At 41.5% G+C, this 72,089-nt stretch overlaps 1 protein-coding gene across 1 annotated transcript; it reads right to left on the bottom strand.

The window, feature by feature from the left end:
• Positions 1-19,831: 19,831 nt before the first annotated feature.
• On the bottom strand, positions 19,832-67,866 carry LOC144488429 (disks large homolog 1-like). Its single transcript, XM_078206502.1, has 8 exons — positions 67,748-67,866; positions 63,305-63,358; positions 52,216-52,266; positions 46,162-46,286; positions 40,913-41,082; positions 38,130-38,266; positions 36,653-36,797; positions 19,832-19,971 (listed from the first exon to the last, which is right to left on the bottom strand). The coding sequence occupies exons 1-8, from the start codon at positions 67,793-67,795 to the stop codon at positions 19,832-19,834; spliced, it is 870 nt and encodes a 289-aa protein (XP_078062628.1). The 5' UTR covers positions 67,796-67,866.
• Positions 67,867-72,089: the final 4,223 nt, after the last annotated feature.

Genomic DNA, 72,089 nt, shown 5'->3' with positions numbered 1-72,089 from the left:
TCCAGCATTTTGTTTTTTTTTCTCTTCTAAATGAGAGAAAAGGTCCCAATATACCAACCCTACCATTGCCTAGCCAGGAATAATCAACACAGTAGACTGGGGCTCTGTTGACCAGTTACTGTCTGAAGCCAGCGAAACCATTAGGGGAGCTACAACACTTGATTTCAGAAAAGCTCAAGTATTACTTAGACTGAGGGAAATCAATTTCATCCTATTTCTCTTCCCTAGAAGGGAACTTGGATTTATTGTATTTAATATTCTAGATTGATTCTAAGCATATTTATGATGGCTCCACCTTTCAGTTACACTCAGTCTAATAATCTTTTACATTTCCATCCAATAGATTATAGAATTTGTATTATAGGGATTGCATTTTTCTTATTGCAAAAAGCCTTTTAGTATTACTATCCATATTAAGTAAAATGTAGAAGATTGCAAATAAACAATTTATAATCCTGGTCACTAGGATCAGAGTAAATTACACTGCACAATAAATTAGATCATTCAGCATTTTCATTGCAGTAATGGCCCACTGATTCTGTTGATCTGATTTATACACAGACTAGTGGAATACTGTACTTTATTGAAGTAACATTTATGGAGATATACACAACCTGCTGATAAGCCACAGGTAACACACGAAATGGCTGTTTCTGGCACCCAGTTTCACTCATTTGCAGCACAAGCTGTGTGTTTTCTGGTGAACATGCTCATGTTTTCCTGCTATGTACTCCTGGTAGGCGAGGCACTGTGCTGGCACAACATGAATATCCAACACTATACAGGAGAATTCTTCAATGAGTTTAATGCTGCCTTTCTTGTCTGCTAGTCAAAAGCTACAAATGTCATCTGTGGTCAAACCAAGTAGGTTACATCCAATGAAGTCAAGAGCTGCATTGCAACCAAGCAAATCGGAAAGGTTGGCCTGGAGTTTTATAAAGTTACAAAATGGAACAGTTTTTAGCACGTCTCTAAGCATCATAGACAGAAGTTAAGAACAGCTGAGATTCACAAGGAAAGTGCCACTTGACTCCCCCTACATTTAGTTATAGAATGGCTTCACTCATTGAAGGTACAGGTCATTTCCTGCAACAACTCAGAAACCTGTTGTAGAAAAACTCCCATATTTATTATGATTAGTGACGATACCTCATACTAATCACTGCAGACTTGGCTTATTTGTACTGAAGAGAACTTGCACTGAAAATGCCACCATAGGTAGGGTTAGGATCGGTGCTGGTAAGCCATTAGGTTAACTGTTTTGACTGACAATTCAGCCTATGATGATAAGTTTGGATGCCAGCAAAACACAAAGCGACTCTTTATGGCTGGGTTTTCAAAGCAGCTTCCGTTCTTCAAAACGCACAGCCAGATATCACTATCTTTTAAAAAGCAGCAATCATTGAAAATCTGAAATCAGAGCTGAAAATGCTGGAAACATTCGCACAGTCAGCACATAAGTATGGAAATGTCTGCAGCAGGACCCATCTTTAGAATGGGTCCTGCCTGCAATGTCAACGATTCAGCCTTTCCATTTATGCTGACTGACTGTTCTGTAATTTGAGTGTTTGCCATAGGAGGCCTTGTGGCGCAGTGGCAGCACCCCTACGTCTGGACCAGGAGCTCCGAGTTCAAGTCCAACGCCAGGACTTGTTGGTCACTGATGGAGCATTCATAATGTGGTTCAATAAGCTGATTAATCAGCTCAGGAATCCTTCCACCACTGCCCCATTAGTCCCCAAAGGGGGAAAAGTGTGTGTGAAAATATGCTAAAATACTTGCCATTGTAACTTTTGCCTGACGGAAGGTGAACTAGTTTGCACGGCAGTGAATACAAAATAAAGTAATTGGAGGAAATTGGATAACTCCATACCAAACCAAATACAGCCATTTGTGGCTTGATCAGCATTTCCATCATACTGCGGAACTGATCAAGTCCTTGGGATGGACTCAATGTCAGCCTGAAGGATGCTGGGTTAAGTTCATTAGTGGTGTCTTACAGTACTGATGAGTTTTTAAGTTACATGTTCAAATCTGGCGAAAACTGTTCTGAAGTTTTGCCAATGCTTAATAAGCCTGATTCATGTGTCACATGATCAGAGAGAGAGACTCGGGGGGAGGTTCAGATCATTTCAGGAGAGCAGATTAAAACAATGAGGGTCTTTGGCCTGTCCCTGGGCAATGTATTCCAGGTGATGTAAACAAAGTCACACTTCTACTGACTGGGAATGAGGGGGGATGGAAGCAATAGGTTAAATAGAAGAGAAATATCTAGAGCTCTGAAAAACTGCAACACCCTCCATTTATTAATACATTTACATGAATATTTACATGTTACACTCAAGCTTATTTTTACCCTTGGTTTTAAATATTCATTAGATAGTCACAAGCAGGGCTTACTGTCTGAGCATGCCACAGACAATGCACAACTAACTTTTACAGAGTCTTGTTTATCATATATCAATATAAACATGGATGCATTTCTCCTGGTGCAATATACCCAGAGAAAAGCAAACTATTTGGTGAAGGAATTTGGCTTTCCATTGTATTTGCATTAATTTCCCCTGGGAACGCTTATTGGTCACATTCATTTTACACATCATCACCCTAAGCATCCTCCTTGTCACTTGCTTTAAATCAAAACTGTTTCACAAGCAGCACAATAAAATTGATGCACACAAAGTGAGCTGATGAGTTTTAATTTCACATAAATGAAAAATAAAGACTTGTTCAAATAGCCCATGACATTCCAATTCACAATTCTCCACATGGTCAGCTTAAGGGTGGGGTCCAGTAGAAACTACGCACTTCCTCAGAGAAAACAGAGAAGGAAAATGTGAAGGGCAATTTACCTGAATCATTTCAGGAGAGCAAATTAATTTACCCTGGGGCACTGTCTTTGCATATACTTGTTAGCAGTTAACATACTCATCCAAAAATGTCTCTAAATAGATTACCTGCCTGTCCCTCAGATGCAGTAATTGCACTAGAGGCTGGAAGGAAACTGTGGGCCAGAATTCTGGTTGTCAGAAACTGTATGAAGTTTAACAACACCAGGTTAAAGTCCAACAGGTTTATTTGGTAGCAAAAGCCACCTGGACATGGACTGGACATGGTACCTGCCAAAGTCTCATTCACTGACACCATGGAATTTGCCAAGGAGTTTGAACTTCAGAGGGGCAATTCCCCTGCTCCCTGAAACCCTCTTAAGAAAATCTCCGAAACCCTCTTAAGAAAATGTCCAACACCGAGTTAAGAGTGGGAGACTTTGGACAGTTGCGCAGTATTTCCCCCGAATGCATCCCAGGAAATGTTAGCGAGAAGTGTCCTACCCTAATTCTTGGATAAGTGATACAACTGATACCGCTGACTACCCCTTGACCTGACTATTCCCCACCACCTGATACCCCTTGACCTGACTATTCCCCACCACCTGACACGCCCCTCCCCCGACCCAATGTCACTAGACCCCACCACCCAGCTTCCCGACCCGACAACCCTCCCTGACCCACCTACACTTGGCCTGACTAGTCCCCACCATCTGACACCTTGTTGACCTAACTAACTCCCACTGCCTGACTCTGGCCTGACAACCCCTTCTGACCTGACTGTGCCCTCACTCACTAACTCACACGACTAGCCTCCGCCATCCATCTGACTCCCCAACCTAACAGCACCCCTAACCAAACTACCCTCGACCCACCCACTCACTCACTAACACTTAGCTAGAAAATATATGGCAGCTGATGCCTTAAAAGGTCGTGGCAAATGAGCAGATTCTCACCGCAGCTTTCCGAGAGGGTTCCTGTGGAATTTATGGATCACCCATCAGAAGGCAGAATGTTTTCAACGTACACAGGGTACGTTGTGTGATCAGAGTTCGACTGAATTCCCCACTATCAACATCCTGGAGTTTCACGTAAATTGTGTAGCTACAAGAGGTCAGAGACTAGGAATTCTGCAGCAAGTAACACCTCCTGTCCACCACCTACAAGGCAGAAGTTAGCAGTGTGATGCAATACTCTCCACCTGCCTGGATGGGTGCAGCTCCAACAACACTCAAGCAGCTCAACACTATCCAGGCCGAAGCAGTGCACTTGACTGGCACCCTACCCACAAGCATTCACTTCCTCCACCACCCGTGCAGCAGTATGTACCATTTACAAAGTGCACTGCAGGAACTTACCAAAGCACCTTCCAAACCTGTAACTTCTACCACCTAGAAAGACAAAGGGGGCAGATACATGGGAACACCATCACCTGGAAATTCTCCTCCAAATTGTTCCTTCACTGTCGCTGGGTCAAAATCCTGGAATGCCCTCACTAACAGCACTGTGGGTGGTGTACCAACACAAAGATGGCAGCGGTTAAAGGCAGCAGCTCACCACCACCTTCGAGGGCAATGAGGGATGGGCAATGAATGCTGGCCTAGCCAGCAACACCCACTTCTCTTGAATGAATAAAAAAGATACGGGGGTCCAGACTCTGATTGGAAATTTTGAGTCCATGTTTTGCACATTTACCCCAAAGAATGTTGGGTTTGATTGCAGCTTTTGTCTGTTCATTATCATGGAATGAAATAGAAATGATAATGAGTGTAAGTTGAATCACAACATCACCACCTTCAACTATCCGGTACAGTGTTCTGCTACAGGAACAGCACGAAAAGTGAGGCATCCCTTCCAGCTGCAATATGATTTGCAAGCCTTTTGAACAGAAGCATTCAAAAAACTAAGAAACTTTCTGCTCCCCTCCCCCAACCATGTACCCGGCAAAATGCAGGCTGCATCTGTAGTCATACCAAAGAGGTTACTTTCAAAGATTTTAAAAGCCACAACTCTACCAAGTAATAAGAAATGGATCAGGCAGCATCTTGGAGAGAGGAATGGAGTTAATGTTTCAGGTCGAGGATTTTTCATCAAATCTGTTCCACTGAAAGCTCACCGACCTGAAACATTAACTCTTCATCACCACAGATATTGCCTGACTTAAGAGTATTTCTGACTTTTTCTCTTATTTCAGATTTCCAGCAACCTTAGCAACAACAAATGGATGCTGGCTCACAGTCCCAGTTATAAGCAGAAAAGACAAATTGAAAAGACCAAAAAAAAAAGGGCTCTCTCCACAGGAAGTTTAAATAAGTAAAAACACAGCAGTTTGCCAAAGCAACCACTATAAAAGCAGTTCATATTCACATGATTTGCAGATCCAAAGACTAACAACAGCTGGTCAAATCTATGCTTAACAGTGTCCTTGACTCCATCATCCCTAACCCCCTTGAGAATAATCGAATCACATGTTGCATCTATGGGAAAAAGGAGTGTGTTGTTAAGCATCATGATTATTTGAGCCATGGGGGAGGATCCAAGGTCAGCATACTGTACATGACAATTGCATTTTTCCATTATGCCATCCAGTATATAAAAAAAGGGGTGCATTACTCCAGCTAAGACAAGGTGGCTCTGCCTGAGGTTAAACAGTAGTCGAGAGATTTTCAATGAAAAGAAAGGGTGACAGTGAAAGGGAAGCTCGTATACATTCATTCATGATGAGATGCGAATACCAAGTCCAGAAATGACAGAGATTCAAACATGTCTATAATTCACCTCCCATTTTGTATAATTATTTATGACACAGAGCTGCTACTGTTGCTTTTCAGAACAAGTGCTGTTTTGCAGAGTTGGCGACACACGCGAGTAGACGATTGACAAACAATGATGGTGTGATATCAGCTCAATGGATCTTTTATGCTGCACTGCCCTCTCAATGGAACATGGCTCAAGGCCAGGATACTGGAGTGTTTTTGGTGTGGGAGGGAAAGGAGAACAGAAAAAGTAAAAACAAATCAACTAGAAAGTTCATATAAAAAGCAAAAATACTGCGGATGCTGGAATCTGAAACAAAAACAGAAAATGCCAGAAAATCTCAGCAGGTCTGACAGCATCTGTAAGAAGAGAATAGAGCCAATGTTGAGTCTAGATGACTCTTTGTCAGAGCTGGAACCCGGGCACCTCACCCACCGTATTCCAATTAAGTAACACCTTGATTTAAAAATTCTCATCCTGGTTTTCAAATCCCTACATAGCCTTGCACATCCTTATCCCTGTAATCTCCTCCAACCCCACAAACCTCTGCAATACCATTGCTTCTCTAATTCTGGCATCTTGTGCATTACCAATCATAATGACAACCATTGATGGTCATGCCTAGGCCTCAAGATCTGGAATTCCCCCTCGACACCTTTCTACTTCATTTTCCTATTTTAAGAAAAGTCTAAAAATCTACCTCTTATAAGGCTTTAGGCCATCTGATCCAGTATCTCCTTTGTAGCTTGGTGTGATACTTTGTCTGATAATGTGACTGTGAACCACCTTGGGGTATTTCATTAAATAAGGGTGTTATGTGCTGTTAGGGGTCCCGGACCAGAAGCCCAAGATATATTAAGTCAGACTGGACCCCAACAATTTTTCTACTTTGGCATAAATGTGAGGAAAGGATACTTCCTTCCAGGAATGATTCCACTGACAAAGTAGGAATTTTTAAATAGCGAAACAAACTTTATTTAATAAGAGTTTCAATACAATTCTTAATAAATGAAGTGGCGTGGCAGCAGAGTGTTTAGGACTGCTGCCTCTCAGCACCAGGGACCTAGGTTCCAATTCCGGCCTCGGGTGACTGTGCAGTTTGCCTGTGTCTGCGTGGGTTTTCTCCAGGTGCTCCGGTTTCCTCCCACAGTCTGAAGATGTGCGGGCTAGGTTGATTGACCATGGTAAATTGCCCCTTAATGTCAGGGGGACGAGCAGGGTAAATACGCGGGGTTGAGGCCTGGGTGGGATTGTCAGTGCAGGCTCAATGGGCCGAATGGCCTCCTTCTGCACTGTAGGGATTCTATGATTCTTAACCATTAACAGTTGAACAATATTTAAAAATGGAAGAAAGCCATTTTATTTTCGAGCTTATAGCTTCAGTTCCAAATAAGCCCCATTCATGTACAAATCAAACCCACTTTTAAAATCAATGAAGATTATTTATTATTAGTGTCACTAGTGTCATTAGAAAAGAAAAAATATCCTCCTGAGAGGGGAAAGAGGCATCTAAGAGGAATCTAAATTATGGGGAAAAGAAAAGGAAGTTGGGCTCATGTTCTTTTGAAGACTAAAGGCTAGGAAGATCCAACTGAAGCTTTCAGGATTCTAAAGATTACATTTTATATAGCATCTTTCATGACTTCAGGGCATCCCAAAGCACTTTATAGCTAATGAAGCTTTTGAAGTGTAGTCCCTGTTGTAATGTAGGAAATTCAACTGCCAATTTACACATGTGAAGATGCCGGCGTTGGACTGGGGTAAGCACAGTAAGAAGTCTCAAAACACCAGGTTAAAGTCCAACAGGATTATTTGGTAGCACAAGCCACAAACTTTCGGAGCACTGCCCCTTCATCAGGTGAGTGGGAGTTGTGTTCACAAACAGGGCAGCTCTTTAACATGTGCTTAACCCTCTCTCCACTCACATGTCTGTATCTTTAAGACTTGATTAACTGTAAAGACTTGCATTCCAACCGTCATCTTGTAAATTGAGTTTGTGTCTATATATGCCCTGTTTGTGAACACAACTCCCACTCACCTGATGAAGGGGCAGTGCTCCGAAAGCTTGTGGCTTGTGCTACCAAATAAACCTGTTGGACTTTAACCTGTTGTGAGACTTCTTACTGAATTTACACACAGACAGGTCCCACAAACAGCAATGTGATAAGGATCAGATAGTTTGCTTTGTTTTACAAAGTTGATTGATTAGGCAGGACACCAGGGATAACTCCCCTGTTCTTTGAAAGAGAGCCATGGGATTTTTTTTTACATCCACCTGAGGAGACCGATGTGATCTCGATTTAATGTCTCATCCAAACATTGCAGCACTCCCTCAGTACTGCACTGGAGTGCCAGCCCTGACTTTTGTGCTCAAGTCCTGAAGTGGGACCTGGGCGGCTGTAGCACATTATCCTCCTGAGTCAGATGTTTGTGGATCCAAGTATAAAAACTGATCGAGGCAAAGTGCTTACAATAGCAAAGTTCTAAACAGCAGAGAACCCAATACTTTAGAACAATTTACAAAGAAAGGCTCAATGGGGTAACTGGATGTGTTCCTGGATGGAGGGACTATGGTGAGAAAATGAATAGATAGGGTTGAGATCTCAAAAATGAACCAGTATCATTAACTGTCTGGTTTTCTATCCATTTGTGAACATTCCCCCATTATCACATTGTGTATAGTGATTATTTGCCTTTCTAATGTCCTACATTAAAAAACATTGAAAATAACTGTCACCTGCATATATTACATGGTAATCAGGGCACTTCAGGCATCTCCGTGAGTAGATTAGAATGATAGGCAAAAAAATTAAATATTGACCATTTAAATGTGGTTACCGTCTCTGGTTAATGAGAAAAGTCAAGCAGTGCAGATGCAGTGATGCATCCCCTTCAGTCAAATCTGTCATTAAAGATAGCTAAATTGATCACATGTTTTCAATGGTCAGCACTAAAATAAAAATTCCAACAGAAGCTGGACTGTATTGGTCACGCTCCCAATTACTACAGGAGCCACAAAATCATATTTCTGAAGCCTCTCCACAAAGCAATTACAAGCTTAGATCAATTACCTCATTTAAAAAAAATCTAACAGCATTAACAAAATAAAATCTGCATCCTAGAATATTAATGAACCATAGCAATGACCTTCCAGCTGGGATCTGGATGCAGAGAGAACCTGAGAAAGAGCAACAAATCAAATCTGGCATATACGTGAGATTTTCCAATACTTAATTTATCTGGGTCAATAGTGCTTTAGTACGGTTTCAATCAGACAGTTCACTGTACGACTGCTTAATATGTTCAGCGACTTGAAAAGGAGTGCGTTTCATTCAGTTGTACTCCAAGTAAGGACTCTATCCAAAAATCTACCCTTTAAAAGTGTTTCCTCCACATTAAAGGCAGATGTTAGTCTTCCTGTTTATTGACAAATTCCAAGACTTCAGTCAAGAGTTGCTACATGCCCTTATTTGCAGTCACAAACTGAGAATGTGCACTCAGTGGGCTAGAGTCAGAGAAACCAGCAGCTGAGGCTCTACATGACCAACTGGTGGCACTATTCCTTGCCGTATGGTTTCTGCCTATGCTATGAGTAGTGGAAATCTTGAACTCACTCCTCCAGAAGACTGTGAACGCTGGATCAAATGAAATGTTTAAGACAGAGATTGATACGTGTTGTTAGATAAAGGTACCAAGGGATATGGGGAAAAGATGGCTAAGTGGAATTGAGGCATAAATTAATGATCTAACTGAACAATGGAAGAGGCTTGGGGAGCTGAATAGCCCACTCCTGTCCCTTTGCCCTTGCAAAACGTGAGTGTCTAATTAGTGCTGCTTATATTTATGAAACACACCCAAGACATTGCAACATTATCTGCACAATGCCTTGCCCCATAACCATCATCTTGGACTATCGCAACCATGGCACTGATCCAAGCATGGAATCAATATCGTTAGCAAGACATGTTATTTAAAGACCAAGTCCAAATCATAGATCGAAAGGGATCACCAAGTGTTTTACCAGGAACAGCACAGGACAGATTAAAGCAAGTATAAAAGTGTGTTTTTTTTAATGTTTCAGGACTCGCCCAAACATATCTGAATTTTCAGATTTCGAGAAAGCATAGAACATAGAACAGTACAGCACAGAACAGGCCCTTCGGCCCACGATGTTGTGCCATGCTTTAAAAGCATGCAATTTTTTCAGTATGATTCCTTAAAGGAAAAACTGTCACAGTATTACAATCATTTTAGAATGAACATTAACAGAGGGTGATGAAAAGGATGAATCCATTTTAAAATTGGGCTTTTCAAACCACAAGTTGAAAAAATCTACTCCATACCCTTTCAAAACAGATAATTCTTAGAATTTAAATGGTTTATATAATGTATGATCTTTTGTTTCGCCCCTGTGGATCTAGACAACTTTGTTCTAGAATATTCATCGTAAACTCCAAGCAAAATTCATACAAAAATAAATATCCTGCTGCCAATTAAATAAACATACACCCACACAAGCAATCTCCTTTGCAACTGGAGTTGGAGTGAAATATTAATGTTACAAATTTTAGGATGATGGATAGATTTAATAGATATTGTAGTTAATTCTAAAACCAGGTTATTTTGCAACCCCTACAGAATAACAAATGGTTCATGCACAGAGGAATATCATTTGATCGATTATGGCTACTCGCGGCTAGAGCAGTCTCAAACCAAGGCCATTGCCCTGCTCTGTCCCCATATAGTTGCATCTTCCTCTGCTTTACATATTTATTTAACTTGTACTTGAGAGGCAAAGGGGTGGCACAGTGGTTAGCACTGCTACCTCGCAGTGCCAGGGACCCGGGTTCAATTCCGGCCTCGGGTCACCGTCGGCATGGGTTTCCTCCGGGTGCTCCGGTTTCCTCCCACAGTCCAAAGATGTGCGGGTTCGGTTGATTGGTCATGCTAAATTGACCATAGTGTCAGAGGATTAGCAGGGTAAATCTGTGGGGTTATAGGAACAGGGCCTGGGTGGTATTGTGGTTGATGCAGACTCAATGGGCCGAATGGCCTCCTTCTGCACTGTAAGGATTCTATGATGATTCTACGAGGACTGCCTTAACCTCACCCGGTGGTAAAGCATTTCAAACTCTAACAGCTTTCCATGTAGAGAAATGCCTTGTGCCTGTTTGCCTTGTCCTTTTATGCAGGTTTGGAAAGCGCTGTTATAAAAGGCTTTGCAAGTTGCTGCAGTGAATAGTATAGTTGGTTCTAAGTATGTTGATGGAACTGAGAGTGAATGTTTAAGTGAATGTGCAGAGTGTGCCAACTTAAGCAGGTTGCATCGTCCTGGATGATGTTGAGCTTCTGGAATATTGAGAGCGCTGCAATGAATCAAGCAAGGATATAGTATTCCATCACACTCCTCACTTTTGCCTTGTAGATGGTGGAAAGGTTTGGGGGAGTAAGGTAGTGAGTTACTCACCAGAGTACCCAGCCTTCGACCAACTCTTGTGGTCACAGGATTTACTTCGCTGGTCCAGTTAAGTTTCTGATCAGTGATGATCTCTAGATGTTGATGGGGAGTTCAACAAATGTCATAGGGAGATGGCTAACATTCCCTCCTGTTCAGAGGGCCACTGCCAGACAGTGGAGCTGCTAATTTTACTTGTCACCCCAAGACTGAATGCTGTCCAGGTCTTGAAGTGCTCTATGCCTGCATGGAGCATGATCCGAAGAGTTGCAATTGGAACCTTTGCAATCAGAAAACATCCTTACTGGCGACTTTATGACAGCAGGAAGGTCATTGACGAAGTAGCTGAAGATGGTTAAGTTTACTGCACTACCCCGAGTCCCAGAGCAGTCATGTCCTGGGATTGAGATGATTGGCCTCCAGCAACCACAACCATCTTCCTTTGTGATGACTTATGCCAGTAGAGAAGTTACCTCGATTCTGATTGACTTTGGTTTTGCTAAGGTGCCTTGATGCCATGCTGGATCAAATGCGACCTGACATCAAGGGCAATCATCCCCACCTATGGAATTCAGCTTTTTTTTTCATGCTTGGACCAAGGTTGTAAAGAGGCCTGGGAGCAGCGTGGTTCTGGTGGAACCCAAACTGAACATCAGTGAGCAGGTCATTGCTGTGCAAGTGCTGCTTGATAGCACTGATGAAAACACCTTCCATCACTTTACTGATAGCGAGTATAGGCTGATGGGATGGTAATTGGTCAGCTTGGGTTTGTCTTGTTTTGTCAATAGGATATTTCTGGGAAATTTTCCACTTTTGTCAGGTAAATGCCAGTGTTGTTGCTATACTGGAACAGCTAGGCTAAGGACGTAGTGATATCCATGCTACAGCTGGAATTTTGTCAGGGGCAACATCTTTGCTGCATTTAGTGCCTTCAGCCTTTTCTTGATATCATGAAGAGTGAATGGAATTGGCTAAAAATGGGCATCTGTGATGCAGGGGCCATCGAGAGAAGGCAGAGATTGAAAATTAACTTGGCACTTCTGACAAAGATGGTTGCAAAGGCTTCAGTCTTATCAACTACTCTGGGCTCTGCCAACATTGAGAATGGGGGTGTTCATAGAGCACCTTTGGTGTCCACTGCCATTCATGATTGTGGATGCCAATTTTAAGTTTTAAAGGATTATTGATATGGCTGGGAAAGCAGTTATAGTTCAACATTGAGGTTAAGAATCCACTGTGACGTTACCAGGAATGCAATTCTCAGGGTAGTAGTCCCAGGGTGGAACCGTCAATTACAAGGGGGCATAGGTTTAAGGCGTGAGGGACAAGTTTTAAAGAAGATGCACGAGAAAAGTTTTTTTTAAAAACAGAGGGTGGTGGGTGCCTGGAACTCGCTGCTGGGGAGGTAGTGGAAGCAGATACGATAGTGACTTTTAAGAGGCGTCTGGACAAATACACAAATAGGATGGGAACAGAGGGATATGGTCCCTAGAAGGGTAGGGGGTTTTAGTTCACACTGGCAGCATGGTCGGTGCAGGGTTGGCAGGCTGAGGGCCTGTTCCTGTGCTGTAATTTTCTTTATTCTTTGTAATGGACACAGTCACAATTTGAGCTGTTTTTCATGTTCCACTTATGCAGCAAATGGCCTGGCCCATCCTCAGGCTGTAGAGGGTTGCCTAGATTTTCTGTGTAAGTTTGAAACCTGGGACTTTAAGCTGATCTGAATCTATCCCATTTAGTATGGTGGTAACACCATGAAACATGATGTATGGTGTTGTCAGTCAAAGACAGAGCTACGAAGCAGTCACTCCCGTGCACCTGCAACAGGTAGATTGGTGAAGATGAAGTCAAAAGGTTTTCCTTCCGTTGGTTCTCCTGGCACCTGCTGCAAGCCCAGTCTTGTAGCAATGTCCTTCAAGGTTTAGCCAGCTCAGTCATAGTGGGGCTACAAGGGCCACCCTTGGCAAAAGGCATCGCAGCCCACAATGCTAAGCATATTATGTGCCCTTGGTACTCTTAAGTGCTTTCTTCCAAGTGCTGTTTAAAATGGGGGAGTATTGATTCACCAGCTGAAGGAGGGCACCAGGTGGTAGAGGTGGTAATGTCCTTGACCATGTTTGATTTGAAAACTTCAATAGGATCCACAGTAACTGTTGAGGACCCCTCTTAAGGTCACACTCTCCTAAATATTATATTGAGGGGTTTTGTTCGGCTACAGAAAGATGTTGAGGAGAGTGGATCAATGCAATCATGCATTTGTCTATTTTGGGATTAACTTTGCAAATCTGGGAACAGTTATTAATTCAAAGGAATATTTTAAAATCTGACTAATATATATCATAGTCCATCCACCTGCCAGTGGAACTGAAAGTCAGTTACCAACTTTGTGGTAAGTATTACTTGACCCAGTCAGTTCAGTTTTTGGGTGCTGGAACATGTTTCTGGTTAATAAGAGGAAACTATCCTTCTATCTTTCTCTCTACCTCACATGAACAAGATGGCAGTAGCACTGAAGAGTCACATGGAGTCAAAACATTTACTCTCTTTCCACAGATGCTGCCAGGCCTGATGAACTTTTCCTGCATTTTCTGTTTTTATTTCAGATTTCCAGCATCCACAGTATTTTGCATTTATATTACAGCGGTAGCACTACCGAGCAAATGGAAAACTGGCAACATCCACTACAGTGAGAGTTTTAACAACACCAGGTTAAAGTCCAACTTGGACTTTAACCTGGTGTTGTTAAAACTCTTACTGTGTTCACCCCAGTCCAACGTCGGCATCTCCACATCAGAACATCCACTACCACAGGGGCCACAGTCCTAAAGTTGCCCGACTGATGACCAGTTAACAATGTCGCAGCAGTTAAGAATGGGACATGGACCTAAAAGTTAAAGTTTTAAAGTTTATTTGTTAGTCACAAGTAGGCTTACATTATCACTGCAATGAAGTTACTGTGAAAATCCCATAGTCGCCACACTCTGGCACCTGTTCGAGTACACTGAGGGAGCATTTAGCATGGCCAATGCATCTCACCAGCACATCTTTGGACTGTGGGAGGAAACGCATGCCGGCACGGGGAGAACATGCAGACTCCACACAGACAATGGCCCAAGCCGGGAATCGAACCCAGGTCCCTGGCGCTGTGAGGCAACAGTGCTAACCACTGTGCCACCATGCTGACCTGGTCCTGTGATTCTCCCTCAACAGGGTTAACGTTTGGTGCCAACAATGAAAATTGCTGAATGCAAGGTTGGCGCTCCCCTGTAAGAGGGAAGGAAGGAAAATAGAGGGGTACGTATGTCTCAGACAGTGAATGTCAGGACTGAGAGAAAAGTAAATTAAAGGGCAATTGGAAGAGCAGAAAAGGTTTACGACCTTTTCCCTCCTCCCTCATAAAATGCACTTGAGGCACAGAAAAAATAAACCCAAACAAAGTACAATTTCAACCTGATATTAGCTTAATATAAAATGGACACAGAAGATAACTGATGTTTGAAATGGTGCTTTCTGTTATTCCCCACTAGATCATTTTAAATGGAAATGCAGCAAGGCGGCTGGGGTACAGATTACCTCACCGGGATGGCACAAGAACAATGAGAAATCAGGGAGCTTTTAAACAAGGAATAAATTTGCATTTTATTCCTACAGTTAAATATTAAATCATATTTTTTAAAGGTCTCCTTTTGATAGAAAATCTGTACATGTTTTATTAAAATCGATTAATTTTAGTCATTACAGCAAGAGATGAAAGGCAAATTCAATATTTTAGTAAGCAAATAGTTCCAGAACTAATTCTCAGTTCCATTTTACAGTGATATGGAGGCTTCTGACACTTGCTTGAGAACAGCCATAAATAACTTGCACGTTAACACAGCAAGGTGTCCCAAGGTGCTTTACAAAGGGCCAATTTAAACACTAAGCAGGAGCTGTGGAAGATCAAAGGAGATGACATGCGATGCATTCAAAGAGAAGGTTTTCAGGGTTATTTGAAGGTAGGCATGGGCTGCATCAAGAATTGCAGAATGTTGTGGGGGTGGGGTAAGTTAAAAGTATGAACTGCATTTTGACACAAAATCACCATCAGCTGTTGGTTGAAGATTTCTGGCTTAAAGATTTTTCTTTCAGCATATACAGGACAGATATCACTCAATAGATGTCTTTGACTCAAATGATCAAAAAAATGCCTTTACTGAGGGTTGTCAAACATTTTATATTGCCAATTTTTAAATGATGGCATTAAGCTTATGAACATACAAATTAAGAGTAGGCTACCCAGCCCCTCAATAAGATCATGGCTGATCTGATTGTAACCGTAACTCCATGTTCCCACTTGGCCCAATAACCTTTCACTTCCTTACTTATCAGGAATCTACCTACCCTGCGTTGAAAATATTCAAAGACTCTGCTTCCTTTGCCTTTTGAGGAAGGTTCCAAAGAGTCACAACCCTCAGACAAAGATTCTTATTTCTGTCTTAAATGGGTGGATCCTTATTGTTAGACAGTGACCCCTAGTTCTAGATTCCTACAGGAGGAAACATCTGTACCCTGTCAAGACCCCTCGAGATCTTACACATTTCAATCAAGTCACCTCTTATTCTTCTAAATTCCAGCAGATACAAGCCAAGCTTGTCCAACCTTCCCTCATAAGACAACCCACACATTCCAAGTCTTTGTCAAGTAAACCTTGTCTGACCTGCTTCCAAAGTATTTGCATTCTTCTGTAAATAAGGAAACCAATATTGTACAAAGTACTCCAGATGTGATCTCATTAATGCTCGATATAGTTGAAGCATAACCTCCCGTAATCCTTGACATTATACTAGCCTTCCTAATTGCATGCTGTCCCTGCAAACTTACCTTTTGTGATTCATGCACAAGGATGCCAAGATCTCTCTGTAATCCATTTAGACATTATGCTTCTTTTTATTCTTCCTATCAAGATGGACGATCTCACATTTTCCCACATTATATTCCATTTGCCAGATCTTTGCCCACTCACTTAACCTATCTATATCCTACTGTAGCCTCCTTATGACCTTTTCATAACTTACTGTTAGGGGATCTGTACAACATTCCCACAAGTGACTTTTTACCTTTACCATTTCTCATCTCCATCCAAACCACGTCGCGATCTTGGTTTTATGAACTTCGGTTATTCCTCTCTATTGTGCTAATATCATCAATAATTAACAGACCTCCATCTCTTCCTAGCTCCCTGTCCTTCCTAAACATCATGGACCCTTCAATATTCAGGCCCAAGTCTGTGTCATTCTGCAGCCATGTCTCTAATGGTTATCTAATCGTACTTAGTTAAGCTATGAGTTAATGCTACATGCATTCGGATACAGAGTTTAGTTTTGTTATTTTATTATTTTTGTAACTTCCAGCCTTATCTGCTGATTTACTTTCTATCCCTTCCTGTCAAGGTCTGTTCCTCCTTTCCCAGATTAATACCTTTCTCTCTTGCCTTGTTTCTACTCATCTTCCCAAAATTGATCCCTTGCCCGTGCGTTTGAACTTAAAAAATTTTCCAGCTCCCTAGTTATGTGACTCTGGTTCCAACATGGCTCAGGTGTAGACTGTTCCAACAGTACAGCCCTCCCTTTCCACATGAACCAGAACCCACTTCTCCCATTCACATTCATTTTTCTAACCTTATTTGCCCTATGCCAAATTGCATATGGCTCAGGTAATAATCCAGAGGTTATTAGCTTCGAGGTTCCGCTTCTTAATTTGGTGCCTCACTCCTCATACTGACTTGTACAAAACCTCTATTCTTGTACTGCCTATGTTGTTGGTACCTACATAGACTGCGACAACTGGATCCTTTCTAGCCCTGAGCAAATGTTGTGATCCCTGCCACTGGGCAGGCAACACATCTGATTGGATTCCCACTCTTTGCTGCAGTGAAGAGTGTCAATCACCCTCATTTTACTGTTCCCATTACCACTGTGTTCTTTCTTGCTCCCCCCACTTGAATGGCTTCCTGTACCATGATGCCATGGTCAGTCGCCTCATGCACCCTGTAGCCTTACTCACATTGAAACAAGCTGAAGGAACCTCAAACCTGTCGGACAATTGCAAAGGCTGCACTCCTGCCCTCTGGGTTCCCTTACTTGCCTCATTGCAATCATACCCTTCTGCCTCTGACCAAATCAGAAGACCCTAACCTAAGGGTGTTGACTGCCTCCTGGTACAAAATGCTCGTGTAACTTTTCCCCTCCCTGATGCATAGTTCAACCTCCAGCTCAATGACTCAGCTGAAATTCCCCGAGCCCCAAACGCTTACTGCAGACACGCCTGCCCTGGATCACAATGGCATCCAGGAGCTCCCACAGTGCTGCAGCTGCATGGATGCTGGAAATCTGAAATAAAAGCAGGAAACACTGGAAGCAATTCAGCAAATCTGGCAGCATCCGAGGAGAGAACCAGTAAAAGTTCCAAGTCTGTATGACTCTTCAGAGCTCCACTTCAGTTTCTCTCTCCACAAATGCTGCCAGACCCACTAACTCTTTCCAGCATTTTCCATGATATGAGTGACTGGGAGGGATTTGGTATTTTTATTTTTAAGCTGGATGATTATTTACATAGCAAGTGATTTTGTTCACTATTTCAGGTACAAGTTGGGATCAGAAGTGTAAAATGAAGGGGAAGAAAATGGTCCCTCTTATTCACCAGATGGCTTTGAGAGATTTTATGATTAAACTGGAGACAGAGAGCAGCCACGTGTCATCATTGAGAATGCAAAAAGAATCAGTCTATTTCCCAGCAGCCAAATAAACCAAGTTTGGAACATCTGCTCTACACCAACACGACTTAGTTAAAGTTTATTTATTAGTCACAAGTAAGGCTTACATTAACACTGCAATGAAGTTACTGTGAAATTCCCCGAGTCGTCACATTCCAGCCCCTGTCCGGGTGAATGCACCTAACCAGCATGTCTTTCAGACTGTGGGAGGAAACCGGAGCACTCGGAGGAAGCCCACGCAGACACAGGGAAAACATGCAGACTCCACACAGACAGTAACCCAAGCCGGAATCGAACCCGATCCCTGGCGCCACTGTGAGGCAGCAGTGCTAACCACAGTGCCACCGTGCCACCCACAGTTATCAGCTGATCAATGTGTAAAAATTACATTGGTGTCACAGGCCAGGACACATCAAGCTGCAGTGGGGACAGTCATGGAAACTTCAGATTGGAGAGTTAGTAGCTCACCCGCTGCTGCAACAAGTAGCATGTTGACAAAACTGTGTCATGCCCAGTCCAGACACAGCGTATTATACATTTTCAATCAATACTTTTAAAAATTGGACACCAAGTTATAAGATGGCTGCCACAAACTCAGACTTTTGGACTATAGACCATATCAAGTCTCCAGCAAATAGCTAATTAAATATGGACATAGAGGAGGATACCACACAGTCATCTGTGTTCACACATCTCATTATTTGAGGATGGGCCAATACCTAAAGGCTATGGAGTTTCCAGGCTGCCTGTCTCCATGTTTCATACTGGATACAAGCGAAGATTAAAACTCAATGGCCACAATCAACTTCCCATTGTAGCATAATGGCCTCCTCCTTCCAAACTAGACTCAGGTGGGCTTAAGTAGTGTTAACCCAGAAGTCATGTGATTGAAACTGTTTTCCGTTACCCTTATTACACCAGGATTCATCAGAGTAAAAACCGAGATGCAAACTAGTAGCAAGTCATCATGCAGCCAAAGTACTTAACCTGTTTCAGTTTCAAAATTCATCTGAGAACAAACCTCCTGGATATTTGGCTACAAGAAACTTCACAACCTGTTGTGAACTCTCTGCTTTACAAGATCTTCACTTTAAAGTTAGATCTAATCTATTCAACAAACCACAAGCCTGCCACGTGGGAGATCGGAAATCAGTGACTAACTGTAATCTGTAAAAGTGCACTATCTTTAGCTGTACCCAGAGTGAGTGAAAGCAACCATTTTCACACGAGACTGAGTATTTGATGTTGCACTAATTCAGGGCGACTGCACAAGAATAAACAATCTTCATTTTAAACTCATGAAAGCTTACTACTGAATTAATTGGAATATACTCTCCAAGAGCAAGGACGGACATGTCTTTTCATACAAAGCATACTGATTATGCGCAGTATGAGAGCACACATTCTGCCCTATTTTCTGCTCGTCAATGGACATTCACTGTGAAACTGGTGTTTCATATGTACAAAAAAGTGAATACGTGCTTAGAAACAGCTACTGGTAGTATTTTGTGCAGTAAAGCTTCTTCAAAGCCTATATTTCCCTTATAATGCTTGATAATGAAGATGAAGTGCTCCCTTTTGGGAAAGGGGGAAAAAGTGTTTGTTTGATAAAATTAGGCTTTTACTGGAATAAAGGGCGGCACAGTGATTAGCACAGCACTGCTGCCTCACAGCGCCAGGGACCCGGGTTCGATTCCCGGTTTGAGTCACTGTCTGTGTGGAGTTTGCACGTTCTCCTCGTGTCTGCGTGTGGGTTTCCTCCGGGTGCTCCGGTTTCCTCCTACACTCCAAAGGTGTGCTGGTTAGGTGGATTGGCCATGCTAAGTTACCCCTTAGTGTCAGGGGGACTAGCTAGGGTAAATGCATGGGGTTTTGGGGATAGGGCTTGGGTGACATTGTGTCGGTGCAGACTCGATGGGCCGAATGGCCTCCTTCTGCATTGCAGGATTCTATGATTCTAAAGAATAACAGGGGAGGAAGGTTTTCTGTGTAATGTCAGTCATTGAGCAAATAGCAAACGCGTTATAAATGAATGAAACATTACCTGGTCATTTCATCATCCCCCATGACTTTGGTAATTGGTGAGTATCTGCCTGGTGATGATGGAGGAAGAGTCTGTTTGTATTCTGTACTCCCTAAATAGTTTGATGGTGTGATATGATTTTCCAACTGGGAATAGGCTGGAAGAACACAAAACAAAATAGTGTGCATTGGTAAAAGAATTATATTTTTCTCAACATTTTCACATTTCTGTTACAATACACTTGAAAATCAATGCCGTCTATGTGCTTTAAAATTAAAACAATCAATTCAAATTGGTTTTCTTTATCCCACACAAAATACTTTGTGACCCATTTCACAAGTTTGAATTGTAAAGTGGCTTGTGTCTAGCATTCCAGAGCATTGCCATCATTCCACTAAATGTGTAAATGGACTGGTGACTCCACACTTTGATGCACTAGACTACAGACCATTAATAATGTATTGGATCCTCAACCTTATTCATGCTTTCACAAGGAGATGGCAAACAGAGGTTAGCTACGTTGTCACCAGAAACAGAAAACAGACAGCAAGTCACCCCGACTGGTATCAGTCAAGAAAGTCATCCACCTTATTTCAGGGTGATGCATGGCACAGGACCGAGGGAGGAGAAAGGAAGAGAGAACTCAATAAAGAGTAGAAAACATACAAGACTTTAGAAGTGGCTACTTAACAGCACAGGGAGAGAATGTCTGCACTTCTTGCCATGTTCCCAAGTTCCTCACAATAGCACTTTCAAATTGTTGCTTTTTACCTTCTATTCAGCTATAATTGTCAATTGGCTCAAACACTCCTTCACCTCCACCTTTGATGCCTTTGTTCTCCATTAAAACATTTACTCTTGCCATCCTCTCCAATATGATCCTCATCTTCATTCTTTCTCAAATCCAGTTGTGCAATGGTTTTAAGCCATTTATTATCAGATCTGGCTGGATATCAAGAGTAAGAGTTTTAACAACACCAGGTTAAAGTCCAACAGGTTTATTTGGTAGCAAATGCCATTAGACTGTTTACCCCAGTCCAACGCCGGCATCTCCACATCATGGATATCAAGAGTCAACCTGCAAATCAAGGATATCATCCCCTCTGCACCAGAGGAGGATACAAAGAATCCACAAAAGGATTACAGATAGGTTAAGTGAATGGGCAAAAATTTGGCAGATGAAGCTACAGGGAGCATAGGCAGAGAAATTAAGGCCACAACTCGATGAGCCATGATCTAACTCGATGACAGAATAAGCTGAATAGCCCATTCCTGTTCCTTTCTCTTATGATGTTTTTGTCCATCATCATAGAATCCTACAATGCAGAAGGAGCCCATTTGGCCCCTTGAGTTTGCACCGACCACAATCCCACCCAGGCCCTATCCCCATAACCCCAAACATTTACCCCAGCTAGCCCCCTGACACTAAGGGGCAATTTAGCATGGCCAATCCACCTAACCCGCACATCTTTGGACTGTGGGAGGAACCCGGAGGAAACCCACGGAGACATGGGAGAATGCGCAAACTCCACACAGACAGTGACCCAAGCCGGGAATTGAACCCAGGTCCATGGCGCTGTGAGGCAGTGCTAACCACTGTGTCACTCCGATCGATTCTTGGATAAATTGCAACTTTCTTTGCTTAAACACTGGGAAAAGCAATGCCAATTTCTGTATCCCACCACGGACTGAAAAACCTCTTCCCCAGCTAATGTGAGCTGAGCTTCTGAGCCTCGTACCCACTGTCGCAAAAATTGTCTCGAACCTACCTCTATCACCTGCCTCAGGCCATCTGCTACTAAAGCTGTCATCCACCTCCACAGTCTCCGAAACCAACTGTTTTGATGTTGTTCAGGTCAGATTTACATCCTGCACACTATAATCTTCAGCTCATCCAGAAAGTTTATCTCTATATCCTATCCTGCACCAAATGTCACTCATCTCCTTGTTGATCTATGTTGGCTTGCAATACAACCACATTCAAAATCATCCTCTAGTTTGAATTCCTTTATGGTCTTATTCATTAACAAGCTGCTCCAGGCCTGCCTCCTTCCGAACTCCTCACAACTGTGCATTCAGTTATCTAGGCCCCACACATTGGAATTCCCTCCCTACACACTTCTGCCTCTTTTAGCTAGCCCTCAAGACCTTTCGCATACCTCATTTCTTTCACAATTTTTGGTCTCCCCCCATCTCATATTTGGTTTACTACCCATTACTGTCCGAATATGCTTGTGGAATTATATAAATTTAACCTGCTGAAATTCAGGAACATTTAACCTGGCATCTGCTATAAATCCAGTTCTCATTTTCTAATGGTTTTTAATCACCTACAGGAGCAGATTTAGCTCGTTACAAGCAGTACAAAGAATTCTAACACTAAGTACTCAAGTGTTGGCTGTAGTCACAAAAGGGAAAGTTAAACATATAATTACAAAGGACAAATTGTATTTGGTGATGGTTGCAAGACTAAAATATCACCAAGAGGTTTGGAAAACTCTTCTATGCAGTTAATCACAACTTTATACAAGGTTTACTAATCATCTATAGCCAGGTACATATACAATCTAAAATACAATCTGTGTTAAAACTGTAGATGTTTTGGCAATGAGACTGAAATTCAAAGATATTTGCATAACTAAACAGAATTTGGAATTATTGCTGTATCCCATTTTAATTATTCCCAAATAAAGTAGTTCTGTCATCACATAGTTGAACAATTATTATCCTAATATACTCTCTCACCCAGGAGATTAAGTAGTATCAAGAATACCAGAGGAAACATTGTTTGATTGACAGCTGAAACGCTGATCTCTGTTGTCAATTTCACAATGTTTGTTGACATAAGTTTAAAAATTTCAAGAGTTTCTGCAAAGGGACAGGGTGATTAACACTAAATTATGTGGGCATCACCTCCCTTTCACAGGATAACTTTATCAATGGGTTACATTTTTTCAAAACTATTTTAGCAGATCCCACCATACAGTGTTAATTGGTTCTAGAGCATGTACTGTGGGATAATGGACATGGGGGGAGTGTGGCAAGGGTGTGGGTAGAAGGGCAGAGCTTGGTGCAGGGGGTCTGAAAGGGGTGGGTGAAAAGATGGAGCTTGGCATGGGGGCGGATGGAAGGGCAGAGCTTGGCATAGGAAGCATGAGGGGGAAAAAGGGGATGGGTAGAAAAGCAGAACTTGGCATTGGCAGCATGAGGGGACAGTGGGCAGGTGGGGGTCATGAGATGGTATGGATGGGGCATGGGGGAAGTATTGATGGTGAAATGGGTCTGAGGGGTGTCCGGAGGGCCTGGGTGTTTTTTCACTGGGCAAAGTCCATTGGTACCAAGGTGAGCCATTCAGCTCCTGTGGCTGCCCCTGCATTCCTACCTGGGTTGGCTCCATCTTGCACCCAGCCCCCAGAAATGAAGATCCCTCTTTTATGGACACATTTTGAGCCAGGAATTTTCCTTCTTTAACAAAGTAATTTACGGGATGTGGGCATCACTAGCTGGGCCAGCATTTATTGCCCATCCCTAATTGCTCTCTATTTCAGAGGGCATTTGAGAAACAACCACCTGACTCCACTTACCCCGTCGAGGGCAATAGATACTGTTCTTTTTCTTATCCACCTTTGTTTATTCTGGAGTCTGGTTAAAACACTGACATTGGACCAAGTGTGCAACTAAACATTGTGACAATCACCATGAATTATGACAGCTTCAGTATTAGACCAAATTTCCCAATCAGCTCATATATTATTTGAAATGGTTATAAAGCAATTGCAGACAGAGGCATGCCCATGTCATTAAGAATCTAAATGTTACCACATAAAATTCAAAATCATAGTGAAATTTGACAGAATGCCACTGTTAGTCCCAGTGCTAAATTTAATGAATTGGGATTTGTGAAGCTGTCTATATATAAAGATCACCTGAGGTTTGTCACAACAGCTGTTAAGTCTCACTAGGTTACTAAAAAGGTCCCTGATTAAGGATGTGAATTTTTAATGAAATTTTATGTTTCATGAGAGCATATATCTAAATGCATTTAAAAAGGCCTTGCACGAAAGAAAATTGAAAGGTTTGGTTTCTTTGATTTGTAATTACTTGTAGAAATAGTAATTGTGGATTCCATCGCTGCTGACATTTTTTATGAAGGCAAAATATAGCGCTGTCATTCAGTAGCCTGAAACAATTTCCAAAGTCAGGAGCTATACTGGGAGCTGTCAGCCTGGTTGGTCTGAAAGGCCCTGTTCAATATTTAGATGGAAAATGTACATTAATTTAATGTATCCTCATTCTTTAGTGTTGAAATGTCATCCTTGACCCTTTTCGGTTTGCAGACATTGTAATTTGGCAATCTATCAATCTGAAACAGCAACCTTCTACCAATTGGAATTATAATTTGAGACCGAGGTAGGGAATCTTTTGTGCAACACAAGTAAAAGCAAAATAGTTGATTTTTTTCCCCAGAAATATTTCTGCAAGCTTCGAATAATTCAGCCATTTGTCTCCCCAGCAAGAAATGCTTTGCCTGATTGAAGCAAACACATTTTCTGCAACTTGTCTGCAGACATGGGTTAATGAATTGATTTGCAATATACTGAATCTTCATTAGGCTGGGCTTCATTTTATTTAATTTTGAATCTAAAACATCTTTCTGCCTGTTCCAGTTAATTGATAAACTTTTGCAGCAAAAATCATACATTTATATTATTGAGAATGAATTTCAAATTTATTAACCCTCGTTGAATAAAACACATGCAATTCAAATATCAAAAGTGTCTCTGACTACTAAATTGAAGGTAGTGGTGCACTTGTACAAATCTCGAGTTATACTTTTGAAAGGCTTTGTTATGGCTATGTTTTGAGAAAGTACAAGGTAACTTATCATTTGAACCGAAATCCTTGTATGACAAGCCTACCTATTTGTTTCACGTTATTCATTAATGGAAACATTTAGCACCGTATTGAATTTCGACATATCCTGAGTACTTGCATTACTGCTGTCTAGTGGTAAGGAAATGGAAAAGAGAAATATTTTCTACTTCCAGAAACAAATGTGTGAAATTACATTTTAAATATTAATATGATTAAAATAAAAACAAATGGGCTTGCTGTCGGAACGAAGAACTTAATGTTTTTGTCGGTAAAGGTCACCTATTCTAGCAGAGCACACTCAATTATTTATAATTACCATCAGTAGATTGAAAGGCTACTCAGCTGTATAGTTGTTCGTAGTGTGTAAAGGCTTCTTCACAAAAAAAACTAGCAGCATTCAGTATTGCAATCCATTGAATTGGTTGCCGGCTAACAAAGGCAACCACCTTCAAGATTCAATTGATCATAGATCAATGGTATTGCAAATATGAATCTTATCTTTCAACGGCTCTGGGTGTCATTTGCTGGGCCATCATTTATTGACTAGCCCCAATTGCCCTGGAGGTAGTGGTGAGCCACCACCTTGAACCGCTCCATGTGCTGTCGGTGTATACACAGCGCTGTTAGGGAGTTCCAGGATTTTGATCCAGTGACAGAAATATATCACCGTTCCTTTACTAAATCAGAATGGTGTATAGCTTGGGAGGAAACTTGCAGGTAGTGGCATTCCCATGCATCTCCTCACCTTGTCCTACGAGGTGGTAGAAAGTCATTGAAGTAGTTGAACATGGTTAGGGCTGGGACACTACCCTGAGGAACTCCTGCAGCGATGTCCCCAGACTGAGATGACTGACCTCCAACAACCGCAACCATCTTCCTTTTTGCCAGGTACAATTCCTATCAGTGGAGAATTCTCCCAGATTCTCACTGACTCCAGTTTTGCTAAGGCTCCATTATGCCATACTCGAGGGCAGTCACTTCCACCTCATCCCGAGTTCAGGTATTTTGACCGTGTGTATTCAGATCAAGGCTGTAATGAGGTCAGGAGTTCAGCAGCCCTGTTAAGTGAGCAGGTTACTGCTGAGTAAGTGCAGCTCAATAAAACAGTTGACAACCCCTTCCATCGCTTTACTGATGATAGAGAATAGACTGGATGGGGCGGTAATTGGCCAGGTTGGATTTCTCCAGCTTTTTGAATACAGGACACACCAGAGCAATTTTCCACGTGACTGGTTAGATGCCAATGATGCTGCTGCACTGGAACACCTTGGCTAGATGCAAGGCTAGTTCTGCACACACAGCCTTCAGTACAATTGCCGTAATGTTGTCAGGGATAATGTTGCCGTATCCAGTTCCTTCACTATCGCTTGGTATCACGTGGAGTGAATCTAACTGGCATCTGTTGGGGAATTCAGGAGGAAGCAGAGATGTATCATCCACTCAGCACTTTGGGCCAAAAATCGTTGCTAATGTGTCTTTTGCAGGGATGTGCAGCATTCCCCAATGATTAAGGATGAGGATATTTGTGATGTCTCCTCTTCCAGTGAGTTGTTTTAATTGCCCATCATTCTCAACTGGGTGGGGCAGGACTTCCGAGCTCAGATCTGATCTGTTGGATATGGGATTGCTCAGCTGTCTTTGCATGCTGCTTCTGCTGTTTGATAAGTAGTCCTATAGTGTGGCTTAACAAGGCTGACATTCTATTTTAGATATGCTTGGTGCTGCCCCAGCATGCCCTCCTGTGATCTTTACTGAACTAAGGTTGATCCCTGCGCTTGGTGGTAATGGAAAGTGGGGGATACACCTGGCCATGAGGTTATAGATTGCGTTGAACACAATTCTGCTGATGGCTGTCGGTGCCTCATGGATACCGATAGGCTGCTAGATCGGTTCAAAATCTCTCATTTAACACAGTGGTGCTGCCACACAACACAATGGTAGATATCTTCAATTTTCTTTAATCATTCAAGGTACATGGCTTCGCTGACTGGGCCAGAATTCATTGCCTATCCCAAATTTCCCTTGAGAAGGTGGTAGTGAGCTGCCTTCGTGAATCGCTACAGTCCATGTAATGTAGGTACACCCATAGTGCTGCTAGGGAGGCAGCTCCAGTGACAGTGATGGAACAGCGATATATTTAAAGTCACAGCTGAGTGTGACCTGGAGGGAAATCTCCAGGTGGTGGTATTCCTATGTATCTGCTACCCTTGTCCTTCTAGGTGGTAGTGATCATTGGCTTGGAAGGTGCTGTCTAAGCAATCTTGGTGAGTTCCTGCAGTGCATCTTGAAGATGGTACACACTGCTGCCTGGAGGGAGTGATTCTTTGTGGATGAGATGCCAATCAAGCCGGCTGATTTGTCCTGGATGGTGTCAAGCTTCTTGAATGTTGTTGGAGTTGTACACATTCAGACAAGGGGAGAGTATTCCATCAAACTCCTGGCTTGTGGACAGGCCTTGAGGAGTTAGGTGATGAGTTATTCGCTGGAAGATTCCTAGACTCTGACCTACTCTCCTGTAGCTACAGAATTTAGATGGCTGGCCCAACGACAACAGATCAGAGAGGATGAGGTCAAATAGGTATTTTCTTCTTGTTGCTTCGCTCACCAACTGCCACAGACTGCATCTAGCAGTCATGCCCTTCAGGACTTGGCCAGCATGGTCAGTGCCACTTTTCGTGATGGATATTGAAGCCTCCAACCCAGAGTACATTCTGTGCCCACACTGCTGCCTAATCGTCGGTGGTGGAGGGAATGAGTGTTTGTGGATGGGGTGCCAATCAAGTGGGCTGTTTTGCCCTGGATGGTATCAAGCTTCTTTCGAGCTGCACTCACCTGGGCAGGGGATTTCATCACACTCCTGACATATGCCCTGTAGATCTTGAACAGGCTTTGGAGAGTCAGTGGGTGAATTACTTGCCCTTCAGTGGTTCCTCCAAATGGCATTCAATGTGGAGGGAGGTGGTAATCAACAGGCTTCCTTGCCCATGCCTGACCTGACGCCACAAGATTTCATGGGGTCTGGAGCCAATGTTGAGGACTCCCAAGACAACTCCCTCAATGTTGATGATGGTACCTGAGACTGCAAGGTATTCCATCTCAGGCTGTTGCTCGACTAGTGAGTGCTAGCTCTCCCAATTTTGGCAAAACTCCCAGTTGTTAGCAAGGAGGAGTTTGCAGGGTGAATAGGGCTGGATGCAGTGCATCCTAGGTCAATGCCAGGTGCTGCATGCAATTTCATTCATCAACTTTTTTGTAGCAATTTGATACAAATGAATGGCTTGCTGGGCCATTTCAGAGGGCCGTTAAGAGTCAACCACATTGCTGTGGGTCTAGAGTCACATGTAGGCCAGGCCAAGGATGGTAGGTTTGGTATTAAATGTTTTCTTTTAAAAACTACAATCAACATGCTTTCATGGTCACTATTACCAAAAGGTAGTCTCCAATTCCAAATTTATTTGAATTTAAATTCCACCAGCTGCCACGGTGGGAGTTGAACCCACGTACCCAGACCATTAGCCTGGGCTTCTGGATTACTAGTCCAGTGACTAGTCTAAGTCGCCCTAGATATAATCAGTGCTGGCATGCAGCATTTCACAATTACTGGTAACAGGGCACCCTTCACGCATCAATATCTTACTGAATTGTCACTGTTACAATGCATTCTTAATTAAGCCAAGGAGATACATTTGTTGAGACAGTCACAAACAATTAACTGAAACGTTATTTTTTTGAGAATTCACCAAGGTTGTTAATGTCGAAATAGCTGCACAATGAACCATGAATTATCTTATTTCAAAATGCACCTATTCCCCTCATCGTTATTCACAGCACAAGAACTTGTAGAGTCATTCTTTGAACTGCACAATGTTGAGAGTCGGTGGCTCCAAGTCTGTCATGCAGTATGGAACCAAGTCAGGAGAAACCCATTAAATTATTACACTAGCATAAAATCAATGTCAAATACAAGATTCAATGGTGAATTGCACAGCATACCTCTGACTTTTTATTGCATTCTCAGAATGTGGGAGTTGACTCAAGGCTGGCATTTATTATCCATCATTAGCTGGATGCACCCAAGCTTACCAAAGCTAAGCTTGCTTAGCCACTTCAGAAAGCTGTTGAGAGCTAACTAGATTGCTTTGGGACTGGAGCGGCATACAAGCCAGATGATGCAAGGATGGCAGATTTCTCCAAATCTTCTAACTGCCTTGGTAGATCTGAACTAACTTTCTCTGGATTATTGGTCCAACCTCAGAATGACTAACACAGTAACAGAGCTGTGGCCATCAGAAGCACAGCAACTATCTCAAGTGCTCAGTCTGGAGAGAGAATGCAAACAAACCCTGCAAACAGGCATGGTGGCTCAGTGGTTGGCACTACTGCCTCACAGTTCCAGGGACCTGGGTTCGATTCCCAGCTTGGGTCATGTGTGGAGTTTGCACATTCTCCCCCTCCGAGCGCTCCAGTTTCCTCCCACAGTCCAAAGATGTGTGGGTTAGGTGCATTGGCCATGCTAAATTGCACTTTAGTGTCCTGGATTGTGTAGGTTAGAGGAATTAACGGGGTAAATGTGTGGAATAACAGGGATAGGGCCTCGGTGGGATTGTTGTTGGTGCAGACTCAATGGGCCGAATGACGACCTTCTGCACAGCATTTGGCTGAGAACAGGGATCACTGGATCGTACTCTGGAATGGAATCCTTGCCTTCTTATATCCAGGGATGTATATGTTAATTCTGATGTGTAGCAGTGGCCTGCCTAACTCAATATTGACAGGGATCAAAGGGGAGAGAGTTCCTCAGTGTATTAGGTCTTCACTTGTGCCTGCTGGCCACAAGGACCTGTGCCTCCATGAGTGACACTATGCCTTTTATACAATCTTTTCATTTGGGGAGAGGGGAGGGGAGAACGGCCACTGAAATTCCCATCTCTTTTTTAAAGAGCATCTTGCTTGATCTCAGGGCCTATTTAGTTAAGTCTCAATGTTGAATCATAGCAAATGACTCACTGTTTGCATGACAGTCGGGAAAGCTAATCAATGCTTTGTTCATTAAATTGATCCCTGGCTCAGCGCTTTACCACTGCTAATGGCTTTGGTGCTTACTGCCCACAGTCACTGCTAGGTTGGTGATGAATGCTCACATCCAGTCGGTACATGCGGCATTCATCACTATTCACATCACACAAACCAAACAACCAGCCCAGCTTTGCAGTTAAATAGTTTCTGTCCATTAGTTCTTCCTCCTGAGCCGTTGAAAGGTAGACCTTGATACAATACAGATCGGAAAAATAGTTATCTTTCAACAGAACAATTAAGGCCACGAGGAATAGGAATATCAGTCTACCAAGCTAAGCTCCTTATTTAACACGCGCAAAACAAACTTGTTCCTTTCTCTTCTCCTCTGGAACCTTCATACTCCTATTGAATCAGATTTTAAATGAGATGGCATTCACTGCAGCATACGGTGTTGGTACAGGGAGGAATGCAGTTTTTGCTGGAACTATACATACTGCATAGCAGTCAGACACTACAGAATGTTTCACAGATCTTTTATGCAGCCTCGTAACATGGGCGGCTCGGTAGCACAATGGTCAGCACTGCTGCCTCACAGCGCCAGGAACCCAGGTTCGATTCCCGGCTTGGGTCACTGTCTGTGTGGAAGTTGCACATTCCCCCCGTGTCAGCGTAGATTTCCTCCAGTTTCCCCCCACAGTCCATAGATGTGGGGGGGGGGTTAGGTGGATTGGCCATGCTAAATTGCCCCTTCGTGCCAGGGGGACTAGCTGGGGCAAATGCATGGAGTTATGGGGATAGGGCCTCGGTGGAATTATGGTTGGTGCAGATTCGATGGGCTGAATGGCCTCCTTCTCCGCTCTAGGATTCAATGAGGTCATCTGCCTATTATCAGTTAGCAGGCAAACTGGCAATGTTTGGCCCCCAAAAGCAGGGAAGGAAACAAGGTGGCGCAAACTGCCTCCACTAATATTTATTTTAATAGACAGTGGGTTATAGCTGCTTGATTGAAATATTCTCCCACTTTTACATAGAAACATAGATGATAGGAGCATGAGGCGGTCATTTGGCCCTTCGAGCCTGCTTCGCCATTCTTCACAATCATGGCTGATTGGCCAACTCAATAACCTAATCCTGCTTTCTCCCCATAACCTTTGATCCCATTCGCCCCAAGTTAGCCGCCTTTTGAATACATTCAATATTTTGGCATCAACTATTTTCTGTGGTAATGCCCTGTTTTTAATTATATTGCTATAGTTATGGGGCTAATTCACGTGTTTCTTTTTCCCCATGAGTATTATCTGTGTCACGACATACAAACTTTTCGTATGTGCCAGGCCAAATATGGGAATTTTACAGCCGAGTGGTTAATTGTCTCATTATGCCTGCCCTGACTCAGTAAAAAAAAAAGTGTTTTTGTACCATTCCCCGACCCTATTCTTTATATCAGTTCTGATTTATCCACTCCCTTTTAAAAAACTTATGGATTCTGCTATCACAATTGTATGACTGGCCTCTGGACTTTACTATTCTAGCACATTCTGGGCTGGCCTCCCACATTCTACTGCTTGTAAACTTGAAGCCATCCAAAAGAACTTTCCTGCCCACGTTCTTACTCACACCAAAACTTCCATTCAACCATCATTCTTGTGCTTGCGAACCTACACTGGCTCCTGTTCAAAAATCACTTCAACTTTAAAATTCTCATCCATATTTTTTTTAAATCATTCCGTACCTTGGTCCCTAACTACCTTTGCAATCTCCTCCACCTCAACGATCCTGAGGTACCAACACTTCCCTCTAATTCTGGCCTCTTGAGCATTCTGGATTTTACTCACTCCACCATGCCTTCAACGGCTGAGGCTCTGAATTCTGGAATTTTCAGCCTAAACCTCAGTCTAAACCTCTGTTCCTCACATTTTTCCCTTACGACATGCAGTGAGCTTTGTTCACGGTAGCACAGTGGAGGGCTGCACGGTAGCACAGTGGTTAGCACTGCTGCTTCACAGCTCCAGGGTCCCGGGTTCGATTCCCGGCTCGGGTCACTGTCTGTGTGGAGTTTGCACATTCTCCTCGTGTCTGCGTGGGTTTCCTCCGGGTGCTCCGGTTTCCTCCCACAGTCCAAAGATGTGCGGGTTAGGTTGATTGGCCAGGTTAAAAATTGCCCCTTAGAGTCCTGGGATGTGTAGGTTAGAGGGATTAGCGGGTAAATATGTGGGGGTAGGGCCTGGGTGGGATTGTGGTCGGTGCAGACTCGATGGGCCGAATGGCCTCCTTCTGCACTGTAGGGTTTCTATGATTTCTATGATTATGATTTCATCTGATCTCGTATTTTTCATCACGTTAAAAAAACAGAACCATAGAAAATAGGTGGAGGAGTAGGCCATTCGGCCCTTCGAGCTTGCACCACCATTCCATATCATAGCTGATCATGCATTCCCACTCTCGCTTTCCCTCCATACCCCTTGATCTCTTTAGCCATAAGGTCCAGTACCCTCTTGAACTTATCTAACGAACTGGCCGCAACAGCTTTCTGTGGTAGAGAATTCTACAGGTTCACAACCGAGGTGAAGACATTCTTCCTCATCGCAGTCCTGAATGGCTTACCCCTTATTCTTAGACTGTGACCCCTAGTTCTGGACATCGCCAACATCGGGAACATTCTTGCCGCATCTCGCCAGTCCAGTCCCATTGGGACTTTATTTGTTTCTATGAAATCTATTAAAGGCAGGTTATTGTTTATGCCTCCTAATGACCAACTCTAACCAGGAGAAATATTTCCCATGGACGCCGTCCTTTAAAATGCCTCTACTTGCAATATTCACTCTTATAATGTTGAGCTCTCGTATCCGAGCTCCTCCAAACCATTTCTGCCCAAGTTTTTCCAGTTTCTGCTTGTAACAAAACCCCCTCATTCTCATCATCATAGCAAATCTCTTCTGCTCTCCTCCCATTACTTTAAAATCCTTTTACAATCTCCAAAAATGGCAGACCACATTCTAGCTGTGGTTTAACCAATGACATGTCCAGGACTTGCATTGGCACCTTTTGTATTTACTACCCCTAGTTACAAGCCTAATGGCCCCACATTATTTCTAAAGATTTGAATACTACTTCAACGCCCTTTTTAAAGTTTTATCATTTGTCATACATTTTCACTTTTTTTGCTTCCAAAAAACATCAGCTCACATTTCTGTTAAATGTCATCTGCCCGCTTAAAACATAAACCACTTCATGCCCTCCTGATATCCTTATTGTCCTCCTCAAAGTGAATGACTTATTTTTGTCTGCAAACTTTGATATTGTGATCTTCCACCCAAGTCCACATCAATATTTTATACATGAATTTGAGAACAGCAACATTGATGAGGAACACCACCTTAGAAACGGATACAATTGTGCATGCAAGTATAATTAAGTTTAACTTTCTGATTCTATAGTTTGTGTACAACAGCCAAAATTCACAATCCGATGCTCATGAATAGATGGGAGGAGTGGAGGAGTGTCACCACCAGCCAGCACTCGGTTAAGGTAATACTAATTTTCGTTCTCTTAAAATTTTTATTAAAATCTGAACTAAACTGAAGACAGAAGCATAATCTGAGCATGTCTATTGTCCCTTAGTTTGAAAGTCCAACACCTTCCACCTCTAAATGATACAACATTGCACAGTTTTGACTCTGTCCGAATATTGTGTCAAAAGCATTATAGGAAGAGAAACTGAAAATTCCCTGGTCTCTTATCAAGCCTGTGTAACCATTTCAAAAACTCCAATAGGGCTTGAAATTCGCTTTTGTGCCCTCTCAATCGCCCTCTGTCTGGCAAAAGCAGCAACAGATCAATAAAATCCATTTGCGGCTAATGAAGATATTTAAAAGCTTGCCACGGCTATGAATTGGGATTTGACAGAAATAGTTGCCTTGTATTTCCAAATAATGCCAGCTTGCTTTTGAGTTTTATTTATACTGTACCATCTTCTATTAAATGTACTTTTTTTTTTACATTAAAGCATGATAATTTAATAATGCGGAATGCATATTGTCATAGAGCTAAGACCTCACTTTATTTTTATTAAATATTTATATAGACAGACAGACATGGCTACTCAAAATTAAAAAATAAACTGGACAAAAAGCAAAGCCATGCCTGCCCTTAACCCTGAACAAAGGGATTTTCTGGCAATAACCAAGAAGCTGACATTTCATTATCTCTGAGGAGATGACAATAACCCTAGATCTGCAGAGATCAAATTCAAAGGGAATTATACGAAGGACATCTACATTTCCGAAGCCAGGCCTGGGCAACAGAGACTACCAGTCTCCTAGAACAAAGCACCCTGCACCTTTCCGCTCTAATTCTTAATGTTGTAACATTAACAATTTCAAGAAGCCAAAGTGAACAGATACGAGTGCAAATGACATGAACTCCTAGCTGGAGGAACCTGTAAGACTGTCTTGCTGTATTGCCAATTAGTCTGCCATTTTCCAGCTAGTAGGTAGCAGTTCAGAAGAAAGGCTTTATCCAGGTTTGAGTACTTGCTTCTCCCCCCTCCCCCCCTCATTGTCTCTATTCAAACTCCTGAACCAGCATCTACGAAACTAATTCAGCTCTTTGTGCCTATCCCATCACAGAAATCATCTCTGCCGGAAATGTGAATTATCCAGCATCAGTCTTCAACCTGCTGACTGCTGTGAAAGAATACACTATTGGACTTTGATTCTGCACTCGTGCGAAACAATAATTCTCCGCTGTGACCATTTCTTTCTCTATCCCTCTTTCATTGTTTGACTGACTGGGGGCTATGTAATGACTTGCCAGCTCCTGCATTTTTCGTGCGCGCGAATAAACTAACCCTCTGAGTTTACCCTCTCTCAAGTTTGCTCTGGGGTTATTAATAGATATTGGATCACACCAAAACTGAGGGGTTGGGGAATAAGGCTACTACATACAAAGGAGAATTTCAAAAGAACCTGTTTACAGATGGGTGATGAGGGGAGAAATCCGGGCTATTTAAGTTAAATACCGCCCCCCCCCCCCCAAACAATAATATATGGTCACTTGAATCTTATTGAACATCTGTATTTTCATCCATAATTTTCTTTAAAGTGGACCAAAATCCAAGATATTTTTAATGACTTTCCTTCACTTAAGTGAATGTCTAGATTGCTCCTACAGCATTAAAACAGCAACCTATATAATTAAGTCCACATTTCCTCACATGGCTCCCTCTTGTTCCTGACCTGGCACTGGGAGACATCCTGTCACTTTCTTCTGGGGGAACAGTGGAGGAAGCGGAGAGCAAACAAAAGGAAACTGAGCAAGCATCAATCACGTGCACATGTAGAAAATGATATTTAGGAAAATTTTGGGATGGAATTTTGCCAGCTCCTTAGAATGGGAATAAGACTACACAAGAACAATGTAAAATGGAAGAATAATAGATTGATATCAAGGCTGGTGATTTTAATCAGTACCTCTTAATCAGTATTTGACGTTGTTAGGTCATTACACATGACACCACAGCTCCACCTTGAAAATAAATTTCACGCTTTCAAAGCTGACCATCTATTAACAAATTGATAGATCTGTCATGGCAATAATAGGGGTGTCACTGACCTCAGGGTCACACTTGATTTTATGTTTAGGATTGTTTGAGTTGTCAGGTTTTTCTGGGCTGTGTCAGCCCTGAAGTTGATCGGGATTTGCTCATTGTTTTTTAATTAAACACTGGCACGTTCGATTATCACCTGGCTAAAGATGTATTGCTGATCTAATTAAGAAAACGCATAGTTCTTGGACCAAAAGAAGAAACAGTCAAAACACTCCAAGTAATTTGGCCGGCAGGATTAATGCAGCAAAAGAAATGGCTTCAAAGTAAATTTCATTTAAATAAACACTGCTCTTCAATGAGAGTGTATATCTAACGCGACAGAAAACTATAGTTCAGTGCAAAAGACCAGAAACATTTTCTGTTAAAGGGATGGACAGATGTTAAAAACTGCAGCCAGTTTTCTGGGCCTCATTTCTGCTTCAGTGCTGGATAGCAAAAGTAGACAAGGAGTGAGGTGATTTTGATCATGGACAACTAACAAGGTTCGAGACACTCCTGGCACAAGCCTATCTTTTGGTTGGATCTTCCTCTTGGAAAACAACCAAGTTACATAACTGCTGAATTCTTCAGATACTCCAAGACCAAGGTCCAGAAAGATCCCAAGCACCTGAAGAAACTTGGGGGAGCTTTTCACTAAAAGGCCCATTCACCTGCCTATTTAACTTTAGAAGGCCAATGAGGCTCGGCGACTGTTCCGACAGGAAGAATGAGCATGAGGCTGGGGTGAGGTTGACGATGGGGTATCATGGTTTCGGGCCAGTGCTAGCTCTATTCAAGCCCCAAAATAAATGCAGCATTGCAAGTTGGATCTCGGTATATTGAACACTTTAGGGAGGACCAGTGGGCTGGTTTGTGATGTGGAGCAACGCCAACAGCGTGGGTTCAATTCCCATACCGGCTGAGGCAAGGCCCCACCTTCTCACTGGTGGGACTGAAGAGGTGCATGGCTTCTGATGGGGTAAGTGCTGAGTGTTAGCCTGGAGCCACAGATTCAGTGCAGTATGGGACTAGGCAAGATTATGTAGCATTCACAATCATGAGTGAGTAAAGGTTTAAGGGGAGACATTTCCCCGATTTCCCTTTTTAATCCACGAGCATGTCCTGCTTCACAACGAGGGGAACCAATAATGGTAAATGTGAAAAGCTTCATAAAATAACATTAACCAGTGCAAGACTGTAGATGTTCTACTTTATAAATAAATAAAGTATTATGGATACTGACTTACTGGCGCTTGACACATGTTCTAAAATACACAATTTAAAGACAGTAACACATTCTTAAAGGGTTAACTTCCAGTCTTGCAATCACTTCGTAAAGCAATTTGTGAGAGAGACTTACAATTGGTGATGTCTGGCGGTGCATATCCATCATTCATATACATGCTGGTGGGTTTTGCAACCTTCAAATATACAACTTCTGCTGTGTTTTTCAAAGCAGTTACTGCATCTTCGTGGCTAACTTCATCTAGACTGGCTGTGTTGACCTGAAACACAAAAAATACATTTTATTTGTTCTTGGGATGAGGCCAGAATTTGCACCGAATCATTACAGGCCTTGTGGTGAAGCTATACCTGCTCAAAAATAACGAGCACGTAATCAGGAAATCGAGGGGTGGATACCTGATGTGACTCACGATATCAAAACCTACACATGCAGAAAGTGTAGACAGTTCAATAACGTATGTCAGTTAAATAGAAGTCAGCTAACATGAGTAATTAATAGCATATTTGCTTTTAATGCAGAACAAATCCTTGCCAGCTCAATCAGCTCAGCAGTAAATCAGGAAATAAATTTAGCACCTTTAATGTGTTTTATTAGAATGCCAAGGAAGATGATTAACATAATTTGAAAGATCTGAACAGACACAAGTACAGAAAGGGAGTGGGGCGGGGGGGGGGGGGGGGGGGTAACCACTTGCCAAGTCAATCCACTCGTTGTACTGGATTGATATTGACAATGTTCAGCATTGGATTCACATGCCAGGCAGGTTAAAAAGGTTAGCCAGGACAGTGAACATCCCACAAGAAATTTTCAGGTTTCAAAAAGGTCCCAGTTGGGAAACAAAGACATCACTTAAACCATAATTCTCAACAGCTTCACAAATGCTTTCTATTATGTTGGTGAACTTTCAGAGGTTTAATGAAAATTCTCATTGAACAACTAATTATGTCCTTGGAGCGTGTGGTGGCAACATTTGGGAGATGCAACTTTTGTTCTTTCCAAAAGGCTACTCGTGATGATTGTACAATCCAAATTTCAAGAAAGAGCGAAGAGGAGTTTTATCTACATAATGGAAATTCTGAGGACTAACCGATCAATCCAGTAAAAATCAGCTCTTTTGTTGCTTCCAGTCTTTCTTGGCAAGTCATTTGCTGGCAGCCTCAAATAAATAGACCAATTATACAATGGGGTTCATATAACACATTGGATTTAAAAAAATCTTCACTGAAATAACATTGTAGCATAATGTATGTAACCTGAAGCAGCAAATTGAATGGTCAGAATCTTCATAAATTAATGGTTACCATATTTTCCATCGCTACAGTGGAGACAAAATGCCTGCAATACTAAAACTCTCCAAGTAGCAACGACCAAATGAAGCTCGCTCAGTAAGGTACTCAATGTGATAGGCTTAACCTTTCAACTAAAATTCCTCTCGAAGAAGCGATTGCAGTTATCCTGATTAGATTCTTGCAATACTGAGATACAAGAGGAAAATCCACGGACTATTTAAATTTAGTCCATCGCACCAAATTCTGTAACAGAGACTTGTTAAGTTTTGGCAAGAGCATTGAAAAGTGTACTTGAAACTTACCGCCAGAATCTTGTCTCCGATCTGTAGTCGGCCATCTTTGTGCGCTGCTCCTCCTTCAATAATTTTGGTTACGTAGATGCTGTTATCGCCTGGAATATGTTGATTGCCAACACCTCCAGCTATACTGAACCCAAGACCTTTTTGAAGCAGGGTGAATGGGGGGGGGGGGGGGAGAGGGGGGCACAAAACAAAAACATATTTAGAACGACAAGGTACAATTCATATTTCAATTCAACTGAAACGCTTGGGAAGGTTGTAGGGGTGGGTGACTGGGAGAATTCTACTCACATAAAACCACAGGGCATGTGTCAATCAACCATGCTACTGAACTCTGATTCTCAATGTATTCATTCAATGATTTATTCCATCAATGTAACACATTTATAGTGCAGTAGAAACCAATGGGTTTGCAGATATGCATCACATAGAATTCCTCCAGTGCACAAGGAGGCCATTCAGTCCATCAAACCTGCACTGACAACAATCCCACCCAGGCCACATCCTCACAACGCCATGTATTTAACCTGACATTAAGGGACAATTTTAGCATGACCAATCAACCTAACCTGCACATCTTTGGTTTGTGAGAGAAAACCGGAGCAACCGGGGAAAACCCACACAGACACGGAGAGAACGTGCAAACTCCACACAGGCAGACAGTCAGCCAAGGCTGGAAATCGAACCCGGGTCCCTGGCGCTGTGAGACAGCAGTTCCAACCACTGTGCTACCATGCCGCCCACTCATTTCACATTCTGTATCTCTGCCAAATAAGCAGTGTGCTTTAATATGCTCTTAGGGAGACAAGTATCACTTGATGAAATATGCTTGTATTCCAACAAAGTGCCATATGAAAAAGCCAGCATTCCAGGTCCAGCAATCTGCAAAATGGAAGTGCATTGCACCAAAACAAATATTTTACTGAGGAACAACATAGGGAGCTAAAAGGGAATACGCTGTATTTTAAGTGGTTTGGTCTTGCCAAACAAATGGAAGCAAGAAAGAGTCATAAATAAAAAGCTATTAAGGAAAACAATGTAATCTAATTTCTGCAAGCCAAAAGTTCAGGATATCTGTAGCAAAAAAGTCCAGAACTAAAGGACAGGGGATGCAAATCAAAATGGAAAGATTGTTGCTTCTGTTTCTTAATGTACGAGGAACCAGATTTGTTTTCATGCAGGTTAAGCAAATCTATATTGCACACTTCAGCTCAGATTCATTTCTCAATAGTATCATCTTTAGCTACATCTTCAGAGACTAAAAGATGATCACAAGTCATTCTCAATGAACTGTCAATACCACACAGATTTTTGACACCAGTTATACATAAAACTGGCCAAGACAAGGGTATTTGTAACTATCAATAAGAATTTAGAGTGCTCACTTGGAACCAGTGTAACTGGCAGACAATTATTCCAATAAACAAGACCATGTAACCAGGACGTAGAATGTACAGAACCAGAAAATATAGCCGGCTGTTCCCAAAGCTAACTCTCATTCACCTTTTTCCTCAAAATCTATCCAATTCTTCCTTAAATATGTGCACACTATCTGCCTCCAATGGGTTGCCTATTTTACACATCTATTACCTTTTGCATAAAGTAGATTTTTTAAATCCTCTGAAGAGAAATGCATATCCAAGTTTGCAGTGGCACTAAGTTAGCAGACACAATAAACTCTGTATTGGAGGAGGAAGCTCAAAGGTCAAGCTAAGTCAAGCAAAATAACAGCTGATGGAATTCAACACAATTTGAGTGAGAAGCTGTCTACTTGAGATCTGGGAAAGAAAAATCAAAATATTTTCTAAATGGTGAGAAAGTTAAAGGGATTTAGGTGTTTAACTGACAAGCCACTAAAAGCTAATGGACTGTTTGGTCTTTAGCTCAAGGGAGCTAGTTGAGGAAGTGATGTTGCACTTGTATAAAGCCTTTGTGTAAGACCCCCCTGGAAAGCGTTCAGTTTTGGACAGAGTCCCAGGAAAGAGGTATTAAGTAAGGAAGAGTACCAATGCAGATGCGCCAGAACAAAGCTGGGGTAGATGTAGTTCAAGGATGAGGATAGGCTGAACTGCTTCCATGGGAATTGTGAAGATTAAGGGTTGATGCAATAAAATAAATTGCTAAGATAGTTTATGGTGGGAGGTGCTACAGATGCTAGGTCAATTGAAATTTACAAAATTCAAATCAATCGATTTTTACAGAGCAGGGACATCAAGGAATATGGAACGAGACTGCATAAATGTCATTGAGGTTCAGATCACCCATGAAATGACTGAACGGTTTACTCCTACATTCCCTTTCTAAACTTGAGCATGTTGGAGTTTAAAATCAGCTGTCACTTTCCCTTTTGCTTTAAGAATCTTGAATACGTGACAATATCTCCCCCGAGTCTTTGTATCTCAGGAAAGCAAAGCAGAGGCCCTCCTCATATTTCAGAGTTTTTGAAGTAGATATTAGTTTGGCTGACTGGCTTGCAGAGTCTCCAATGTCTTACTCTCCTTTTGTAGTATGCAACTGGAATTATACACAGCAATTCCCTACTTCACCACCTCCTGTACTGACTTGTCACCTCCTTCTAGGGTTTGTACTCTGGCTATGCATCCCATATGCCCATACGTGGAAGATTTTTAATAGAGGTGAAGGATGAAGAGAAAAACCAGGCCGGCGTAGAAGAACAACACGATCATATTTATCTAATTTATAAACAATGACAATCTTTCCAGCCAACATTTGCAATCTATGAAAAGTGCGTAAAAAGAGTTTTTTTTACTTGATGTAGAACCTACCTTTTGGCCCTTTAATAAGTTTGATTTCTAAGATCTTTTCTGTGACTGGCTTCCTTCTCCGCACGTATAATCTCACGATCGATCCAGCTTCTTTTAAAGCTTCTACTGCTTTGCTATGAGTTACTTCCCTTACATCTACATCATTTACCCGAAGAATGCAGTCATTAACCCTAGAATAAAAAAGATTTGATATTCAAATCATCTTCAAGCTGGACAGTTTTTTCAAAGAAACAAAAATGCAAGGAAACATTTAATGAAAACTGCCGTTTCTTGGGGGGAAAAAAATGTCAGTCTTGTATTTTGATTTTGCACAGGCAATTTATTTTCATTATTTTAATTCCTGCCTCCATTTTCTTGCTATTCTATTCTTTCTTCTCCCATGCACCAGTGCTGGAGGCTTTTGTTTTACAAGTTGTTTGCCTCAGTATTTTTCTACAATTTTGGCTGAGGGCTCCTTTTTCTGATGAAGGGTCATCTAGACTCGAAACGTTGAACTCTGTTCTCTCGCCACAGATGCTGTCGGACCTGCTGAGATTTCCCAGCCTCTTCGGTTTGTGTGTGAACTGAATTTCATGTATTGATGTGCCCGGAGATACTGGAGCAGCGGTTGAAATTTTGGATTATTAATAGGGAATGGTCATTATTTTTCAGGATATCTTCCAACCCAGTTGTGATTGTTTTCATCCTGCAGATAATCACACACAAATCTGGTGCTGGATTTTTGCAACCGGGGAGGCATTGGCCTAGTGATATTATTGCTGGACTATTAATCCAGAAACTCAGCTAATGTACTGGGAACCCGAATTTGAATCCCACCACGGCAGATGGCGGAATTTCAATTCAATAAAAGATATCTGGAATTAAAAATCTACTGATGACCATGAAACCATTGTTGATTGTCGGAAAAACCCAGCTGATTCACCAATGTCCTTTCGGGAAGGAAATCTGCCGTCTTTACCTGGTCTGGCCTACATGTGACTCCAGAGCCACAGCAATGTGGTTGACTCTCAACTGCCCTTTGAAATGGCCCAACAAGCCCCTGAATTCAAAGGCAACTAGGGATAGGCAATAAATGCTGGCCAGCCAGCAATGCCCACGTCCCACGAATGAATAAAAAGAAAGTTACCTAGTTTGAAGACTAAATCTGGAAGACTCGGCGGTAAATAAAATCAATAGGAATTGAGGGATATATCCAATTCATGTTACTATTTTAGAGGTAATGCTTGGCTCTGGGATGATTGTTGCTGGGAAGGTAACTGAACTGTTGGGCTTTAGAGGTTGCCAGAAAAGAAAGTGACAGTTCAGAAGATTATCTATAATTTGTTAGAGTCAGGATAGAAGAGATGGAGCCATAAAACAGTTGGTGGGCTCACTTAGCTGGACAACTGGAGACGGGATGTCTACTCTGCTTGCGAAGAACTTCAGTCCAGAGAGATGTTTTGTTTTCGGAGTTAGAACTAAATTTGTTTAAAAGCACAGAATCAGAGAATCCCTACAGTGCAGGAGGCTATTCAGCCCATCGAGCCTGTACCGTCAACAATCCCATCCAGGCCCTATTCTTCTAACCCCACACATTTACCCTGCTAACCCTCCTGACACTAAGGGGCAATTTAGCATGGCCAATCAACCTAACCCACACATCTTTGGATTGTGGGAGGAAACCCATGCAAACCTGGGGAGAATTTGCGAACTCCACACAGTCATCTGAGGCCGGAGTTGAACCTGGCCCCTGGCGCTGTGAGGCAAAAGTGCTAACCACTGCTCCACCATGCCAACTGCATTCAGTGAACACTGAAAGGCTGCATTGTCATGGAGATGGGTGGAGTTTAAGAAGGTGCTCTGATTTTAGTTTATCTGAGTGCTGCATCAGGGGAAGAGTCTCCATACTGAAACTGTGCTGCTGACAGTTAGGGCTCGAAGTAGCCTTGGGAGCAGTTAGGCCTCAGGAGAAGTCTGGGGAGTAATGGCAGCTGCAGAAGCTGGCTGGTTCACGGAATCAGTTAGGGCTCAGTACAGACAGGAGACTGGAGTTCGGCGAAAATGAGGGGCAATGTCAGCTTTGTGAAGCTAGCAGTCTGCAAGAGACCTGGAAATGTGCCGGTAATTAGAAATGGGACTGCAACTTTGGAGATCCCGTGGAATGGAATCTCAAATGGAGAGATTAAGCAGTCATTGAGGCAGTCAGAGTGGCTTTTTGATTTGATTTATTATTGTCTCATATATTGGGAAACAGTGAAAAGTACTGCACGCAATATAAAGCATACCATTCACAGAGTACATAGGGGTGAAAGAGAGAGTACAGAATAGTGTTACAGTCACAGCTAGTGTGTGGAGAAAGATCAGCTTAATATAAGGTAGGTCCATTCAAAAGTCTGATGGCAGCAGGGAAGACTCGAGTTGGTTGGTATGTGATCTCAGACTTTTGTATCTTTTTCCCCAATGGAAGGTGGTGGAAGAGAGTAGGTCCGGGATGCATGAGATTCTTGCTTTTGAGGAAATTTAGAAGTTAGATCTTTGAAAGTGAAGAGTTGAAATCTCTTGTGAAGGAGATGGAGCTGTAATGAAATTTTATGACTCTCAATGGTCACTGACATCTGGGTGGATTGCTGGAAAATCTGTGGGATCTGTCTTGACCACATCTGCCATTTAACGTACTGTGTGATGTGTTCAGCCAAAGTTTGTCTGTTAATTCATATTTGCCTCATGTTAATTCTGATAGCTATTGTAAATTGGCCAATTGTAATTGACATTGTACAGTAAAGTTTATTTCGTTTGTTTAAAACTGTGGAATCTTATGGTTTTATTCTTAGTGGGTAACTGGGATTTTGAACTTTGTCTACTTAAAAAAGTTACTGATCCCTAACCCTGATCGCTAAAAAACGGAAATTTCAGGGAGCAAAATTTTGCCAGTCATGAAAAAGGACTAATATCAAAACAGCAGCTCATTTTCACAACGGACCCAATTTTCTTTCCCACTGATTACTGCTGTAAGACCAATTCAACCCAGAGTCCTGTGGATATATGCAGATTCCAATATCCTCAAGTGCTCGTCAACTCAACATATGAGCTTCTCCATAGCACTTTAAATGACAACTTCTTGGATTGAATTGCAGTTTTATCACTGGCATTCTACATAGAATTTTTGAATCACTCTACTTCCTTACACCATTATTAAATTTCAAACTTTGATGAATGCCAAGACTAAAATCCATTTTAAATATGCCATATAAAACTATTATACTGTTAATGGCAATGATAGATCACCACTAATGCCAAACATAAAACAGTAGAATAACTCAAAACTGCTTAAAACTAAGCAGATCATTGCTAATTTCGCTATTTCTTGCTTTGTAAACTTATATCCATAAGCTGTACATGGCATAATGATGAATATAATAAGCTTAATACTGACACTTGTCTTTCGAGTTACTCAATGCTTCAACAGGATGGGCCAGATACAATCCGAGGATATAATTTGCGTGAAGAGATGAGGAAACATTATGTACATTTTATGCAAAATTGTTCCAACTTGCAGTAAAAACCTTTCACATTTTATTGGGGCAATCACATATTGCATCAACTGTAAATTTTCACATGCCGAACTGTGAGCCTATGATTCAAGAGAGACAAAAATAATCTTTTCTCAAAATGGGAAAGAAAAATGTCAGGGAAGGATTTTGGGTCACCCTTGCATGAAATTCAATCAGTTGCCTTAAATCACCAGCAAATCACTATCACCATTTTTAACCAAAAACATCCAGATTTTGTTTGTGATGGATGCACAATCTGCTCCAGATTTTGATAGATCCAACCATGGAAGGAAGGAGTTCGGAGAGGCTTAAGAGGGTGAGAGAGCAAGAACCATGCAGTTAAGGAAAATTAACAATATTTAACTAGTTTATCCTCTGAATTTTATGCAAATCCTCAAATCAGATCACCCTCTCAATCCCCTATACTTAACCCACCTTCATAGTTTAACTCATTAATCTGCAATAGGATTCTGGTGAATCTGCGTTACACCCCTACCGAGGCTATAAATCTTTCCTCCTGTTTAGTGTTGAGGACTGAATGTGGTACTCCAGATGATATTTGAGCAAGACTGTACAATTTGAACATAACTTTGCCTCCCCCTGCCCCCCACAATGACCCTCCCCCCCACCCCCCTTTGTATTCCAGGCCTCTTGAGACAAAGACCAATATTCCCATTCACCTTTATGCAACTGCCCACCCAGTTTTAGTGATTTGTATACGTGGATTGCCAAATCCGTTTGCTCCTCCACAGTTTCTTTCTCGCCATTTTGGAAATAATGCTATTTCCAGTTATCTTCCATACAAAGTGAAACAATCTCAAAATGCTTCACCCGAGTTCCCTTTAAGAGCTTACTGGCTCCACAATGTCTCCAAACCTAACTAACCTGTCACTCACATGGAGCTCAGTTCTGATGTTCAGCTTGACTTACCTGACCCGAGCATTCATTTCAGGAATGAACAATACTTCCATATTCCTGCCTCAAAAATGACACATGGCTAGACACTACTTTACAATGCTTCTACTCTTGAAAAACAGTCCCAACTCAAGACTTCCCATGGGTAATGCTGTGTGCACACAATCATCCCTCTGGCACCACACAGTTAAATCAGATAGCAGGCTGTTTTATACACACAAGTGCTCCATTCATGCAATGCCCAATAATTTATTAGGCTTGTTACTTTATTGAGGCCACAAAGCAATCTTCTGGACAAAGAGTTTAATCACTCTTCAGGCGGCTAGTAAACACCGAAGATGTAATAAGATTGGGAAGTCTGCTTTTAATCTCCTGGGCCGCAAAAATTCAGACTCTTGTCCCAAGATGCATATTATTAATTGCGGAGTTTTAAGTAACAAGTCTCCTTTTTTGCCGTTAAAGCAAATTAATAATGTGCTGAAGCTCAGATGAGCAAGAAATTAGCACATGGACATGACGTTATAAACTATGCACTTGCTGCTTTCGGTAATTGCAATTATTCACAACCTCAATTGTAACTTCCTTTAAATAATGAACCGCTTCTAATGGTTACACTTACCACTTTATTCATGGTTCAAATCTCAAGATTTTCCTCTTTAAAAAAAACTAGAGATATGTCTCAGCAGCAGCTTCTGTGAAGCTGGGTGTAAGATCGATCAACATGGTCTTTGTAGCAGATATGACAGGATCAATCTTTGTTTTATGTAAGAAAGCAAAAGGCAATGCATTAACACTTGGACTTACCGCAGTCTTCCATCTTGTGCAGCTGCACCTCCTGCAATGATTTTTGTAATGAATATGCTGGGATCATCACCAATGTGCGGATTATCTGTGCCACCCGCAATGCTGAAGCCCAGGCCTGAATTTCCCTAGATGCAAGTGCAGAAATAGAAAATCAGGCATAAAACTCAAGAGAAACTAAGTCATTATGAAAATACTTCGGTAGCAATCAGTAAAAGTTTAATTTTTGTTGGCAGCAGGGTCTTTTCCAACAAGGAACGCAGTACCCTACATTTTCATTTCAGACACCTTTTTTTAATGGCGATAACTGAGAATTTATAACAACTTTCAAGGAGAACACCAACTCAATGAAAACGAGAAGCTCTAGTGAAAAATTTGGGGGCACCAAAGCACTGCCTCACAGTGAAGTGTGGCCTCACAATTGCTATTGACATCCTGAACTTAACCAAGCCATTAGCAGAGATAAAAACAGAAAATGCTGGAAAAACTCAGCAGATCTGGCAGCATCTGTGGAGCGAAAGAATGTTGACATTTGGTGTCCATATGACTCTTCTTCATACCTCCCCCACCCCCCTGTTAGCAGAGGTTAGATGCTTCCCAAAAAGGAAAGTGAAAGAACTCAATTTATAGTCATTGATTGTTGACAAAATAGCTTTGCTAAAGATCTGCGAAGAGGTCACTTGTATTCATATCCCTGACTCCCCAGCACCCAAGTAGTTTAACAAATGAGTAATGGATCAGCAAGAGTTGGTTATGCCCAAGACACAACGTTTTGGAAGGATGAACTTTCAAAAATTAAAACTTTTTTAAAAAACTAATGTTCTTTTTTTTTACAAAAGGTGCATCACTGTACTCGATTTTCCAACGTATTTTGCTTTTCTGATGCTGCACAAAATCACTACTTTTTGAATTTGTGCTCTTTCAAGTTGACAAAGCTTCACTTAAAACAATCATGCATGGTCAATGAAAGGTAACAGTTGCTCACACATTCATTTTTCTTATAGACTTTTGAATTTATTAAATGCTCCTCCATCCAATAAAATCATGGTTGAACTTCCAACATCAATAACATCCCTAACCCTTTGACTTTCATGTCAAAAATCTAGACAGTGCCTTCACTAAAATAGTATTTTATGTAACTAAAACAGAATGAAGGCTTTTGTTCACAAGCAAATGTAACTAAAATAGCTCATGCAGTAGAGAAAAAAGTTAACACAACATTAGAGATCATTGCTGCAGTTACTTATGTTGTTACCTTAGTTTTGGTAAACAGATGTCCTAAATCTTAAATCTAAATATTTGGCATAAAACTGTTGAATTATTGGGATGTTAATAAAAGTTTTTAATTCAAATTGATGGCACCATCTTTTAAGTGTCCTCAGTTCCCCAAAGTGAAGATAACAATTTTGGTCTCAATACTGCTCACTGTATATTCAGCTCATTAACTACATTCAGTGGCGAAGTCTACATGCAGTCATCCTGTAATCCACTCAGAAGTAAAATACAGATTCTATCAAGAGTTAACATCAACAGATTCTGTTGCTCATTAATCCTAACCACCACGCTCACACATGAAAGGGCTGAAATCAATTGTTTATCCATTAACTTGCGATGGGGTAGGACATTGAGGAATGAGATTTCATTTCAATTTTGTACACAAACAATAAGAAGCCCACATTGGAAGCGAAGGGTTTTTCCTGTCACTTAGGACGAAGAGGTGGCATTTCAGATGTCATAAACATTAAGGTTTGCTACCAGCACAAGTTGGTCAATGCTTTCTTGTGCTATAAATATACACTCACAAATCTGCTCTGTTACATCACTCAAAAATATGAATCATCTGGCACATCAGGGAAGGAATTACACAAGGAAAACCAACACCACCTCGTATTTATATAGTCCCTTCAATGTGCCAAGATATGCCCCAGAAGTATCATAAAACAAAATTTGACACAGAGCCAAATAAAGAGCTTCTGGGTCAGATGGCCAAACCTTAATCCAAGAGATAGGTTGAAGAAGTGTTATAAAAGGAAGAAAGAGATGCTGAGAGGTTTGAAAAGCAAACTCCAGCGCCGAGGCAGCTGAAGCCAGTTTAAAGTTTATTAATTAGTGTCATAAGTAGGCTTACATTAACACTGCAATTACTATCTCCATACTCCGGCACCTGTTCGGGTACAGAGGGAGAATTTAGCATGGCCAATGCACCTAACCAGCAGGTCTTTCAGACTGTGGGAGCAAACCGGAACACTTGGAGGAAACCCACACAGACATGGGGAGAACTTGCAGACTCTGCACAGACAGTGACCCAAGCTGGGAATCGGACCCAGGTTCCTGGCGCTGTGAGTCGGCAGTGCTAACCACTGTGTCACAGTGCTGCCAGCAATGATAGAACAATTTTAAAAGGCCAGAATTAAACAATGCAGATATTTCAGAGTTGTGGGGCTAAAGGTGATTGCAAAGCTGGGAGAGCAGGATCACAGAAGGGCCCGAAAACAAGGACGAGGATTTTAAAATCAACAACTCACTCAATAGGGAGCCAATGCAGGCCAGCAAACACAGGGGTAAAGAGTGAATAGGACTTGCTGCGAGTAAGGACATGGGCAACAGAGCTTTGAATGACCTCAAATTTACAAAGGGCAGAATGTGGGAGGCCAGCCAGGCTTGCTTTGGAATAGTTGAGTCAAGTCAAGACGTAACAAAGTCATGAATGACGGTTTCAGCAAATAGCTGATTGGGGGCGGGGGCGGGGGAAGAACAGAGTCACGTGATGCTAGAGGTGGAAATAGGTCTTTTAGGGCAGATAATATTCCCTTTCTTAGATTTGTCCTCCAAATACACAGAATTACTTTGACCCAGTACTGTGCCCTGCAGGTGGGGAGTGGACCACTTGCTCTGATGTCAAAAGCATGCAACTTCCAACAGCAGATAGTAAATGGCACATGAATGATCCCAGACAATGTTACCATCTTGGGTTCTATTATACCTTATGCCCAACACAGAAGCATTCCATTCATTTGAAGGAAAATTCAAGGACGAAGAAATCTTGTGGCTTCTAGTTTTAGTCACCTGTGGGTCATTCCCATGAGGACAGCATTTGCTGTTTTTGTGGGGAAATAATGAGACTCTTTTTCAGCTGGAAGCTTATATTATTCCACTAGCAACAGCCATAAGTTTTTATTTTCACAGCTCCCAACAGTCAAGAAGGATGGCTGACTGTGTGTTTATCTTACTGAAAATTAGCTGGTTTAGGTTTTGCTAATGCTTCATGCAAAGATCTGAACGTCTTCAGCTTCAAGGTATATTCCTCATGACAGTCATTTTGGATATATTTGAATTGCCATGCAGCGATTAGGAGAGGATGAAATAAATTGCACTTGTGTAAACTTCAGTTTCTCTATTGTCATTAAGCTCATCAGCAATAACCATTTTCCTTTTGCTGAGGTATGCTAGAGTTTTGGGAATAGGAAGTTTTTGAAAACTTGATAAATATCAAAACTGAGTTTGATTGGAACTGGCCTAAAAGATGTTTAGATGGAGACAAACCTTCAGTTCAAAAGAATGTTGGCTTTATTATTCATCAGTTGAGCAATTTTCCAAGAAGGGTCCCTTCCCCCAAAGACTCAGGGTCAAACGCTACACAGTGAAATGTCTCGTGCTGAGGTAGGTGTCACGATTACTATGTGACTTTATGGTATCGGGCAAGGATGATATTTGTGGAACAATCACGGAGATGAGGAGACATTTCTTCACCCAAAGAGGGGTGAGCCTGTGGAATTCATTACCACAGGAAGTAGTTGATGCCAAAACATTGAATGTATTCAAGAGGTGGCTAGAAATAGCGCTTAGGGCGAATGGGATCAAAGGTTATGGGGAAAAAGTAGGATTAGGCTATTGAGTTGGACGATCAGCCATGATCATGATGAATGGTGGAGCAGGCCTGAAGGGCCAAATCGCCTCCTCCTATCTTCTATGTTTCTATATCTGGCAACAGTCTACAATTACTAATATTGAACAACAATATGCCAGCCAACAGCATCACTGGAACCCAAGGCAATGGTCTCATTCAAGTCCCTGGGCACCTGATTTGATGAATAATTTCTTAAATTTTCCAAGCATTCTATCCACTTCAACTTCTCTTAAGAAAGAAATGAGGATTACGAGAGACAGGGAGTAACCACGTGGACTTCGCATGTTATGAGAGATACACATATGATCAGGATATTACAAACCCTTCAAAGAAAAATGTGAACACAGATTTCCCAAGTGCGTGGCAACTATTCTATGGAGGATAGAAACAAGAGGGGTTGATCAAAGACCAGAACTTTATTAAACAATTATCGCAGCTGTTTGGAATACAGTTGGACACAAGATTTCCAAGCAAGCAACTGCAGAATAATTCAACAAATTATTAATCCACTTGTGCAAAGATCACACAAAGAACACAAAGCACACAGTGAAATTTTGCTCCCACACTGTTGAGACTCTGGTTGACAAGAAAAATGACCAAAAGAGAACTTGAGCCTATGATAGAAAACTTGAATCACGTTTGCATGAGTCAAGTACGAGTGTCAGATCAAAATTCCCACTAAATAGCACATCACAGCAACTGGAAACTTGAGGAATTTCATAGTATTTAGTTAAATGAGGATAATTTTGTGACCACCTTTTCAGACGTGTTTAGAATTTGCAAGTGAGCTGCCTGCTTTATAAATATTCAACTGCAGATGAATTAACAATTAGATCAGATTGGTTTACTGGTATATCACATGGGTGGGTGGTCACCTCGAGTACTGGTTGAATAATTCTCCCTCAACTCTAACATGCATGGTGCCCCTTCTGAACCACAAGGTCAGACGTGCAGCCTATTTTCTGTAATCCTTCTTGACCCCCACGATAAGCAGGGATTGGCCACATGGCAATTTTTAGCCAAAAGCCAGGCTTTTCCGAGTCATTGACATGTGCCTCACAGCGCCAACACACATTTTATCCCCAATATTTTTGAGAAAAATAAATTTTAGTTGCGATTATATGGTTATGCATTGCACTTCATATATGCAACTCAATTATAAACGGGCACAGTAATTCTAAGAATCATGGGATCTACAGTGCAGAAGGAGGCCATTTGGCCCAGCAAGCCTGCACCAATAACAATCCCACCTAGATCCTATCCCCATAATCCCATATATTTACCCTCCTAATCCCCCTGACACTAAGTGGCAATTTAGCATGGCCAATCAACCTTACCTGCATATCTTTGGACTGTGGGAGGAAACCGGAGCACCCAGAGCAAACCCACGTAGATACGGGGAGAATGTGCAAACTTCACACAGACAGTCACCCGAGGCCGGAATTGAATCTAGGTCCCTGGCGCTGTGAGGCTGTTCCAAGCTGTGAGGCAGCAGTGCTAACCACTGTGCCGCCCCAATTCTGAAAATCTGTTACCACATTCCAGTGACTACAATTAAAGCAAAATATCAAATTCTTGGAAGTAGAAATCTTTTCTCATGTATTTATCAATATGAATATATTTAAACAAGTTATTCAAAGTAAATGTACAATATTCCAAACAAAAATGCTTCCTACAGGGCTCAGCATCTGAGCCATAAAAGTCCCAGATTCCTACATTTAATTTCGGATTTGTCCTGAGTTTGTTGATTTCAGTTGGAGTGAGGGGATAGCAACTAGTTTTAGTGCCCATGAGATTGTGGGGAGAGAAAAGAAGAAAAGGGGGGGTGGAAACTAAACAGCAGCCCCGGTCCTTACAATGACCCCTGTAAGAGTACCAGAAAACAACCAGAATAATCTGACACACTTTGGCAATTCAATAACTGCTGACAATCACCACTAAAGGTTCATGTGAATAAGGTAATGGAAGGTAGCCATTGCCAGTAAGCAAGGACCTGCTGGGGAAAGCAGTGGATGAAATGATTGGTAGTTGCACAAAATACATTTTGATTTGATGCAAATTGAGGTGAACTTCTCAAGAACATCTTGTAACTGGAGAATGTTCAAGTGGAGGATCACGAGAAGAGTAAAAAATAAAATTCACCATCTTACCCTTTCAAGCGTGATTTCTTCATATTCATAATCTGCATCTGTACCATTAACCTGTGAGAGAACCAACGACACAAGTAAAATGTCAATTTAGAAAAAGATCAGTCACATTGGACAAAACACCTCAATTCAGAACCTTATTTTGAGTGAATATCTGGATCGATTGGTCAGGAATGTGATAAAATTGCAACCATTACTTCTATGTGTGTGGATTCATGTTCACAGCAGAGGCTGGAACTTAGCTAACAGATTGCACTTTGAACTTGACATTACCGATTTTGGATCCTTTAACTTAATTAATAATAGTCATATGATGAAGCCCATTGATCAATCTTTACCACTAGTTTCCATCCATCCTTTCTGTAGGCTTTCATGATCTGCAAATTTGACTGAGGTACTCATGCAACAGTATAACATTTACGCCAACCAAATGGGAACCACAACAGCAAGTTTCACATTAATGCAAATACGTTATTATATGGCACCGAAAACCAATGCAGCCAAGTGACAAATTGCATTGTAACCCAATTACTTCCAGTTAAATTACAAGAAGCTGGGAAACAAAATATTGCATATTACTCTCGTGATGCACAGTAACCACTTGGTAAATGTTAACTTGCTCTTTCATAGAACGTACAATATAATAGTCATTAATGAAAGCTTTGCTGCAAATTAAATAAGCTATGTCCATCACAGCGAAGAAAGTTGTACTTGGAGACAGCATAATTGGTTAAGAGATAGCCCAATGTTAAAGGATTCCACCGACAAACTGAAGAGTACAGAATCCAAGGAAGTGAAGAAACATTCATAGAGTCATAGAATCCTAGAGTGCAGAAGGAGGCCATTCGGCCCATCGAGTCTGCACCACCACAATCCCACCCAGGCTCTGTCCCCACTACCCCATCCATTTACCCTAGCTAGTCCCCTTGACACTAAGGAGCAATTTAGCATGGCCAATCCCCCTAACCCGCACATCTCTGGACTGTGGGGGGAAACCGGAGCACCCAGAGGAAACCCACACAGACACAGGGAGAATGTGCAAATTCCACACAGACAGTGACACAAGTCAGGAATTGAACACAGGACCCTGGAGCTGTGAGGCAACAGTGCTAACCACTGTGCCCCAAAACATTCACAAAAGAAAATCACAAGAAAGGTTTATTTCATGAGACTGGTAATTTCTAGGCCCAACCTAAGTTAAAACCACAAGATTGGCATTCATATAAAGGCAAAATACTATGGATGTGGGAATCAAACGAAAACAGAAAATGCTGGAAAATTGGCAGCAGAATCGTATTGAACAGAACTTATTTTCAAGTAATGACTATTCTTCATTTGGCTGAGACAAATTTCCAGTGTCTGAGGGAATGCTGCAGATCTGTACCTACCAGGTGGAAGCGGCATCTCACTCAAGTCTACCTTTAGGGGTTGGTGGCAAAACTGGACTCTGAAGAGGCTTTGAAGACAAACACCAGTTGTGGAGCACTTGCAGTTTCTGCTGGAATCACCCAGTGGAGCTTATGTAGGAATTCTCCCTTCCGGCCACATTTGGGATTCCTGATCTGACTGTTCTTGAATATGGTCACGATAGGAGACAATGGGAATATACACTTGTTTCCCAATGGGGCATAAAGCAGGATATGGTAATCTTAGAAAGATGGAATATCACTTTGTAAAGAAACCGAATCACGGATTTGCTGAATAATTGCTTATATCCACAAAGTTACAAAGCATCACCAAGAGTCACATTTATCTAATGAATCAATAGTGATGCAGTGTTTAGCATTGCACTAAACTGGCTCTAGTGAGAATTATAGAGCCACTTTAAATGAGTCCTTTCAGATCTTAATTATTCAGCAGTACAAATTAACAAGAGAATTTAAAAGCAACTTGGCCAGAGCTAATGGCAACTGACCCAAAATCCCAGTGTTGCACACACAAGTCATTCAGAAATGATGGGAGAGCCTTACTTCAGTGTTCAACTTGATATTTTCTGTATGATGCACTGAACACAGTGAAGCACATTAAAAAAACACTTGCTTTATTCAGCAACTACTTGATAGCAGCCCCCTCAAAGAATCACAATATCCAGCCATGGTATTTTTAAAAAGTACATGTGATTGATAGTGGAGATGTTCATAATCAGATTTAATTTAACCTTTATAACATTCTCAATGTTGCAAACACAACACTGAAAATATGTAACTTCTTTATTTTTCTCAGTGGAGTGCTTCAGAAGATTAAAAAAATCTATTCACTTATCTCACACACAGGAAGCACTCTGCAGTGTCTGAGTCTCAGGGAGATGAGAGTGGAGGTTTCACAGATTTTGAGAAGATAAATTGATTGAGATACAGCTCTATGCCCCTCTGTGCAATGAGATGTGAAGTGAGCCAAAAACAGATTTGCGCATTTTCTCAGTAGAAGGGGATAGGAAGTAGGAATACTTTTGACGGGGATAGGAAGTGTGGTGAACCATCGTTGGTTCCCACTGTGGGATTGTTCTAATGTTGTTGTTGGGTTGTTCTAATGTTGTTGTTGGGCTAGGGTGGGATTGATACACCTGTGGTTGTTACTGTTGTGGCACATCCCAGTCGGGCTCCGCCTCCTGGGAGAGGTATAAGACCCCCTGCTCGGACGGGACCTCTTCAGTCTGGGATAGTGTGTTAAAGTTCTGATAGTTCCATTGTTAGTTAATAAAAGCCTTCTTTTACCGAAGCTTCGTGCCTCGTGTCCAATTGATGCGCATCAGGAAGCAAATTAATTTATATAGTGGGAGAGAGAAAGGGAAGTTCCATGTGAAGTAACTCCTCAGAGGCCAGGGCCCTTCACCAGATTCCATTTACAAACTCTATTCTATGCCTAGAGTGCTGCAGGTACAAATTCAGAATCAGGAGTGCCGGGGACCTGACACTTCTATGTATAGATAGGTGAGGCTCCGGGATTGGGCAAGCAATTATGACCTTAATCAGGGAGCTCATACTCCAAGAGGCCAACCTCATGGGCCTCATTGAAGTCAGTACACCATGTACCGACAGAGGAGACATTTAGGTAAAAAGCACACTGGGCTGGATTTTGCTGCAGAAATCATGGTGAGGCCAGCAACACTCACCATTGTTGAAAATGTAAATTGGGCAGCAACTTCTGATAATCACATTGGCACAGTTAAAGGTGGAAATTGTCCTGACTTATCTTGCGGCACGGTGGAACAGTGGTTAGCACTGCTGCCTCACAGTGCCAGGGATCTGGGTTTGATTCCCAGCTTGGGTCACTGTCTGTGTGGAGTCTGCGTGGGTTTCCTCCGGGTGCTCTGGTTTCCTCCCACAGTGCTGGTTAGGTGCATTGGCCATGCTAAATTCTCCCTCAGTGTACCCGAACAGGTGCCGGAGTGTGGCGACTCGGGGGTTTTCAGAGTAACTTCATTGCAGTGTTAATGTAAGCCTACTTGTGACGAATAAATAAACTTTAAAAAGCTTTGCTATTGGCTGTAGCTTGCCAATTGACCGGACACGGTAATGCAAGGAACATATGAAGTTAAAGCACTTACTGGAGATAAAACCCAGTAAACCCATTAGAAATATTTTGGGCTTGTCCAGTAATGCCATGTTAAACATCAATTACAGCCAAACAGCCTCCCTGGCACTGCAAATTCACCTTTTCAGTGTGTGTAGTTTCATTTCTTCAGTCCTTAGTTGTTGTTAGATTTTAAAACTAGGTTTAGCTTTCTCAACCCCATCTTTCCTTTCCCTCGTTATTTTAATTTCCATACATAACTGGGCGTTGAGTTGAATGTTTTCATTAACACTCCTGTGCAGCTCTGTTTTTTTTCTCCATTTGGATTGGCCTCGGAGTTGCATGGTCTACAACAGTAGTGTTTAGTCAGTAATGCTTTTAGTTTGTTCGTCACAGTAAAAAAAATGTAAAATGGGAAATTTTGCTGTGTTATCATTTCAGCTATGAAAGAGATCATAACATTTCTGATAGTGAATCACGGGGAACTAGATCTAAATTTTGTTTTCAGCTCTCTACCGCAGGGTCTTGTAAAGTCACATCTTGTATTTTGCAGACAATTAGTTTTCAAACATTACCTCAGCAAAAGTATGTAGATATAGATACACATGCTGCAGTTGTTGAAGTAGATAAATGACGGAAATGGCTTGAGAGTTGGGCTGAGGTAACTAAAGTCTTGGTTACTTATTGTGTTGTGAAGGAGGAAAAAGCAGTGTCTAAAGAACTGATTATACGGCTTTAGACTTTACAGACAAGATTCTGCAAGACCCTGGAATCACGTGTAGATGATCACAAAAAGCTTCCTATATTGGGAAAAGAGAAGCCACGAAAGCCAGTGAAGACTAAGGGAGTTGGCAAGCTGAACTTGGCACAAGACAAGATACTTCCTGCACAAGTTTAAATTCATTGACAATAGGGGGCAAGGAAAGACAACACTTTGGGGTAATTGAATTTGGAAAAGAGGTTGGGGATTCCGTTGTGGAAGAATTGTAACTTGGAGCGAAATTGACAATGCTGTGGAAGTCGTAAAAAGCACTCTGACAGGAAAGGAATGTGGCGTTTCAGGGCCAGTTCTGGGTTTATCAAATCAGCTAGAATGGGAAGGGTGAGGGACAGGAGGGAAACGTGGAGTAGTCAAAGTAGTTTCAAATTTAGAAGGGTCTGAGGAAGGGTCAGCCAGACTCGAAACTTTGGCTCTTTTCTCCCTTCACAGATGTTGTCAGACCTGCTCAGATCTTCAAGTTTTTGCTTCACATTTACAGGGGTGTTTGAATAAAGTCCTACATTTACAGCAGAACTATATGTTTACAGCAGAAGTACATACAGGAGGCAATGGCCTGGTGGTATTATCGCTAGACGATTAATCCAGAAATTCAGCTAATGCTCGGTGTTCCTGAATTTGAATCCTACCAGGACAGATGGTGGAATCTGAAGTCAATAAAAAAATCTGGAATTAAGAATCTACTGGTGACCATGAAACCATTGCCGATTATTGGAAAAACCCATCTGGTTCACTAATGTCCTTTAGGGAAGGAAATCTGCCATCTTTACCTGGTCTGGCCTATATGTGATTCCAGAATCACAGCAATGTTGACTCTCAACTACCCTCAGGCAACTAGATGGGCAATAAATGCTGGCCAGCCAGCGACACCTATGCCCCATGAATGAATAAATATAGTGCCATAAATATTTGATAAAGAAAATTTTAACTTATTTTTATTTTATAATTAAATTTAGTATCCTATGCGCAAAGATTAATTTTGATTTATATTTCTTGCCCATCTCTAGATGCTCTGATGTGTTGAAGGTTTGTCTTCTCAAAATTTTATACATTTACTTGCAATACACAAGGGAAATATTCATCTTGGCAGAGACCAAGAAAAATATTATAAAAATCTATTGCCGCAATATGTTGCAGCGTATGATTAATGTCACTTTACTGGAACAGCAGTGGACACATTGCAGAGTGATGTTTGGTAAAGAATTAAATTGTTCTTCATTCCCAGTTGGGTGAAAACCTAAATTTAAAAAAATTAATTCTGGCAAGATTGGCATTGATTGCCACCAGAGAGTGGTGACTGGGGGACTTTCACAGTAACTTCATTGCAGTGTTAATGTAAGCCTACTTGTGACACTAATGATAAACAAAGGATTTACATATCATAGGTATCTCAGTTCGTTGGATCAGAAAGATAATTGAAAGAATATAAGGATTATGAAACGTTCAGCTTGGGTCACAAGGAAAGGCAGAGGGATGTAGATTTACATGTAAAAGAGGACACAAGTGTGTCATGGGGGGGCGGGGAGAGAGAGAGAGAGAGAATATTGGTCAGCATAAGGGGTCAAATCGACTGGGGGAGCTGGCGCAAAGTTCCAAATTTTCTCTGGATCCTTTCCAGTTTTGAGATTTGAGACAAGTTTAGCAAATCTTCCCTACTTTTCAATTCTATCCCTTTAGACCTAAAATATGGTTTGCTTTTATGATCTTGCTAGCCTGCGGTGCAACGTTTAGTGATTGGTACCGAGAGACTTATTTTTCCCTCTGCCTACCTAGGCTTGCACTAGTCCAGTTAACTAACTCCAGCTTGGGACCTTGCCTCTCATCATGGGAGAAGTCAAATCTCAGGGTGGCGTTCAGTAACCGAGCCCTTTTCTCATCTTTGAAGCCTACTAATCTTCATATACAATAGAGTTCATTCAACACTAGGTCCCTACTTCAAGCCATGAAAAAACACATGATCTGCATCATACACCAATGCTTGTCTAAATCTAAATTGGCGGCACAATCTGAGTAACTGCCCTGTTCAATACAGGTAAGTGCCACTCGAGGCTATGGATTTCTCCACTGAAGAGATCAGTTTTCTTTTCTCTAATTTGTGGGAGGCACGCAGGCTATTCATTTCCTGACGCCATTTTGTGCACAAGTTTAAAAACTTGGGATTTTAATTCAAGTCATTCTATTTGGGAGGCAAGTGCACAACAGCTTAAAAGCTGCCAACATTCACATCACTCCACTAAGAAAGGTGAAAGATGGAAACCAAGGATTTAGAGAGCAGTTAGCCTAACATCTATTGTTGGGAAATTGCTTCAGTCTATAGTTAAGGATAGGGTGACTGAACACCTTGAAAGTTTTCAACATGATTTGCAAACCTGAAAAAACCTGATGGAATTTCTCTTGAAGAGCTGACTAAAGGAAATGTCTACAGATGTTACCTACATGCACTTCCAGAAGGTATTTGATAAAATCCTTCATAAATGACTGTTAACTAGAGGTGGAGTTCATGGAATTGAACATAAATTGTTAACCTTGTTTGGAAATTGATTAAGTGGCAAAAGACAGAGCAGGGGAGCCAGTGGAACAATAGTAGCATCACTGGACTAGAAATCCAGAGACCAGGGTAATGCTCTGGGGATTTGGGTTCAATTCCTATCACGGCAAATGTGAAACTTGGAATTCAATCAAAGTACCACCTAGCACAAAGGAAAATAGTTGCGTCTATTGGAGGCCAATCATCTCAGCCCTAGGTCATCACTGCAAGAGTTCCTCAGTGTAGAGTCCTAGGCCCAACCATCTTTATCTTCAGTGACCTTCCCTCCATCATAAGGTCAGAAGTGGGATAGTTGACAATTGCTCAATTACCCAACCAGAAACTTAACTGGTCCAGCTCTGTAAAAACTGTGGCTACAAGAGGTCAGAGGATGGGAATGCTGCAGAGATTAACTCACCTTCTGAGTCCCCAAAGCCTATCCACCATCATTTACAAAGCTCGAGTCAGAAGTGTGATGGAATACTCTCCACTTGCCTGGATAAGTGCAGCTCCAACAACACTGAAGAAACTCAGCGTCACCCAGGACAAAGCAGCCTGTCTCATCAGGACCTCATCTACCACTGTAAACATTCACTCCTTCCACCACCAACACAGTGGCAGCAGTGTGCACCATCCACAAACAGTACAATTCACCAAGCCTCGTCCAACAGCACTTTCCACACGCCATGATCTTTACCATCCAGAAAGACAAGGGCAGCTGACTCATGGGAGCACCATCACTTGCAAGTTCCCCTCTGAGCCACAGTATATCACTGATCCTTCACTATCACTGGTTCAAATCCCTAACCGCACTGGGTGTACCCACACCACACGGTGATTCAAGGCAGCAGCTCACCATCACATTCTCAAGAACAATTAGGGTCAGGCAATAAACATTGACCTAGCCAGCAAAACCCAGACCCCTGAAAGAATTAAAAAAGGCAGATACTCTAATTGGCAGAATATGGATGGTGGTGTGTCACAAGAATCTGTGCTGTGCTGAATCTATGCTGAACGAATCACCATATTTATCTATGACTTGATGATGGAATAGGGCTCCAAATATTCAAACCTGCCAGTAACAGAAATAGGTGGCACGGTAAGCAATGTGGATGGAAGCTTAACACCACAGCGAGATATTGATAGATTGAGATATTTTACGCTTGGAGGGCGTGTAGCATGGATTTATCAGAATGATAACTGGGCCCCAAGGTTAAATTTCAATGGAGTGATTACACAAACTAGGGTTGCATTCCCTAGAATTCCGATTGTTATGGGCAAGATAATATGGGAATAACTAGGGTAAAGGGAAACTGGTTGGGAAGGCTAGGACTGGAGGCATAACATAATTTGAGCCAGACTTCAGCAATGAAAGGATGGTAGGCGTTTGGCACTCTTCTGCAGAAGACAACTGACGCTACATCAATTATTAATTTTAAAATCAAGCTTGATAGATATTCGTTAGCCAAAAGTATTAAGGGATATGAGGCAACGGCAAGTAAATGGATTTAGGTCAAGAATGGCAGAATAGGGAGATGGGGTTAAATGGTCTACTCTTGCTCATGTTCCTCGCCACCCTGACATCAATTGCTTAAAGGCACAAAATCAAAGTAATAAATATAACTTGCAATTGTTAGATGTTTAAATTAATTGAACATTAAACTGCAAGGAAATAAATCAATTTCCTCATCGTAAAGCTGATATTGGTCACTAGCGCAGAAAATCCAAGTACTCAAGGAATTGGTGAGAATGAGTGGAAATGGCACGATGCAAGATACAAATTGCAAAAGGCCATACCAAATGGGTGCCATTCAATAGGTGCAGAGATACACACAAGACAAGGTGTGTTCATTACACAGGATGTGATACTGATAGTTTTCTTTAGATATATGTTTTACATAGAACATAGAAAAAATACAGCACAAACAGGCCCTTCAGCCCACAAGTTGCGCCAGTCATGTCCCTACCTACCTAGGCTTATATATAGGCTTACCTATAACCCTCAATCCTATTAAGTCCCATGTACTCATCCAGAAGTCTCTTAAAAGACCCTATCGAGTTTGCCTCCACCACCACTGACGGCAGCCGATTCCACTCACCCACCACCCTCTGAGTGAAAAACTTACCCCTGACATCTCCTCTGTACCTACTCCCCAGCACCTTAAACCTGTGTCCTCTCGTAGCAGCCATTTCAGCCCTGGGAAAAAGCCTCCGAGAATCCACCCGATCTATACCTCTCAACATCTTGTACACCTCTATCAGGTCATCTTTCATCCTTCGTCTCTCCAAGGAGAAAAGACTGAGCTCCCTCAACCTATCCTCATAAGGCATGCCAACCAAGCTGTTTTAAAACAGCTTGCATTTGTATAGTGCCTTTAATGTAGTAAAGCACCCAAAGATGCTTACAACAGGAAGCAACGGAGTATGTGTAATGAGGACAGATGTCTTGCTATGTTGACAGTCGTGATTGTTGGAAAATGGGAAACCTGCAGACACTAACAGTACTGCTCAAGAGAGAATAGCTTTGCCGCTACTAATCCAAGTTAACATTGAAATACATTTGAGAGCAAGAGCCAGCTGTCAATGGGTAATATAAGTAGAGACGTTTAGAAGACCAACCCATAAAAATGAAATTCTATCTGCTTTAAAAAAAATACTCAAGCGTTTTATTTTTTAAGAAGACATTAAACCAGCATAATGTAGTAGGGCAAGTAATAAAAATGGCAATAACAGAATAACAGATTGCCATGAATAAAATTATTCCATACGGAATACAGAAATTATTAGCTGTGTCATACAGCATATTCTTATTATGGTGGTTGAATAGGGGTGAATTGAAAAATTAGAAAAGATGGCAAAAATGTTCTTTATGCAAAAATCATCCAAATAATATCTTCGATTTTTCATTAAATGTGTTGAGGGCGGATTCCTAGATGCAATACAAATGAGCTTTTTTAAAAAAGTTTTAGTGTCACAATTAGGCTTACATTAACACAATGAAGTTGTGAAAGTCCCCTAGTTGCCATACTCTGGTGTCTGTTCGGGTACACTGAGGGAGAATTTAGCACGGCCAATGTACCTAACCAGCACGTCTTTCAGACTATGGGAGGAAACCTACGCAGACACGGGGAGAACGTGCAGACTCTGCACAGACAGCGACCCAAGCCGGGAATCGAACCCAGGTCCCTGGCAGTGCTAATCACTGTGTCACAGTGCTGCCAGCAATGATAGAACAATTAAAAAAGGCCAGAATTAGACAATGCAGATACTTCAGAGTTGTGGGGCTAGAGGTGATTGCAAAGTTGGGAGAGCAAGACCACAGAAGGACCCGAAAACAAGGACGAGGATTTAATAGCTTAAATCCTCGTCCTTAATAGGGAGCCAATGCAGGCCAGTGAACACAGGAGTAAAGGGTGAATGGGACTTGGCGCAAGCAAGGACAAGGGCAACAGAGCTTTGAATGACCTCAAATTTACAGAGGGCAGACACTGACCCAAGCTGAGAATCAAATCCGGGTCCCTGGTGGTGAGGCAGCAGTGCTAACCACTGTGCGGCTGAGGTTCACTAAAGAAATATTTGACAGCAGATATTCAGATTATAAACCAGGCAACCCAAAATATTAAACGGCTGTAGAATTTTCCTAAAATAACCCGCTTCACAACTGCAACAAGCTCCAAGGAATCTAATAGTCAAAGAGATGATCACTATGAAATCTGTCGCAGCTTCTATTGGAAACTGCGGCAAAAAGAAGCACTCATCCACAGGCGACAAGTCTTACTTCATAAGCAGCATATCTTTCCTGAATACTTAATGTAATAAACAAGCTCACTTGAATGCAGCAGCAGCAGCAATCTAATGACTTTTTATCTGGAAGAGGGTATTGTTCACCTGTGGAAAAAAGTGGTGGCAAGAGGGGCAGATACAGGTCAACAACTTGAGAAGCACAAATAAAAAGTCAATTTCCCATCTGCACCTTAAATCAACAATGTATTGAAATTAAATGTCAAAGCCATAGGCTGCCAGCTGACAGAGTCACTGCTTTGCAATCAAAGTGCTGGCTTCCCAAATTGTAAAATTTTAACTGAAAATGAGGACCAGAGATGGATTTTGATAGTTTGCCCGAGAATTTTCTTCCTCATGGAACAGCGATGCAGAAAGGATGAGTCTGTATCTGAAAACAACCACTGGCCTGTCTGCTGCGATAGGCCTCTTCATTTTCCAAATCCAATTTTTTAATGTTAATTTTCACACGAGAAGGAAAATTGAAAACTCACATAAGGTTGAGATTCCAAACTATCCGTATTCACCACAACTGGGGGTGGATTAGCCTTTAAAAGAAAGATTAAAAAAAGCACAGTTAAACATGTTAGAAATGCAGATAACCTTCCATTTCAATTTATAACACCCAAAATTCAATATTGCATCGCTTTCAACCATTCACTCCCACTCAAAAGCGGTCAAAATAAGTGTGAATTGCAGACCAGCCTGACATTCCTGACTGGGAATTGGTTTAAACAGTGCATCGGTTTATACAAACTTTGCATGAATTTCTAGCTTTTTCTGTTTAAAATCGGAATTCAGTTCCGTATTCTATTCCCAAATTAACATAACACTCTGGTGCACTTGGGCACTGTGTAGGATATGGGCTTAAAAATACAAATTACAACAGAAACAGGCCTTTTGATCCAACTCGTCCACTCTGAGCAAATCACATTTATCCACTCTGTTCCCAGATCCCTTCAATCTCTACTCCTTCATCCACCTAATCCAATACATCCTTGAAGATTAACAGTTTCTGCCTCATCTTGGTGGTGAATTCAACAGTCTGACATATCTGTCAGAAGCAAATTTTCTATCCTCTGTCCTGTCATACATTGAATCAATGGATCCTCATTCTTGACCGGAGCCAATCTGCTTCCATCAACTCTGCCCATCCTTTCATGATTTTAAAAATGACTTGCCCCAAAATCTGCATTATTCCAACAAAAAAATACCTAAGTATTTCTTCATTTTTCTATTTCCTCTTACAAGCAGAAACCTTATGATTGTACAGGTGACACTGGTTAGCAATACTGCCTCAGTGCCAGGGACCCGGGTTCAATTCCTGGCTTGGGTCACTGTCTATGCAGATTCTGCATGTTCACCCCGTGTCTGCATGGGTTTCCTCCCACAGTCCGAAAGTCGTGCAGGTTAGGTTCATTGGCCATGCTAATTTCTCCCTCAGTGTACCTGAACAGGCACTGGCGTGTGGCGACCAGGGGATTTTCACTTCACAGCAGTGTTAATGTAAGCCTACTTGTTACACTAATAACAAAAACTTTAAACTGCACTCTACCCAAAATCTCCATAACCTTCCGACAAGTGTGGACAATCATCCTTAGCTCTACATTTTTTATTTTTAGACTCATCGTTACCTCTTAACTTTTACATCCCATTGAGATGAAAGCTAATATTTTATTTGCCTAAAAAATAAACAGCCTTACCCACCCAAGATACTGTGTTGAATGCTGTGAACATGTACTCCACAAGTCCTCTACACTCTCAAAACAAAGTAGCAATTATGCTTATGTGCTAACAAAAACACATCACTGCACGGTTTCAGACATTGAATTCTTCCACTGATTAATCTCTTCATCCATGTTAATATTCTCTTGCAGTTTCTAAAAAGCACATTTTGGCATGGTCTGCTCATTTTGACACCACTCCCTCAAGGTTTTTGGCTAAATCATTGATACTTGCAGTGAACAGAACTTTCCCTGAAACTGAACCTTGAGGGATATCAGTAGCCATTTCCATTCACTCCTCTAAACTGCTTTCCCCAAATGTTTTGCCCCTTCTAACCCATTTTTAAAAATCTTAAATCCAGTTTGCCATTCTCTACTTAATTCCTTACCCCTTGATCTTGTCCAGTTATCACCCAAGCGTATTTTGTCAAAAGCTTTCCTAATGCCCAGGTACACTACATCCACTACATTTCCCCCATCTATTATATCTGTTACCTCCTCAGTAAATTCAATGAGGTTGGTCATGGACGACCGCTCCTTTTGGATTCCGTGCCAGCTCCTTCTATTTTTATTTCAAACTACACACGTCAAGACTATTAAAATAAAATGTCCACAACTGACGTTAATCCAAATGGATCTGAGCTGGATTCAAGCAGAATCTGTCAAGGAGAACATCGAGTGGATGTGAAGTGCTCCCTCAGAGGGATGGATGCCAGAATGAGAAGAGGACAAGCAAACTTCAAACAACTGTTTGGAATTGTGCAGAGATCACAAAAGGCTAGGGAATAAATTACCTGCCTGCCCCCTCAAATTGAGAATATTGTGCAACATGCAAGAGGGGGTGGATCCAATACAAACAAAAACTCCTTCGAGTGACACATACTTGTTGAAAAATTCAATATAAATAATTCACCCATAGAGCCTTTTGAAGATATAAAGAATGCATTTTCATTTATCTGTTCATTCATATTGAGAAATGGGATTTTTTGTGCATTAATAATTCAGTTCAAATGGCTTTGTTCCACCAATCTGGGCCAAATATAATTAATATTTATAACAAATTCATTTACTCATTAGAATACTGCAAAAAAAGTTACTGCAGTAAAGATCGTCCTTCACATATCTGGAGATTTAAAAAATGGACAAAACTGATTGATCAGTTTCAGATCTGCGGAGAGTTCATTTGAAGGTGGTATTTTTAGAAATCAAATTCTGCAAAAAAAAAATTTAAAAATCAATATTTACCAACCAGATAAAAACAAATAACTAAATGCTGCAACTCAGAAGAAATAATCTCAATCCCAACTAGCGAAATAAAACTTTCAGTTGCTGAGAGCTTTGTCAAGTTGGCTTCTGAGTTCCATTCTGTGCTCAGAAATAGATACAGTACTGCTTGCATGGACAATAAAGCAGTCAAGCACTAAGAGGATTAAAATAGAAATAGCCAACCAAGCTTGATTTCATGATCACCTACATGAGAAATTACATTCTTAACAAGAAAAGGGGGTAAGGGGTGAAAAGATTTTAATGTTTCTCTCAGGGGTGGTCTCTGGGTACTCAATAAAATTAACATGTTAAAGGTTTAAAAGTTTCAGGCTTAACTGCAATAAAAAGTGTAAGAAATCTATCCTTTTAAATAGTGCTCTGCACTTGCGTTAGGATGCAGGGTGCCACAATATCCATGTAATTTGAATGCCTGACGCTCATTTGAATCATGGCTATCCAAGCTTTTATTCTCATGGGCCACATTGGTCTTGTTACATGGCGTCCTGGTAGTACAGTTTAAATATCTAATTTGCATTTATGTCAGGTTTCTGGTACTACTGGATCTTGCTGTTAGGGTATGGGTTCTAGCCACTAATGAGACAATAGGGTGGGAAACAATCCTTCCCAAGCTCGCAGGCCCATGAAATTCAAACAAGGAAAACCAGCGAATCCAAAACTCAAGCAGTGCTATTCGACTGAACCGCCCGAGTTTCAAAAGTTCAGATTGCCAGGTCATGGGAGTTGCTTCTGATTCTGGGCTTGCGGAGTTGCGGCAACCCTGATTTAAACCATTTATGTTAGGGTTACCTTGAGTCTAAGGCCGGGGTGGAATGTGGAAAGAGAACAGGCCATGGAAATAAGAGGATATATCTGCATCTCCCCATTTTCTAAAATTCTATTTCAGTAGCAGGAGTATATGACTTCTTTGGTTGGACTCCCAACAAATTTACTCAAGAATTTCAAACTCTTGTTCACATCTTTAACTTCTCAATATTCTGTGACTTTGGTTTGTTTTGTGCAAACATTTCCTCTTCCCCGTCACAGATTTAACCTGCATAGCCAGTTCAATTGATTTTCAAATAAAAATTCAATAGAACCAAATTTTGTTTGTTGCTGTGATCAAACTCGTTTTTCTATAAAACCTTTGCCACTCAATCGTTTTTCTGATGATGGGCAACCAGAACCAAAGAGCAAAGTAGATTTTCAGTCGAGACCGTCATAAATTCAGGATGACCAGCTCATTTGAGACCATGAATATTTTCAATTTAATCATTGGAACAAAAGGGCCGGACAACCTGCAGGTTAAACACACTGGAGCAAAGGTGGACCATAGTGTTTTTTTAAAATGTGTGTCACAAGTAGGTTTACATTAACACTTCAATGAAGTTACTGTGAAAATCCCCTAATCGCTACACTCTGGTGCCCGTTTGGGTACACGGAGGGAGAATTTAGCATGGCCAATGCACCTAACCAGCATATCTTTTGGACTGCGGGAGGAAACTAGAGCACCCGGAGGAAACCCACGCAGACACGGAGAGAACACCCAGACTCCGCACAGACAGTCACCCAAGCCGGGAATCGAGTCCAGGTCCCTGGCACTGAGAGGCAACAATGCTAACCACTGTGCCACCTCATATTACTCCAGATTAGTGCAAACACTGGTTTACACATAGCTCCTTCGTAGAAGGATTATTGGGATTCAAAACGTTAACTCTGTTTCTCTCTCCACAGATGCTGCCAGAGTTAATCCAGCATTTTCAGTTTTTTTTAGATTTCAGCATCCGCTCTATTTTGCTTTTATATCTCTCCTTGGTTCTATTTGCTCACCAGAAGTGCCATGAGATCTACAGAACAACATTACCCAGGATTAAACAATGCACAAAATAAATTTGCATATACAGCAACAAAATCAAAGCATTCAAAAAGAAAAAGAAATAGGAACAAAACCTGTTGACTGTCAGACGAGAAGACACTGGCATCAGCAGGGACTGGCATAACAGGGATCACAGGGATTACAGGAGTAGAGGGAGGAGTAGCCTCTATCTGCTAAACAATAGCAAGGGATCAAATTTCAAGACACGCAACAGCAGAGCAAAACATTTAAGCAAATCTAAGTGAACACAATAAGCATATACCAAAATCTTACTGCTTAATAACAAACTCAATAAAATGAGAAAACACCCAGCAAGATCTTGCTTTCGGATGAGAAAAAAATCAAATGCCAACCAAAATCAAATCGACGAACATCAGAGTAAAAATAGTCAGCCCCTCCTGCACAGTTCAAATGTCTACCTCCACCCCATAAGAAAATCATAACTTAACCCAACCAACTCCATTCTTTGCCCATTACTGCATACATATGCAAGATTGTTGAAATAATGTCCCAAAGTGAACCAAAGCATGAGATTTTATGAGGGTTAGTCTTTCACTGCATTCGGGATGGGGAAGTGTAAAACATTCTTTATTCAAGACAATTTCAAACACAATTAAAATCAAACCACCTTTAAGTTGTTGGACAGTAGGCTGTCGTAACAACTTTCTCTCTGATGCACCTTCGATTTCAATGATTAGGTAATTAGTCTATGTTAGGTTAATGATTAAGTTGACATTCTAAACACTTGAAATGTGACCAATATCATTGTAAAATATAACATCCCTTATAAATATCTATGCTTTCTGGAAGGTATAGAAAATTTATAGAGAGTAACAATGTAAATTCCAAACTGGGTAGAAAATGTTCGAAAATGGGCAAGAAACTTAACCTTAGCATTAATATGTATTATTCATGCAGTACTGGTACTCTTGCATCGGATGAGGCCAGTGCTTCTATAATTAAGCAATGCCTTCAACAGCAAAGCAACCAAAATTCTCCCATCTGGTCCTACTGTTTACTCGGTGGTAATTTTTCAATTAACTTTAGATTCCAGGAAACATGCCCCCATTTGTGAATCCTCCTTATGGTGCTTCTTGCTGTCCCTCTAGTCCTCGGACATAACACTTTGCGATGTAATACAAGTACTGTGGAGCCAAGGAGGGAATGCAAGGACAGCAAGAAAAGCAAGAAGAAAGAGCAACAGAAATGGCCCGAGACTGTGAATCAGTCAGACGTTTGATTTAAAAATGCATTAACTTGACCCCGCTTAAAAACAGATATTCTAATCCACGTAGGACCAGCATACATCACCATAGCAATTTGATTTCAATCACTAATTTAGTTTAATGTGTGGTGGGTTCAACAACGAGTACTCCTGAAACATTTCATAACACTGCAGCACTCAAATGAAGAGTTCAAATAGATTGACTGCAATTATCTCAATACGTGCAGACTGCCACCAGTGGGCTGCACAGAAAGATTAAATAATTATTTAAAAACATTAACACCCACATGAAATATCCAATGTAAGCAACTTGGACTATTTTTTCTTCATGAAATCCGTGGTAAAAATCACTGAGCAAGCACGATGCCTTTATATACTGCTTTATCGAGTTTTTAAAAAGCCCAATATCTCTATTTAGTTAAGAAAGCCTACCAATGCCTCTACTTTCTCAGGAGGCCAAGGAAATTTGACACGTCTACTATGACTCTCACTAACTTTTACAGATGCACCACAGAAAGCATCCTTTCCAGATGTATCACAACTTGGTTGGTTCCTGCTCTGTCCAAAACTGCAAGAAACTACAAAGGGTCATGAACAAAGAAAGCCCTGACCATCACACAAACCAGACTGCCATCCATGGACTCTGCCTATACTTCTTGCTGTCTCGGAAAAGCAGCCAGCATAATCAAGGACCCCACGCACCCTGGAAATACTCACTTCCACCTTCTTCCTTCTGGAAAAAGATACAAAAACCTGAGGTCGCGTACCAACTGATTCAAGAACAGCTTCTTTCTTGCTGCCATCAGATTTTTGAATGGACCTTCCTCATATTAAGTTGATCTTTCTCTACACCATAGCTATGACTGTAACACTATATTCTGCACCTTCTCCTTTCCTTTTCTATGTACAGTATGCTTTGTCCATATAGCACACAAAAAAACAATACTTTTCACTGTATACATGTGACAATAAATCAAATCTTTCAGAGCATTCCAAAATACTTTATATTCAAAGTGCAACAACTGATACTTTGGTAAACATGACAGCCATTTTGCACTCAGCATATGAAAAGGAAGAATGTTGGCTAGGATATCAAGAGAATACTGAATAGTGCAATGGTGTCCACTTAAATAAACTAACTATGCATTACATACTTAAACCTGGAAGGAGCTTGAACCTACAACCTGGTGAAGACGAGATTACTAAATGAGGCAATCAGGAATATTCAGCGATTTTCCTTAGATGTTACTGTAAAATACTTTCTTCTTTATGTTTATATGGTATCCCCATTCTACATAACATGCCGTTACTTATCTGAAAGTAACTATCTTAGACTTGAGCTATAGTTTTATCAAACAGCCCTGTTATAATCTGATTTGATTAGGTTGATTGAAATTAAGAGATTTTTTTTTTACACACAAAGAGACGGTCGGAGAACAATACAAAGCAAAAATGAGCAGATGGCCAAAATACCCAGGGGCGACTATCCTTGTCTTGGGATAAGAGCATCAACCAAGAATCCCTCTCAACATGTTGAACTAATTAGAATTTTAAAAAAATATAAGACACCATAAATAGAACAAGTATATGCAACAGAAGGTATTACATAACATTGCTAAACATGTGTTTATGACTCTCAACTAGTGAACTCTTAACATTTGCCTCAATCTATTTACTCAGAAACAATTAAAATTTGAACGGTTTCAGGGAGACAAGTTTCCAAACAACAAAAATAACTTGTATTTCATACTAAATCGTTTCACCAAATTAACTTTGGGAATGTTGCAGAACTCATTGTGTTCAAGGCATCTGACATATACATACCCCTAATGCAAGCTTTCCACGTCAACTGCACATCAAAAACATGCCATTAGTCAGATAGATCTACAAGTACAATACGTGTCTGCCCATATATAAAGTTTAAAATGAATCCCTTATTGAGAGTTGCTTTTCTTTATGATCCATGTTTTCTTGGGAGTTGTGGGTGAGGGCCATTCGAGAATGGGGCACCTCACAGTTTCCCAGGTAATACTGCACAGTGTCTGGCCACAGCTACTGAGAGAAAGGCTACACACTGGAAAGACTCATTTACCAATAACCTAAATGTATGAAAGCCAGTAGATGACAGATTTTTTAAATTATTAAAACAAATCAGTGCAGTTCTCCTTTATCAAAATCCAACATTATTAATTTTGTAAATAAAAACAAAATATTAAAATATTACTGTAGCTCAATATAATCTCAAGTTACTTTATCATAGAATCCCTACAGCGCAGAAGGAGGCCACTCGGCCCATCGATCCTGCACCAACAACAATCCCACCCAGGCCGCATCCCCAGAATCCCACACACTTACCCTGCTAGTCCCCCCAACACTAAGGGCAATTTATCATGGTCAATCAAACTAACCCGCACATCTTTGGAGTGTGGTGGGAAACTGGAGCAGTCAGGGGAAGCTCACGCAGACTCGGGGAGAACATGCAAACTCCGCACAGGCAGTGATCCGAGGCCAGAACTGAACCTGGGTCCCTGGCGCTGTAAGGCAGCAGTGCTAACCACTGTGCCACCATGTCCCTTTACTCCTGGCAAAAAAAGTCAAGCCAAATATTGGAGTCCATGCAATTGAGACAATATATCAGGAAAATATATAAAACCATCACTTCACTAGCAAAAGACTTCAGCTCCCTCCCCCTCACCTTACGTAAATCAGGAAATAGAAAACACAGATATAATAAAAGATAAGGTGGATGCTGAAAATTTTAAATCAAAAAAGGGAGAACATGCCGGAGGGGTGGGAAACCGTAAGCTCTGGTCTGGCAGCATCTGTGGAGAGAGAAGCAGGGTTAATGTTGAGTCCATTATGACTCTTCTGCAGAATGCATGAAGTTCAAGTCCAACATGACTCCAAACAAGAGTCCCATTGGATCCGAATGTTAACTCTCTCTCCTGCAGGTGCTGCCAGACCTGTTGAGTTTTTCCCCAACATTTTTGGATTTTATTTCTGGAAGTACAAACATCTATTTTCACATTGGAAGGAGTAACATTAAATTGGTCAGCATTTGGCCAATGAGAAATAAAATAGTAATGACGAGATGGGTAAAATTAAGATTTTTGCAATATCATAGTTTATGCTCAAAACAATGGGTTTGAAATCATGTCAGCCGATGGCCAATGGAAACTCCCGGATCAAGT

The sequence above is a fragment of the Mustelus asterias genome, unplaced genomic scaffold, assembly GCF_964213995.1.
Source record: "Mustelus asterias unplaced genomic scaffold, sMusAst1.hap1.1 HAP1_SCAFFOLD_1558, whole genome shotgun sequence".
In the NCBI taxonomy this organism is placed as follows: domain Eukaryota; kingdom Metazoa; phylum Chordata; class Chondrichthyes; order Carcharhiniformes; family Triakidae; genus Mustelus; species Mustelus asterias.
The sequence above is the reverse complement of the archived record's forward strand: the minus strand, read 5'-3'. Positions and strand labels throughout refer to the sequence as shown.

What these genes read in the sequence shown, in the direction of transcription:
- LOC144488429 (XM_078206502.1), bottom strand. Translation starts at nt 67,795, where the DNA reads ATGCCAGTCCCTGCTGATGCCAGTGTCTTCTCGTCTGACAGTCAACAG. An exon ending in GTTTGGAATCTCAACCTTAT is followed by an intron (nt 52,267 to 63,304) that starts GTGAGTTTTCAA and finishes GTTCTCTCACAG; the next exon opens with GTTAATGGTACAGATGCAGA. An exon ending in TCGGAGACAAGATTCTGGCG is followed by an intron (nt 36,798 to 38,129) that starts GTAAGTTTCAAG and finishes TTTGTGTTTCAG; the next exon opens with GTCAACACAGCCAGTCTAGA.